The 72,089-nt window shown below is 35.4% G+C and overlaps 4 protein-coding genes across 13 annotated transcripts; 1 reads left to right on the forward strand and 3 right to left on the reverse strand.

Moving 5' to 3' along the window:
• Positions 1 to 11,593: 11,593 nt before the first annotated feature.
• Positions 11,594 to 17,553, forward strand: LOC107915606 (protein AAR2 homolog). 2 transcript variants are annotated; one of them, XM_016844749.2, is made up of 13 exons: positions 11,594 to 11,940; positions 12,029 to 12,111; positions 12,596 to 12,653; positions 13,092 to 13,151; positions 13,565 to 13,694; positions 14,260 to 14,483; positions 14,585 to 14,677; positions 14,754 to 14,825; positions 15,871 to 15,903; positions 16,177 to 16,308; positions 16,534 to 16,590; positions 17,010 to 17,105; positions 17,222 to 17,553. In XM_016844749.2, the coding sequence occupies exons 1-13, from the start codon at positions 11,842 to 11,844 to the stop codon at positions 17,279 to 17,281; spliced, it is 1,197 nt and encodes a 398-aa protein (XP_016700238.1). In that variant the 5' UTR covers positions 11,594 to 11,841; the 3' UTR covers positions 17,282 to 17,553. The 2 variants fall into 2 exon arrangements, with proteins under 2 accessions (XP_016700238.1, XP_016700241.1); XM_016844752.2 differs by having other exon boundaries at positions 16,219 to 16,308.
• A 433-nt stretch (positions 17,554 to 17,986) lies between these two features.
• LOC107915621 (pre-mRNA splicing factor SR-like 1) lies at positions 17,987 to 23,353 on the reverse strand. 9 transcript variants are annotated; one of them, XM_041099700.1, is made up of 6 exons: positions 23,137 to 23,310; positions 22,642 to 22,703; positions 22,402 to 22,547; positions 21,153 to 21,233; positions 20,267 to 20,338; positions 17,987 to 19,034 (listed from the first exon to the last, which is right to left on the reverse strand). In XM_041099700.1, exons 3-6 carry the CDS (start codon positions 22,525 to 22,527, stop codon positions 18,213 to 18,215), a joined length of 1,101 nt encoding a protein of 366 aa, XP_040955634.1. In that variant the 5' UTR covers positions 22,528 to 22,547; positions 22,642 to 22,703; positions 23,137 to 23,310; the 3' UTR covers positions 17,987 to 18,212. The 9 variants fall into 9 exon arrangements, 7 of the variants coding, with proteins under 7 accessions (XP_040955634.1, XP_016700249.2, XP_040955637.1 ...); XR_005917420.1 differs by adding an exon at positions 19,267 to 19,403 and having other exon boundaries at positions 18,926 to 19,034; positions 22,402 to 22,703; positions 23,137 to 23,316; XR_005917419.1 differs by adding an exon at positions 19,267 to 19,424 and having other exon boundaries at positions 18,926 to 19,034; positions 22,402 to 22,703; positions 23,137 to 23,316.
• Positions 23,354 to 35,143: 11,790 nt separating this feature from the next.
• LOC107908364 (uncharacterized) lies at positions 35,144 to 35,536 on the reverse strand. The gene has a single exon (XM_016835545.1). The coding sequence runs from the start codon at positions 35,534 to 35,536 to the stop codon at positions 35,144 to 35,146; it is 393 nt and encodes a 130-aa protein (XP_016691034.1).
• A 21,379-nt stretch (positions 35,537 to 56,915) lies between these two features.
• LOC107908387 (nitrate reductase [NADH]) lies at positions 56,916 to 60,835 on the reverse strand. Its single transcript, XM_016835561.2, has 4 exons — positions 59,626 to 60,835; positions 59,412 to 59,552; positions 58,874 to 59,106; positions 56,916 to 58,435 (listed from the first exon to the last, which is right to left on the reverse strand). The coding sequence occupies exons 1-4, from the start codon at positions 60,500 to 60,502 to the stop codon at positions 57,134 to 57,136; spliced, it is 2,553 nt and encodes an 850-aa protein (XP_016691050.2). The 5' UTR covers positions 60,503 to 60,835; the 3' UTR covers positions 56,916 to 57,133.
• Between the last annotated feature and the right edge of the window lie 11,254 nt (positions 60,836 to 72,089).

A 72,089-nucleotide genomic window follows, 5' to 3' on the forward strand; every position in this document is an offset into this window, starting at 1 on the left:
CTATATGTACTGGGTTCACCACTCAGTTTATTGTTAGTTGGATTTCAGGTGGTTCTCAGTTTTGAACGTGTCAGCACCGCGGAAGCTCGGTCAAGCTTTTATCTTTCACTTAAATACTACTTTAAGAATTTCAATAAACTATAATAGTATGACTTGTGGAAGATTATATACTTAACTAATTATTGTGATGAATATTATGCGACGTATAGTTTAGTATTATTGTGTTATATGTGTGGTATTTAAGTATCGATAATGTAACTCTCTAAACTTGGACTGGAAATCTAGGTCGGGTTTAAAGTGTTACATTTAGTGGCATCAGAGCTAGGTTTGTCAACACTCGGACTGTATTTAGGCTCATAATGTGAGAAAATTAGTTTGGTGACAACTTAGTATCTCAGTTAATATGAAACAACTGAAACTTTAGTGAATGATCGAGCCTCCGACGTTGACCCTGTAAGTATTTCTGTTCTTTTATAAAGATTGTAATACCTAAACTGTTGTTTGGTTAAGTGTTTTGATGTGAACTGGTGAAATCATCCTGTTGGATGTTTGAATTGATCTGTACACTTTGACATTGTAGCTAGACTGCCATAATGAGTTCACACGGTAGCCATGGATGTGGTATTCCGGGGCGTCGAGGACCCCGAGGAGGATCTCAGGAAGAGTTATCCTCTATAAGTAGTATGCCTAATTTGGAGACTAGCGAGACAGTTGGTACTCTCACTGTTGAGACGGAGTCCCAGACTCCGACGGCTAGGGATGACGCATTGTCCCAGGCTACAATTCGAGCATTGGAGAGGGTCGTAGGGACCCATTTAGGATCAAGAGGTTGAGGGCCGGTTACTAAACGACTCCAGTCGAATGGGGCTGAATTGTTCAGGGGAGGAGTCGCTTCTATTATTGCCGAATATTGGCTCGAGGCTACCGAGCGTATTATGATTGATATTGATTGTACTTCTACTTAAAAATTGAGGGGCATTGTGTCTCTACTCCGGGACGAAGCCTATCAGTGGTGGTTGACAGTGGAGCAAGGTACTTAACCTGGACAAGTTAACTGAGATTATTTTAAGAACGCCTTCTAGAGTAAGTATGTGGGGGCAAGTTGTGTTGAGGCTCGCTAATGCAAGTTTATGAGCTTAGTTCAGAGTGACCGGTTGGTGGCGGAATATGAAGTTGAGTTTCTGCGACTAAGTAGTTATGTATGGATTTTGGTAGTGTCTGACTATGACAAATGCGTGAGGTTGAGGCAAGATTGAGATATATCTGCAGGTTATGATAGCTCCTCAGAGGGAGCGGGTTTTTATAATTCGGGTTGACAAAACAAAGATAGTGGAAGAAGTGAAGCGCACTGAGCGCGAATGGCTGGATCGCGAGAAGGATCAGAGTAAGATTAAGAGGGATTCGGGTCCCTCTGGTTCTGGTTAGCACCCTAAGAAGCGGGTGAGGTTTGACCGGCCCCCGAGGGACGAGGCACCAGCTGTAGTGACTGAGATTCAGCTGTAGTGCCTTCGTTGCGGGTCAATAGAGCATCGAGTTAAGGATTACCCTCGTTGACCAGATTAGGTGCCAGCTGTGGCACAAACTTTGACTTCGGGTTTTGATCAGCCTTCGAGAGTGGTTCAGTAACCACCTAGAGGTCGCAATACTGGTAGAGGCGGTAATAGTTCAAGGAAAGGACAGAGGGCACCGAGTAAAGGTGCAGGTCAAGCTGAGGCTCATTAGTTGGAACTGGTTTATGCGGTGAGATGCCATTAGGAGAGCGGTGATGCAGATGTAATTGCTGGTACCTTCTTTATTCATTTTGTTCTCTACTATGCTCTTATTGATATTGTCTCTACTCACTTGTACATAGCTAGTGTTGTTTTTGCAAACTTGGGTTTAACTGCTGAAAATACTACTAGAGAGTTTTCTATGATTAGTCCTTTGGGTCAGTCAATTCGAGTTGATAGAGTTTATAGACGGGTAACCTTAGAGCTCTAGGGTATGGTATTTCCAGCTGACTTTATGGAATTACCCTTTAATAAGTTTGATTTGATTCTGGGAATGGACTGACTTGTGGGATATAGGGTCAGTCTAGATTGTGCAACTAAGAGAGTTACATTGAGAATGGATGAGAATGATAATGTGGTCATGGTTGGTGAGCGTTAAGATTACTTCTCTAATGTAAGCTTCGCTTTTGTAGCAAATAAGTTAGTCCGAAAAGGGTGCGAGGCATACCTTGCCTACGTATCCGATTTTGCTCCCGTAAAACTTTCTGTGGGAGATATCCACACCGTGAGGGAATTTTTGGATGTCTTTCTCGAGGATTTGCCTGGATAGAAAAGTGGAGTTTGGACTTGATCAATTACCAGGTACTGCTCCGGTGTCCATTGCGCCGTACCGTATAGCACTGAAAGAGCTGACCGAGCTGAAAGCGCAGCTTCAGTAACTTCTTGATAGGGGATTCATTAGACCGAGTGTGTCTCCGTGAAGGGCGCCGGTGTAATTTGTTAAGAAGAAAGATAGGTTGATGAGGATGTGCATAGATTATCGACAGTTAAACAAGTTGACAATCAATAATAAGTACCCGTTACCGAGGATTGATGACTTGTTCGACTAGTTTCGAGGAGCGTTTGTCTTCTCCAAAATCAATCTGCGCTCCAATTACCATCAGCTCAAAGTCAAGGAGACTGATGTGTACAAAACTGCCTTCAGGACTCATTACGGACATTACAAGTTCCTAGTGATGCCTTTCGATTTGACGAATGCTCCGACGGCAATTATGGATTTAATGGATCGGGTGTTCCAATTGTACTTGGATTAATTTGTAGTGATTTTCATCGATGACATCCTAATTTACTCAAAAACTAAAATTGAACATGATAATCACAGTCGTACTGTACTTCAAGTACTCCGAGAAAAACAGTTTATGCTAAGTTCAGTAAGTGCGAGTTCTGGTTACAAGAAGATATTTTTCTGGGTCATATGATGACTATGGAAGAGATTCGAGTCGATCCCAAGAAAATAAAAGCTATAGTTGGGTGGAAGCAACCGAAAAATGTAGCTAAGCTTCGTAGTTTTCTGGGTTTAGCCGATTATTACTGACGGTTCGTTGAGGGATTTTCTCTGATTGCGTCACCTCTAACGAAGCTGCTACGTAAGAGTGCTCCATTTGTGTGGTCTGAGGCACAGCAGGCTAGTTTCGATAAGTTCAAGTTTATTCTGACATAGGCTCCTATTCTAGTTCAACTAGAATCAGGTTGGGAATTTATGGTATACATTGATGCGTCACATGTCGGGTTAGGATGTGTGCTTATGCAAGATGGTAATGTGGTCACTTACACGTCACGACAGCTTAAGACACATGAGGGTAACTACCCTACGCACAATCTTGAGCTGGCTGCGGTTATATTTGCTTTGAAGATCTGGAGACACTTTTTGTATGGTAAAATGTATGTCATTTACATCGATCACAAGAGTCTCAAATATTTGTTAACTCAAAAAGAGTTAAATCTTCGGCAGCGCAGATAAGTTGAATTACTTAAAGATTATGTAACACCCCTAATCCGTCGTCAGACTAGGGTTAAGAGGCATTACTAAACAATTCGCATCATTATACAAACATTTTATATACATTGATCGTGTATCATTATATCACATTCATTCATAATCGCATTGTCCCTTAAATAGGTCTACGAGATCTAAAACATGTTTTTAACAAGGTTCGGGACTAAACTGGTTACACATAAAAATTTCTGAAACTTCAAGAATTTTCTAAGTAATAGACGTCAGACGCCCGTGTGAGCAGCCGTGTGGATGAATATAGGCCATTTTCAAGGCTAATTCGCCAACCATAAGGGTCAACCCTACACAAGCACAAAATATACCATTTTTATACACAATAGGTAGCTTAAACATTGTGAATTCATGCATGCCATACCAATTCAACCATTTCATTTATTCATACACAAACTTTTGTCTAACCACAAACATACAAAATCGATATGATTTATTATTTAACCAAACAATCATCATTTAAACCAATTTAACAAGGCATGTAAATCAATGTCTTTTAAACCTAAAATACTCCATTCCTTTTTTATCATTTCAAATATAACCTAACCTCTCAATACCAGTATAAACAAACACATAAATATCATTATTCATCAATCGTGGATATCAATTTGGACACTTCCACTAATGCATCAATAACTTTACTAAAGCTTACCACATAACCACAATCACATACCAATTAATAGACCATCTACATATCAAACCTCACATTATAAACAAGCCAAATCTCATGGCTCAGTACATTTCAAACATAAAGGCACCAATAGCCAAAATCACTTATACAATTAACAAACCAACTAGCCTATACATGCCACATAACCAAAATTACAAATCTTTTAAGTACCGAAACCATAGCTAGATAGTGTGATGGGATCTCCGACGACTTCCAACCCGAGCGAGCCTTCGAAACACTATAAACATAGAAAAAAATAACACAAAGCAAGCTATAAAGCTTAGTAAGTTCGTACGGCTAATAAACTCATATTAGCAATTAAACACATTTACGTAATTACATAAAGTATAACACAATTCATATGATCTCACGATTCAATCACATAATCACTTACATAGCTAACCTTAGCTTTCACAAGTTTAATCAATTTAATTATCATATAACATTCAATTCATACTTTCATATAGCCAAATGAATACATTTTGGTATACAACTTATTTAAACACATATATTTCTCATTTCATATACATGATACAGTATGAACTCACCAATTCACTTTCATTCGATTCTCACATAAGTCCTGTATGTACCTGTCTTGCTTAACTCGATCTTACTTTCATTCTCAACTTTCACTTACTTGTTGATATCTGTCACGAATACTTTACTTTCGTTGTACCATCACTTATAACCATGTTTCATCCACTTTTTCCGTTGAACCATTTGGAATACTAAAGGATACTCGGGGATCTCGTACATATAGTACCGTAATAATGCCATATCCCAGATATGGTCTTACATATAATCTCGTATCGATGCCAATAGCCCAGCCATGGTCTTACACGAAATCACATATCGATGCAAATATCCCAGACATGGTCTTATACGAAGTCTCATATCAATGCCATATCCCAGATATGGTCTTACACGTAATCTCGGTAACCCTAATGTCATGACATTTGTATCCTATCTATTCATAAGGTTCAACCGGGACTTTTACTTTGTCGAATCTCCGTCGAACATTTCCAAAGCATTGTAATCACAATTAAATTCAATATTTAAGCATTCACCATAATTATCTCAATTAAGCATTTAAACATGTATAATTTAATGCTTATTAAACATACGAACTTACCTCATTCGCTGAAACGACGAATTAGGTCGACTAATCTGATACTTTGATTTTCCCTCGATCTAGATCCCAATTCCGCTTTTCTCAATCTAGATAATATCAAAATTAACTTATTTAATTATATTCTATTCAATTTAATCCAAAATTTACTTTAAAGTACATTTACATTTCCCCCCATAATTTTACATTTTTGCAATTTAGTCCTTATCACATAAAATCACAATTTCATGAAATTAAACACAAAACCAAACTAGCCAAATTTTCCATATATTACTATCATCCCATAATTTCAATTTACTTCACATTTTAACCACAAATTCCCATATTTCACAATTTAGCCCAAAATTGATATTTTTATCAAAAATCACTTTATAAAATATGAAAATCTAACATCAAATATTCATAATCTATCATAAATCATCAATTTACTCAAGCAGTCAACAATGGAAACATGTTAAATCTTTAACAGTTTCGACTTCAAAAGCATAGGAACAAAAACGAACTTACAATTTAGCTCACAAGCTAGGCCGAATATAGCTTCATCCATGGATGTTTTTCTTCATGTATTTTCGGTGGAGGAAATTAAATGGTGAAGATGACACCATGATTTTATTATTTAACTTAATTTATTTCATAATTACCATTATAACCTTATTAATTAACCTTGAAATTTTTATTAATAAAGCACATATTTGTCCATTCATAATTCCAATGGGTTAATTACCACATAAAACCCTCAAATTTGAAATTTCATAACTATCTAATGCTTTTACCTTTAGAATTTAACTTTTACGTCTTACGCGATTTAGTCTTTTTTACCGAATTAAGCCTTTAAACGGTAAAATTTCTTTACGAAAATTTCACACAAAAATTATATCATGCTATAAACCATAATAAAATAATAAAATAAATATTTTGACTTTATATTTGTGGTCCCAAAACTACTGTTCTGATTAACCCCAAACACGGGCTATTACAGATTATGATTTCACGATAGAGTACCATCTAGGTAAGGCTAGTGTGGTAGCTGATGCCCTCAACCGTAGAGCGATGACTGATCTAAGAGCAATGTTAGCTTGTTTGAGTTTGGTTGAGGATGGGGGCTGTTAGTAGAATTACAGGTTAAACCGATTTGGGTGGAGCATATTTGAGCTAAAAAGTTGAACGATGAGTCCTTAGTTTAGCGATTGCAACATGTTGGTTCAAACGAGACTTTCAATTTTAGCTTGAACAACGATAATGTGTTGTGTTTCAAAAGTTAGATTTGTGTACCTAATGATAAAGAGTTTAGGCATTCGATCCTACAGAAGGCGCATAGCAGTCTTTATGCTATGCATCCTGGTGGGAACAAAATGTATCAGGATCTTTGAGAGTTATATTGATGGCCCGGATTGAAATGGGAGATAGTCATTTTTGTATCCCACTATCCGACGTGTTAAAAAGTTAAGGCTAAACATCAGTTACCCTCTGGATTGCTTCAGCCAGTTAAGATTCTGTAGTAGAAATGAGAGTAATTAACGATGGATTTTGTTAGTGGATTGCCTTTAACTCCCACTAAGAAAGATTTAGTTTGGGTCATCATTGATCGGTTGACCAAATCAGCCTATTTCATTCCTATCCGAACAGATTACTCCTTACAGGAGTTAGCTAAACTGTATATTGCTGAAATTGTGAGACTACATAGGGTTCCAATTTCAATTATCTCTGACAGAGACCCACGATTCACATCTCGATTCTGGAAGAAACTTCACGAGGCCTTAGGCACCTGACTTAATTTTAATACTGCATATCACTCTCAGATCGACGGATAATCTGAGCGAGTCATTCAGATTTTGGAGGATATGCTTCGGAGTTATGTGATAGACTTCCGAGGTAGTTGGGAGGAGTATCTACCGTTGGCTAAGTTTGCATACAATAATAGCTTCTATTCTAGTATTCAGATGGCACCCTACGAGGCCTTGTATGGTCGTAAATATCGTACTCCATTATGTTCGACATAATTAAGTGAATGCCGGATATTGGGTCCTGAGCTGGTTTCTGAAACTAAGAGTATTGTGAAAGTAATTCGTGATCACCTGAAAGTAGCCTCTAACCGACAGAATTCTTATGCGGATTTAAAAAGAAAGGATATTGAGTTTTATAGTAGGTGATCAAGTGTTTCTAAAGGTATCACTGTGGAAAAAGGTCATCTAATTTGGACGCAAGGGCAAGTTGAGCCCAATGTTTATTGGACCTTATCGTATTTTAAAGTGTGTCAGACCCATTGCGTATCAGTTAAAATTACCGTCAGAATTAAAACAAATTCATAATGTGTTTCATATCTCGATGTTGAGACGGTATCGATCTGATCCGTCGCATATTGTCATTGTAGACGAAATCGAGTTACGATCGGATCTAACATTTGAGGAGAAACCGACCCAGATTTTAGAACGTGATGTTAAAGTATTGAGGAAGAAAATTATTCTTCTAGTAAAAGTTTTGTGGCAGAACCATGGTTTTGAGGGGGCCACGTGGGAACCTGAAGAATCAATCCGACAGTTGTATCTGTATCTGTTTGAGTCAGGTAAATTTTAAGGCCGAAATTTCTTTTAGGGGGAGAGAGTTGTAATGGCCCAAAATTTTAAGAATTTAATTGTGAGAATCTGCAGTAATTAAATTTCTATATCTGTGGTCATGTGCTTTGCTTTTATGTTTAAGGTCTGGAGTTCGAGTTGTATTGTTAAAAGTTTTATCTTTTTAGAACAACCTCTATCCATGCGATATATGGTTAAGTGTAATTCTATACAAATCTATGTCAAGAATAAGCCTACTAGTTCACTGGTTAAGCATTTATATGTATCTTGTCTGGTTTTGGGTTCGAGTCCCACCATATGCGTTAGGGGAATTTTTTTACTTGTTGTCGGAAGTGCGTTGGTGGTTAAGACAGAAACATAATTAAAACTTTGTTAACGTTCTGTATTCTTCCTTTTATATCTTTTTATTTTTCTTTTCTTTCTTCTTTCTACTTCTTTGATTTCCCTTTTTCGATTGTGTTCAACAAGTGAATATCAGAAATTAGTGAGACCCTTAAGTTATTGGAAGACTTCTGTGTAAGTTCTGTCGGAATCTTTCAACTTTTACGAAGTTTTGTTAGATTTCTATTGCATTGTTAAATTGGGAATTCTCTGATTGTTTTACTTAAACTCTCTGATAACTAGTCGTTTTGTTCCCCTAGGCGTGAGTATGGAGGGAAGTGATCCTTCGCATGTTGTGCCAATTTAGCACGGTTGAATTGTCGGTACGCGTTCATTGTTAAAAGTTTCCTCATGTCGATTTATTCGACATAATTGATCGAGTATTAACGTTGCATTATTTAGTCGTTTCAGTCAAATGATTGATTGTCAAATGGTTAATTAGGTTTTGGGTTGTCTCTGTATTATTTGTCCGTCAAAGGTGAGACCAGGTGCATATCGAAAACCTTAATTTTTGCAAGTTTTGGTCGCCAAAAATAGTGGCTGTCAACGCCACATGGCTAGGCACACGGGCGTGTGTCCAGGCCGTGTGAGCCACATGGCTATGTGGAAGGCCGTGTGGGTGGCCATATAACTCACTATTCATCAATTTTAAGCCACACGGGCAAGGCACACGGGCGTGTGTCTAGGTAGTGTGTGACAATATTAGTACAGGATTTACACGGGCAAGGGATACTAGCATGTGTCTAGACCGTGTAACTCATTGTTTGTGACTTAGGACAACACGAGCGAGCACATGGACGTGTGTCCAGGCCATGTGACTCACACGGGTAAGGACATGATCGTATGTTTAGGCCGTGTAACTCTCTGATTTATGCTTTAAAACTACACGGGAAAGGATATGGGTATGTTCCTAGGCCATGTGAGCTACAAGGGCAAGGACATGGGTATGTGCCTAGGCCGTGTGAGCCACACGGGCAAGGACATAGGCATATGTCCAGGCCGTGTGGCGTATATAAAAGGGCTCTAAAGCCAGTTTTTAGGCCGTAAATGTTACTTAAGACTGATATTGACGTCCCCATGGTATGAATGGTCTGAATTTGACTAAATGAGAACTCTTTGATACCCTGTGATGTATGCATAAATTCTATACCTGTATGTGCACTGTGATACTTAGTCTGATATTGAACTGTACTATCTACTTGTGGAACAATTTGGAATAACTGAATACATATTGTGGATATTGGTTCTCTATATATGCATGGGTTGGGATATTATGAAGAAGTAAGTGATCTGTTCTAAATTAGTGGCTAAGCCACCATATGAATAACTCTGATCCCGGCGTTTCGTCGCATTACGATTTAGTAGTTAAGCTGGGTTTTTGTAAACGTGTCAGACAGACACTCTGTGGTGTGTAGGGTTGGTTGGGCATTGAAAGCCCTTAACGATGTGTTGGGATTGCCGAAGATGGTGTGTAGCGGATGGGGGTTAGGAATATCTGCATCTGACTCTGATCTGTTCTGTATATGAAACTGAAATTATTTCTGCATCTGAAATTAATCTGTTTTGGATCTGAACTAGAAATGTTTCTATTATTAGATCGAATCCTTGAGTACGAACACTGTTTGGTAAATGTGTTTATGTAAAACTAACTTCTGTATGCACTGGGTTCACCACTCACTTTATTGTTGGTTGGATTTCAGGTGGTTCTCAATCTTGAAGGAGTCGGCACTGCGGAAGCTCGGTCAAGCTTTTATCTTTCATTTAAATACTACTTTAGGAATTTCGATAAACTATAGTAATATGACTTTTGGAAGATTATATACTTAACTAATCTTTGTGATGAATATTATGCGACGTATGGTTTAGTATTATTGTGTTATATGTGTGGTATTTAAGTATCAGTGATGTAAATCTCTAAACTTGGACTGGATGTCTAGGCTAGACCTGTCCATGGGCCGGGCGGCCCGGCCCGGCCCGACGGCCCGCCCGAAATATGGGAGGGTTTGGGTAAAAATATAGGCCCGAAATATGGGCTTGGGCAAAATTTTAGGCCCGTTTAAAAAATGGACCGGCCTCGGGCAAGATTTTTTTGGCCTAGGCTCGGCCCGGCCCGGCCCGAAAAATATTAAATATATATTTTTTATTTTTAAAATATAATAGTTTTTTATTTTAAGTTTATTTACTTTCATTTCCTTGACTAGTGTTACAAAATAATAATAATAAAACATCAAGTTTGTTTTACTAATCAAATGTTAGATTTTGTTACAACATTTAATACAATTAATACAAATAATAATTTGATAAATTTACTAATCAAATGTTAGATTTTATTACAACAATTAATACAATTAATACAATTAATAATTTGATAAATTTACTAATCAAATGTTAGATTTTATTACAACAATTAATACAATTAACAATTAATAATTTGATAATTTTACTAACAATTAATTTTAATAACAATTAGTTTTAATTTTATTAAAAAAATAATTTTAATTTTAATTTTAATTAAAAACGGGCCGGGCCGGGCCGGGCTCGGGCCCTATATTTTTTATTCGGGTCGGGCTTGGGCAAAATCTCAGGCCCATATTTCGGGCCGGGCCGGGTCCGGGCCTAGTAAACGGGCTGAAAATTTTTTGTGAGCCCGGCCCGAAACTGGCTCGGCCCGGCCCATGAACAGGTCTAGTCTAGGCCGGATTTAGGGTGTTACACATGACATATCACTTGAAATTTAAAATATATGTTTTTTTTATAAAGAAATTAACTTTCAGGTTAATATATAATTTATAAGTAATCTCGTGTTTTTATAGAATTGAAGTTTAGGTACAAAAGTGGGCATGTAAAATACATAAAAAGGAAATTCAAGTTCCAAAATAGATTAATTATCAAGTTTAAGAGTTATTGCATTACTTTAGATTTATTTAAAAAGGAAAATATTTTTGTGGATGTCAAACAAAATTAAAAAGAAAAGTGAACATTCATGGAATTTAAATTAATGAAAGTGAAGAGGCCAAGAACAACAGAAGGGTTTTCTCAGTATACTAAACACTGAATTGATGAGTAGTATTTGGATTTGGTACGGTGCCATGAAAATTTTTGAACTATATATTCCTAAATTATATCTAAAAATATCAAACTTTTTTTTATTACTACCTTCCAAGCTCAACAAAGTAAATCCATTCCATGGTTACTTACATATATCTATATATACACGCCATGATTATATTATACTTACAATATATTTAAACATTAAATCATAAATGTTAATATACTTACAGTATGGATTATAACGTATGTATTATCGCTCTGGCGTACCTCAACTCAAAGTGCGGTACAGCATAAGCAATTGTACTCAAAAGCAGCCAAACCTAAGCCCAATCTTCAAAGTCCAGACCAGAGCTTGGGTTGACTCTAGAAACTACCTCCACTCTCTTCTTTACTCAACCGCCAATCCCCTCCTACTCCTTCCTCCTCCTACCTTGTTTTAAGAAGGGAGCAACTTCTAGTTGAGAACTAAAACCGAAGGGGAAATGATGGATGCAGATAAGGCATTGGAGTTACTAAAGAGCGGAGCTACGCTTCTCCTCCTTGACGTCCCTCAATACACTCTTTTCGGCATCGACACTCAGGTACTCCTCCGCCCCCTTCCCTATCTCTCTTTTGTTTCTCAAATTATATTTATTCCACCTTTTTCTTTTCTTTTCTTGTTATTTGCAGGTCTTTTCTGTGGGGCCTGCTTTTAAAGGCATTAAAATGATTCCTCCGGGTGTTCATTTCGTCTTTTACAGCTCTTCCACCAGGTTAGTTTCAAAATTATCAGCCAAAAGCTTAGCACTGTGTCAACTGAATTTAGTCATTTATGTGGGTGTTGGATCTTGTGTGCTTAATGAATGGAGCAAGTTACTTTATGATGGTTTTGATATGTAAAGAGGAAGCCTATCGTACTGCCTTTGAAAATATGAGGTAGTGGAGAATGCTCCTGGCAAGAGGAAGATGAGTAGAGATACAACTCTAAAATCACATTTTTACTTTATTTTAAAAGTAAAATTAGCAATGGTGTAAAATTATCCTTAAAGCCAATCACATGTAACTGAAAAGAAGAGAATTTGTTGTTATCGTGCTTGGTAATTACTTGATAGGATCGTAGGCCATCATCACCTAACAGAAGATGCAGTTCAGATTAGCATAACATGTTATCTCTGAAAAAAATCCCATTTTTCATTATTTCCTTATATATTTTCATTTGGAGATCTATATCATAGGCTTTTATTGGTTAACATGCAGGGATGGCAAAGAGTTTTCACCAATTACTGGCTTCTTTATCGATGCTGGATACTCTCAGGTGTGAAGGTCTTCAAACATGTTTGTAGAAAATTTTGGTAGTAGAAAAGGGAAATACAGTTTTCTTGTTGCTATTAAATAAAGTTGAGGAAGGAAAACAGACTTTTATGTATATATATACAATATACATGTAATGCTATTCTGTCAATTGATTCTCATATTTATTGTATGCTGCTGTATTTTTTTTTCTAATGATGGTGTTTTTGAGCACTTATATTATCTAAACTAGATTAATTGATGTATAGCCATTGTTATGCATCTTCTTTGCTGAGTAAAAATATGGACTGGCTAGAGTTCTAATTTAGCCATTTGCTTGTTCCTCAGTGATAAGTTAGAATCTTTCAAGATCATTAACTCAAGTGAACACAAAGTTCCTTGTTAATTTATCTCAGATTGGGAGCTTGACATAACTTGTAAGAATATATCCTACCATTGGCAGGTGGTTGTTCGTATGTGGGATCAACAAGAGGAACGCTTAATTAAAGTACCAGAAGAAGAGGTCTGTATTCATGTTAATTGTGCTTCTTATATTCTTTTCGATGATTCATTTAGATATCGATTCCTACTAGATTGGTAATGGAAGTATTCTGTAATATGGGATTCAAGCCCCAAAAGTGGGGTTGTTATCTTGTCCATTAGTTTTTTGTCCATTACTTTCCAATACATTAATCATCATTATTTTTGTGTAGACCCACTTATGAAGTGTGCAGGTCATACTTATAAATGGCAAGTAAACTTGTATTGGATGGTAATGGATAGGAAAATAATGGAGTGGAGCTTGACCCCTAAAAGTGAAAGGCAATGCTTATTATTTTGGAAGATTTGAATTGAGCTATTTTTTTGCTAATGTTATGAGCAACACTTTTTTTAAATAATGCGTTTAATTAGTTCGTACTTCATTTCTGTTTCTAGGAAGAGAGATACAGGCAAGCAGTTAGAAGTTTTGAATTTGACAAGCATCTGGGCCCCTATGATCTAAGCCTTTATGCAGATTGGAAGAGATTGTCTAATTACGTTACAAAAAGCACTATTGAACGATTAGGTTTGCTCTTTTTTTAGATACAGCATTTTGATCTCCATGTGTATGGCACTGTTTTTATGATGTGTGTACTTTTGCTTATGTATGGATGCTCATGCTTTTAATTCCTCACCTGGGCTTTCTTACATTTCTGTTTTATCATTTTTCTTGGTTTTAACAAGGGAATGCAGGGCGTATAGTGAGCTTAAATTGGAAAGTGTGGACTAGGTAGACAGCTCATTTACAACACAATTTTGAATGTCAATTTGTACTTCATTCATTTTTTAGCAATGTAAAAAAAACTTCTTAGAGTTCCATTAACAGTTTTTAATAGAATGACATTCTTATGGCTCCTTAAGCAATGGCTCCTTAAAGGACATTCTTATGGCTAATGAAATTTTTTGACTAGGTTTCATTGAAATGGATTCTTGTGGCTGCCTAAGATTCCAGTGTTCTGGGGTATCTCATGTGTTCCATGTTGCATTGTTGATGTTTAGTAATATGACAACTTTGGTGGGCTTAGATATGTAATATTCTCTCCAATTAGAGTCTGCTTAGCATGATCTAACATGATATATCCAATGTGCAGAACCCATTGGAGGAGAAATTACGGTTACATATGAACATGGGATGCTGAAGAATACTTATAAGAGTGCTATGGAGAGAGTTTTAGATGACCAGTTGAGGAATAGTAAATTCTCTTCACCTGCTGAGAAACATCCAAAAAGAGGATGCTATTATACACCAATACCCCGTATCATAAAGCGCAAAGGAATTGGAAGTGAACAACTTACTTCTTTGAATCTTGACAAGGCAAGTGTTGCTAAGTCATGGTGTTTGAGTGTAATTAAATTTGAATAGTTTCTAAATGGCATTTTCTCGTTTGACTGTAATTTTTTTGCTTCCCTATGCAGACCGAACTATTAGAGACCTTACTGGTGAAGGATTATGGTGGCTCTGAAGAGTCGCTTCTTGGGGAGCTGCAATTTGCATTTATAGCTTTTTTGGTATGAACAGAATAACATACATTTTCCCCTAAAGTTGGATTCTGTTTGAATTTCACAACATGTGATTATCCTGCAGATGGGCCAATCACTTGAAGCATTCATGCAATGGAAATCTTTGGTTAGCCTTCTGTTAGGCTGTACTGAGGCTGTAAGTATGTATTTGCCAATTTTATTTTCACATCATATTGGACCCTTGATGAATGGTTGACATGTATTTGTTGGTCTGTCATATCACCTAAAAGGGGTAGGGCAAATAGTGTGGATGTTGTTAATTGCTTCTTTGAGTTTCATTTTTCTTGTCTATATTATATGACATCTCCATCCATCATACTCTATTATCATTATTGATTTCTGGTGATGGTTTTCTTGTCTCTTTATTAGGCAGAAGTATTTTGATGCTTTTTTGATGTGCTAGAATCACTCTTCTTGTCAAAGCACTGTTTGCAAACTTGAAGAGTTGAATGCTTGATAGTGACAAAGAGACTTAAAGCATGTTTGGATAATATTAAGGCTATTATCCTTACTCTGATGTCGTCCAATGCTTATAATTTCTTCAATTTACCCTCTGCAAATGACCTGGCTTAAAATGGATGCCACTATACCTTCCACTGTTGCATCGGGATCAGTAAAATATGAGATATTGTGGAATATGAAGAAGGAGCCACTTGTTCTCTATTACAATATATTGGTTCTTTAATATTTAAGGATAAGTTAATTGATCCTCCATCAGCAATAGTGAGCGAAGATCTACCAAATAAGAAGGAAACTCACTACTGGGTCTTCTTATTTAGTCATCCTAATTGATTGAACTTTTAGCATCCTGAATAGACAGCCAATGCTTGATGAGGATTGGAGTTAAACCACACTCTTGAACGATCAACACCTTCATCTGGAGCTGCAACAACTTGAACATTAATTTATATGAATATGGATGCTTGATTTTGGAAAATTTTATTGGTAAGAGATCCTAGGTCTGACCTTGGATGCACAAAAACCATGCTACTCACCGAACATTCTGTCTGCTGCATAAATGTTTTATTAGTTCCATTTTTCAAAAGGCTTACATTTCCTCCCTTCATGTATATTCAACTGTTTGGCTTGTTTTCATTGTTAAATTACTTAATGCTAGTATATAGCAAATGGATTTGTTATTTTTATTTGGCCTTGACTTTTCCGTTGTATATATTTTGCAGCCTTTTCAAACAAGGAGTCAGTTGTTCACAAAGGTAATTTTCTGAATTTATCGTTTCTTTGTCTGGGATCCTTTTTTGGGTAAATTTGCCTTAACTATATAATTCTGCACATTATAGTAAGAGCTGTATGCCTAGATCAAAAAATATTTGCTATTCCATTCAAGTTTATGCATACTGAATTGGAGCTATCTTTTTTCTCTCTTAGTTTCAGCATATGCTGTCTGTCAACAACACATGATGCCTTTTTTCCTGTCTTGATGTTTATAGTTTAGTGTTAATATCTAACATATGGCAGGATTGTGACAGTTCATTAAGGTCATCTACTATCAACTAAAATATGGACTTCAGAAAGATCGTAGTGTTGGAGAGGCAGGGACATCAGCATTATTGGATGATTCATGGTTTTCTTCTGATAGCTTTCTGCACTGCTTTTGCAAGGTAGTTTCATGATTTTTAGATGTGTGGTTGTGTTGACTGATTGTTAGCATGATTATTTTGCCTTGAAATAGTTGAAACCTGCATCTTTTTGTCAAGTTCTGACATTTAGTTAGAAATAGGAGCACCTGACTTATTGTTTCATTTGTACCTAACTTTAAAGTAACCATTTTTCAGTAACATTAGCCTACACCAAAATTGATAAGTAGTTTGATGGTGGAATCACAGGATTTCTTTTCGTTAGTGCAAGATGCTTCAGTTGTTGATGGAGATCTTCTCTCATGGGTATGTGTTCTAAGCCTGGCTTTTCTACGTTTCAATTCTTACCGATTTTATACTTTCCAAAACATGTTACGAACTAGGAAGGTTTTTACACTTCACCTATTTCTTCCGTATAGTTATCCCTTTCCTTTTTTTTTTCTCCTCTTAAAAGGAGTCAATGGTGACAAATGGAGACTAGGCTTATTATTCATACACTACTTTTTATCTTCAATCTTTAACTAATTAAACCTGATTGTTAGATATAAAGACTGCCTAAACTGTGTGTATATGAAAACCCTTAAAATCCTTGGGTGATTTGGCTAGTATCTGATTGGAGAATGTGGATACTTTTACTCCCCTGCAATTATTTATTTGCAAGCGGCAGGTATAAGTAAATTATGTGAAGTGAAAATCCTGAGTTTCAATATATGTGAATTTTGCAGACAAGGAAATTAAAAGAGCTGCTTGAAAATAGTTTAGGATGGGAGTTCCAGCAGAAAAGTGCAGTTGATGGAATCTACTTTGAAGAGAATGATGAGGTCTCTCTCTGATTTTTTCATCTCCATGAACTTCAATCTCTCTCTCTCTCTCTCTCTCACTCTCTATGTATATAAACAATATCATCCCTCACCATTCCTGCTTTTAACTTGTGCAGTATGCTCCTGTGGTTGAGATGTTGGATGAGCCGAGCGGTAGCGAACCCACAACATCTTAGATAGTTACATCATGTCTTATTATTCTTTGTTAATACATTAACGGCTGTGAGGGTAGTTTTCAACTTTGGTAATAGCAAGTCTGGTATTTCAGTTTACGTATAGCCTATAGGATCAGAGGTAAACAACACTTGAAATTAATTACATGTATAAATCAATTATCTAAACTACAATGAACTTCCAATCTTGTCTCAAAATTGTGTGATCATGGACTGGGACATATGCTTAATTTAAGCCCTGAAATGCAGTGTTCGATAGATACAGTTATTTTTTACTTGCTGTTCTTTTCTTTCATTCTGTTTATCCTGCTTTGGTTAGAGAACTAGCAAGACAAGGGGTGATGCATTTATGAGAACTCCTTTCTCAAAATAGAAAACTGTCTAAAATTCATTACAATATTCAGAAGATAATAGTAATGGTTATTGAATTAATCAATAATTGAGTTGAAGTAAATCGGTGAGATGCTTACAAATAAATTTTCTTTTAAGTTTGGATTCAATCTTTAAAATTACATATAAAAATATCAAAAGATGAGAACACCATTATATAAATATTTAATTTTTTATTAAAATAATTAACTTAGAAACAAGCATTATATTTTTGCTCATGTAAATAATTCTTAAATTTGAATCTAGATAATTTTTTTTTTCTTTTAATTTCATACTCGGTATTTAGATAATAACCAACAACAAACAAACAGCTAGGCATCCGAAAAAGTTGTTCATGCGCAATTGAAGTTTAATTTTGGAATCATCTGAAGTTAAAATTAAGAAGATAATGAAACATTAGTATACACGATATGCCAGTCGTGACCACGACTGCATCTATCCAGCATTGTCCAGACAGGGAGAATGAAAATGTTGACAAAGTTTGTCTTGTTTTTGGGTCTGGTCTGATTTGATTTGGTGCTCTGCAATGCACCCACCCACCCTATTATTTCCAAGAAGAACCACCTAGTCTAATCACCTCTTCACCACTGTTGTCCCTCTTTGCTATCCTTTCGAACCCAGCATCATCTCCCTTTGTATCACTTACATCACCGTACAGATCTTTCAGCTTCGCCAAATTACTGGATGCCTTGCTTCCCTCTTTTGATGGACTTGGAAGTCGATCATAATGACTGTTCCCACCTTGCTCACTCTGACTTCTGCTCCTGTTTCTGCTCACACTCGGACTTCGGCTTCTGCTCCTGTATCGCCTACTTTCATCAGCGTACCTTGACCTTCTATCATAATCATGTCTTTGCTCCCTCTCCCTCTCTCTCTCTCTGTTTCTTTCTCTATTACGATCCCAATCCCGATCCCGATCCCGATCCCTGCTTCTATCTCGTTCCCTATCACGGTCCCGACCCCAACCCCGGTCTTGGTCCCTGCTCCTCTCCCTTTCCCTATCCCTATCACGATTCCGATCCCTATCCTTGTCAGAATACTCTCTATCACGGCTCTGGCTGCGACGGTGGCTGGGAGACCTCCTTGCATCATCACCACTGGATCTGTCATAAGGTGATGGGGGTAGAGTGCGACGCACAGGGGAAGAGTCCCTGGTCGATGCCCGATGGGGGGCACGCTGACCAAAGGAGACAGAAAGTGCTGCTTTTACAGAAGGTGGGCGGCGAGCAGTGTCATCAGATCCATGACGGTTATTATCCCCAGTTGAACCTGAAGGTTTAGTAGGCAGCTTCATCTTCTCAAGATTGGATGTCACCTGCCGCAACACAGGAACAGGGATTCGGGGGAAAAGAGTATCAAAGTAGTACTGCAGCAAGAAAGTCAAGAGTGTCAATTTTTTTCCCTCTATGAAAAACAAAACCAACAACAAACCTAAATGAAAGACATGACAAAGTCCAAATGAATTCGAAGAACAGTCAACAAATATTGTCCATCTTGGACATAAAAATCAACACAAAAGACCAAAAAAGAATTCAGACAAATAACCTAGCATTCAACTCAACCAAGGGAAACAAACTCTAAGAATACTGGGAGCTTACAATAGTACACTTAAACAATAACAATCTAAATGATGACATTCTGTTAAGTATCGGACCCTATACAGAAGGAAGTTCTAGGCTGTGCTTCAAGTTCCAATCCAGGAAGAGTCAAAGAAGCATGCATTCGGCCCGCATTGCTGCTGCAAACCAATGAAATGCTTTGAAAATAAAAGGAAACAAAGGGAAAAAAAAACTCAGATTAAAGGATACATTGAAGGGCAGACTGAGAAATAGTACCTTCTTCGAACATACAATAGCAGCAAGAGCAAAAATCTGGTTATCCAGAAATTCTTTGCCAATCCAGAATGCAAATAGCATAAACGTTATATTTCATTTAAGTTCATTACAGGATCAAGCGGGGAATACTAATTAGATTAATTATGTTCAGCACTACTGCTTTCAGAAGAATTTCTTCAAATTTCAGCCCAAATTTCTTCTACAACCATTAAATAGACCTCCAATGGCTTTTGCATAAATTTTAGAATATTTAGCACGGAATGCTACTTTGTACTATGTTTGCAATTGACTCCTAGCTTTAGTAATAAGTTGACCAACTCTTTCAAATAAAATTCCATTTGGGCCACTGGCAAGCTGTTCAAACAAATTTTGATGTACTTGTCCACAAAAGATAAGGATTTCCTCAGACATGCATCATCTTAAGTAGGTATATTTAAAAAATCTAGAATCATGAAAGAAGAGAAAAACATTTTTATTATTTTTTATACCTGGAGATATAAATGCAATATCTGGTTGATTTATTATGGTTGATCAGAATGGTGTAGCACGTCCTTACTAGCAGGTAGGTTATCAAACTAAATGCAAACTTCAATGAGAAAACCAGAACAATTCCTTTTTGCACGATAAGCTTACAAAATTCAAATTGATCAAAATATCATTAAAAGGCTGACAATTTCTCACTAGAAAGGAGGTTCAGGTCAACATGTGAATGGCAGGGAAAACATTTTTTGTATCATAAAGCATGTTGAATATTCAGTCTAACCTGTCCAAGAAGTAAATCACGCACGTACACGCCCATTGTGGTCATTCGTCCACTAGATCCAGGGGAGAATTCCTAAAAAAGCAATGATTTCAACTTGTGCTCAAAACATAAACAAAGCTCCATATTTTAAAGTCGAAGAAAAGGGGAATAAAAATGAATAATCATTTGCAAATAAATTTGTACATGTTTTATTGTTAATCTTCTATTAATTGTCATTAGAAAAAAGCCCAAAACAGAAACAAAGTTTGACATGCTAAAATAAGGGGGGTGGGGGTGAAGGAATATATGAACAACCATTCCTAATATTTTTTATATACCTTTTAAATTATTATTAAAAAAACCAGTCAACAAGAAAGAAAGATATCAAGTGCTTGCAAAATAAAAACTATAGAAGTTATGAGTTACACCGGAAATAATGACAAAGTAGAGAATGCTAGGCTTGATATCCATAACTGGATTAACTAGTCAACCTATTCTTAGTTACTGCCGGAAAAGAATGTCGAGAAAATAGTTATCCATTAGAATATTTACATATATTTAGACACAAACCAGCTCATTAAACAAATTACAAAGCATGATGGCACCCAAACTAATGAATAAAGGAAAATAATTCAGCCTTACTACAATCTGCAATTGTAGAGCAAAAATTGACCTTAAGCAAATTATAGAGTAACTTAACATCAAATATCAAACATTACCAATAGAAAACTATAATGCTTGGTAAACAAAAAAATAATGCTGTATTTGGGAACAAAAAATTGTGGCAAAAAGAGATTTCCTGACCTGTACAAAAATAAAAACATCAATGTAAATGATAAAGTATTTAGGCAAATTTTACGACAACAAATTCAAGATACCACAATTCAGCAGTCAAAGCATCTATTACCTCTTCATCTTTGATGTATGGTTCAAACCAACTCCATAAAGTCTTCGGATCGGCAGCATATCTCAAGTAGAGGAATCCAATCTGCAACCATAAGTTTAAGTCATTAACTATACGGTTAATGGCTAAATGAAAAAAACAACCATAGGCAGCCATATATACATTCACATTGTAAAAGACCAGAGAATGGGAATAATGAATCTGTAACAAGATGCAAAACATTGCAGGTATTTTCATGCATAATTTCAAGGAACCAGATAGCAATGATCTAAATTAGTGTAGTTAGGCAACTTTTAAACTGTAGGAATAGTCTGTGCAATATGAGTAATTATTTTGGTACGACTAGCATATGAGACACTGCATGAACAAAAACAATGAGCAACTGGTGCATTATTTCAGAGAGCCTTGACTGAGAAAATCTAATAAACCAAAAATATAGAGTGAAAGGTGAAAAGTACAACAACAAAGGCAAATAATAAATGAAAAATCAGCCTTAGTTAGAGAGCATATGAGAGAATTTGCAAACCTACAAAATGCCCAATCTTCAGTGTAGCGATATGGAAATAGGATCTGATTCCTATTCATATAACTACAAGTCCATAGATATGGTAGATAAAAAATACTTAAACTGGATGAATAACGATAAGTGATTCAACAGACAATGCTGATCAATCATTCCGAAAATGCAGGACCGAGCAAATCTAAGTAACCCAAGAAAAAAAAAGGAGACTCATCAAACCTTGGATATTGCAGGCATCTCATAAGCATAGCAAGTTACTATTATATGGGGGTTGGCAAACTCTCAGCAACTCAAAGAAAAAATCACATGTCAACCTTTGTTTGTAGCAATCTGCTATGTAAAACAATAATATTATAATGCTTACATATTTATTTTTACAAATAAAAGAAAATAAGGCAAGCTTGGTCAGGCAGTCCACTCGACTAAGCAAGCACTTACAACTTTTAAAATGTCCAAAAATACGAACAACAATGATAGAGTAACGAAGTCATGTTTAAACCATAATCAGGTTGTAATGACAACTTCAGGTTCACAACAATACTAATGAACAATAAGTTGATAACAAATGTACAAAAGTGGGAAAGCTCAGCCGCATTACACATCAAAGATCAATAGACATGAATAAATGCAAAAACAATGGTGAAACGACTATCCATCCTCTCTTCCAACAAACAATTTCTACATGGTTGGGAAAACAAATAAGAGAAGACAAACGGGAAAATTTTCACTTACTGCTCTAATGTAAGGAGAATCAGGGTGCTTCAGTAGCCCATGCATTTGCTTGACAGTAAGTTTCATGGTAAAAAACTTGTAAAGAAGGCAGAATGCAGTAGAAGGACCACGACAATTCCCAGTCATCCACGGTTCGACATGATCAACTTGATTGTAAATTTCATCAATGACTTCATGGTAAGTCTTTAATCGGTAAAGCTCTTTGAAATAATCAGAGGATAATATATTCATACAAAGCACCTTCTCTAACAGCGAATCAATCGGTTTACCACATGTCTGTATCTCCATGACAATACCCCGCACTGTCAACACAAGAATACACCACACAAAGTGTCATAAATCATAACCTTACTCCGCTCAAAATAACATCATCTGATTTTCGAGAGAAAAGAAACAGACTCAGAAGAACCAGAAAACCCATCCTGATTTCTAATATCTAAAAACAAAAACCTTGAAACTATTCGAGATACGAAAACCAACCCTAATCAAATTAATTGGAAATAAGGTATTTTCTTTAAAACATCGTACGTAGAAGCATATTAATCGTCAATCAAATATCAAAACCCTAATAAGTACAAACGACAAAGCGAATCCCTTCAAAAATTTTCATTTAACAAAATATCCTCGGCCAGAATCGAAATAAACGAATAAAGAGAAGAAGTAGATAGATTCAACATAAGATAAGGGGGAAAACCGAGAAATCATAAGGGAAGGATGAGGAATTGAGAAACGCACCACTAAAAAGCGTGAGAGTAATGAAATTTTGGGAAGGAATCAAAGCAATTGACAGGAGGAGGATAAACAATAAACCCTAAGTCGAAGAGGTGAGAGCTTAGGCTTTCCTCTTTAGTTAACCAACCTTTTTCCTATGGCGACCGAACCATGACCCACGGGTATATCAAGTATAGACCCGAGGCCATGTGATGCATTCAATATTAAAACATTAAAAAATAAAAACATATAGCTTGAAATTAATTATATATATAGTTTCAAATATATATATGTTATGGGCATATTAAAAATATGTATAAAATATATTAAAATGTAAATTTAATTTTTGTATTTAAATTTTATTATATGCATATTTTTGTTTAAATAAAAATATTAAAATACATTCAAATAATATATTTTTAATTACGAAAAGGTATTTTTATATTTTCTTGATTAATTTAGTAACCCAATTTAAGGTGACATAAACTCAGTCAAAGACTTAATAAATAATATTGATATTTAAATTTAAATTTAAAATTATTTTATTAATAAATAATATTGAACCCATACGTGAAAAAATCTATGTAATAAATTTATCAAATAATTATATGAAAAACAAATGTAGCTTTTATTAAAATAGTAAAATTGAAAAGATTGAAAATTATGGTTAAAAGTATTATGAAAGTTCTTGTACTAAAAGTTAATATGCATTTACTCTTTTTACTCAAAAAAATGAGTAAATTAGTCAGTATACATTTTATTAAAGAGCAAATTGGTCATTTCTATAAAAAAAAAATTTTATCCATTTCTATTGTTAAAAACTGGTGTGGCTAATAGAATAACTAAACAGTTAAACATGGCATGTCATATTACCTTATTCTGACATACATGGATCAGTTTTTAATAGTAGAAATGGATAAATTTTTTAATAGAATGACCAGTTGGCTTTTTTATCTAATGTACAATGACTAATTTGCTAATTTTTTTAGTAGAGAGAGCAAAATGCAATCCGATTTCTAGTAGACTAGTACAAAGGCTTTCATGATGCTTTTACCAAAATTTTGAGGTCTATATATATATTTCTAAGCTATATGTAAAAACAAAAATACCCTTAAAATGTTGAATATTGGCAATATCCCACATTAGGAAAAGATAGAAAGGGAGGGGGTTTGGTTTGTTATATATAGAACCCCTCCCCTTTGGTTGTATCATCCCAAAATCTTCTCCTTTGTAATATTTCTAGAAGAAATATTGATTTGGTAGTGTCCGAGGACGTAAGCTAAATTGGCCGAACCTCGTTAAATCTCTGGTATTTTATTTCTTATTTGTTTGCTTATATTTAATAGCTTTATGTTGGTTATATTTATTTAGTTATTATTGCTATAAATATCTAAGTGAGTTCTGTCTAGTTGTTGGGTTTTAAGCGGGACCATTTGTGACCCCTCCAATTTAACTGGGAATTTTCTTAGTATAATTGTTGGCATAATAATTATCTAAATATTTCTGATAATATTGTTATTAATATTATCGTCGCTTCCGCAACAATTGGTATCCGAGCCAAGGTTTTGTAGTATGCTCTGTGTTTGCAGCTTAGTCTGATCTTACACATCAGAAACATTTCCTAAAGCTTGTGGGTATTCTGCATTTGGTGGCTATTAAGTAGAAGCTATGGCAAAAATGACAGAAGAAAAACCATCCATATCAACAACTTCCACTTCGTACATTTTGCCGAGGATTGGAACTGCAAATACGAGATTTGTAGTGGAAATTTTTGATGGAACAGGTCATTTCGGCATGTGGCAAAGTGAGCTTCTAGATGCCCTCTTTCAACAGGGTCTAGATATTGCCATTGAGGAAGAAAAACCAGAAGGGGTTGATGATAAAGAATGGAAGACCATCAACCGATTGGCATGTGGTACAATTCGATCATGTCTTTCCAGAGAGCAGAAGTATACATTCAGTAAAGAGACTTCTGCAAGTAAATTGTGGAAAGCATTGGAGGAGAAATTTCTGAAGAAGAACAGTCAAAATAAGTTACATATGAAGAAAAGACTGTTTCGTTTCAGTTATGTTCCTGGTACCACGATGAACGAGCACATTACCAATTTTAATCAGCTGGTGGCTGATTTGTTGAATTTGGATGTGACTTTTGAAGACGAAGACTTGGCGTTAATGTTGTTGGGATCGCTTCCTGAGGAGTTTGAGTACCTTGAAACTACTCTACTTCATGGAAAATCGGAAGTAACTTTCAATGAAGTAACTGCTGCATTGTATAGCTATGAACTACGCCGAAAGGATAAGTTGAAAGGTTCAGGTGAAGCAGCAGTGGAAGCATTGGTAACAAGAGGTCGTCAGCAAAGTCAGTCTAAGGGGAAGAGAAGAAAGTCCAAAGGTCGAGCTGTTGCCAAAGATGAATGTTCTTTTTGCAAAGAAAAAGGACATTGGAAGAAAGATTGTCCAAAATTGAAGAAAAAAGGGAAGACTCCGCAAGATGCAAATGTTGCAGAATGCAATAGTGAAGCAGAGTCAGACTTTTCTCTTAGTATGACATCTTCAACATTATATGCAGATGAGTGGATCATGGATTCTGGTTGTTCCTATCATATGTGTCCCATTCGGGAATGGTTCTTTGAATTTCAAAAACTAGATGAAGGGGTTGTTTACATGGGTAATGATAACACATGTAAAATAGCCGGGATAGGTTCAATTAAACTGAGGAGTCATGATGGATCTACTAGAATTTTGCGGGATGTACGATATGTCCCAAAGTTGAAAAAGAATCTCATCTCTTTGGGGTCGTTAGAATCTAAAGGCCTAGTTGTGACAATACGAGATGGAGTTCTTAAAGCAACTTCAGGAGCATTGGTGATGTTGAAAGGCATAAGAAAGAACAATCTGTATTACTACCAAGGTAGTACAGTGGTCGGGACAACAGCAGCAGCAATTACGAGTACCAAGAAGGACGCTGAGGCAACACAGCTGTGGCATATGCGTTTGGGCCATGCTGGTGAAAAATCCTTGCAAACTCTAGCCAAGCAAGGATTATTGAAAGGTACAAAGACTTGCAAACTTGAATTTTGCGAGCATTGTGTTCTGGGAAAACAACGAAGGGTGAAATTTGGCACTGGGATTCACAATACTAAAGGTATTCTGGATTATGTGCATTCTGATGTATGGGGACCGTCCAAGACTCCATCACTTGGAGGAAGACGTTATTTTGTCACCTTTATTGATGATTTTTCCAGACGAGTTTGGGTGTTTCCTATGAAGAACAAAGATGAGGTGCTTGAAGTTTTCCTTAAGTGGAAAACTAAAGTTGAAAATCAGACAGGAAGGAAGATTAAGGTTCTCCGATCAGACAACGGTGGAGAATATAAAAGCGATCCTTTCCTGAAGATATGCCAAGATTGTGGCATAGTAAGGCACTTCACCGTAGGTGGAACACCGCAACAGAATGGGGTGGCAGAGCGTATGAATCGAACGCTTGTGGAGAAAGTTCGATGTATGTTATCTAATGCTGGATTAGATAGAAAGTTTTGGACTGAGGCTGTGACGTACGCTCAACATCTCATCAATCATTTGCCATCATCTGCTATAAATGGCAAGACTCCTTTGGAGAAATGGTATGGAAAACCTGCTACTGATTATGACACCTTGCGCATTTTTGGTTCTATTGCATATTATCATGTGAAAGAATCAAAGTTAGATCCAAGAGCAAAGAAGGCTCTATTCATGGGCTTCAATGCTGGTGTTAAGGGATATCGTTTGTGGTGTCTAGAGGCAAAGAAGACGATAATCAGTAGGGATGTTACCTTTCATGAATCTGCCATGTTGAATAAGGTAAATCCAGAAGGAGTGAGTAGTACTTCGCAGCAGGTGGAGTGTACTCCGCAGCAGGTGGAGTTTGAGCAGAGTGTGGTAATTCCAGCAGAAGGTACCACTAGTGATTCTTCATTGGCAGATGCAGAGTCAGATGAGGAAGAGGTTTCTACCCAAGAACCTCAACAGTAATCAGAGCCAATTGCAGTCAGAAGGCAGAGACGAGAAATTCAGAAACCAGCTCGTTTCACTGACATGGTAGCTTATGCACTTCCAGTTGTTGATAATATTCCATCCACTTACACCGAAGCCATTCAGAGTTTAGAGAATAATAGATGGTTAGGTGCAATGGAAGAGGAAATGCAATCTCTAGAGAAAAACAAGACGTGGAAGTTGGCACAACTACCAAAAGGGAAGAAGGCGATTGGTTGCAAATGGGTATTTGCAAAGAAAGAAGGATTTCCCGACAAAGAAGATGTTCGTTACAAGGCAAGGTTAGTGGCTAAAGGCTACGCTCAGAAGGAGGGAATTGACTATAATGAGGTATTTTCTCCAGTTGTTAAACATTCCTCCATTAGAATTTTGTTGGCCTTGGTAGCGCAGTTGAATTTGGAGCTAGCTCAACTTGATGTGAAGACCGCGTTTCTACACGGTGATTTGAAGGAGGAAATCTATATGACTCAGCCAGATGGATACAGGGTTGCTGGTAAAGAAAATTGGGTGTGTAAACTTAGCAAATCGTTGTACGGATTGAAACAATCTCCGAGACAATGGTACAAACGATTTGACAGGTTCATGAAGGACCAGAAGTACAAAAGAAGCAAATACGATCATTGTGTGTATTTGCGCAAGCTTCAAGATAATTCCTACATCTACTTACTCTTGTATGTTGATGATATGCTGATTGCAGCAAAGAGCCAAATGGAGATTGATAGACTGAAGGCTCAGTTGAGTAAAGAGTTTGAGATGAAGGATTTAGGGGAAGCTAAGAAGATTCTCGGCATGGAAATAACTCGGGATAGAAAGAGGGGCAAACTTTGGCTGTCACAAAAACAGTATTTGGAGAAGGTACTACAACGTTTCGGTATGTCTGAAGGTACAAAACCTGTAAGTACCCCACTTGCTCCTCATTTTAAACTAAGTAACCAGTTATCTCCAACGACTAAGGAAGAACAAGAGTACATGGCAAAAGTCCCATATGCAAATGCAGTTGGAAGCTTGATGTATGCAATGGTATGTACGAGACCAGATATTTCACAGGCTGTTAGTGTTGTTAGCAGGTTCATGCATGATCCGGGCAGGGGTCATTGGCAAGCTGTGAAATGGATTCTGCGGTATCTCCAAAATACCATAGATGTCGGATTGGCATTCGAGCAGGATGAATCATTTGGTCAATGCATAGTTGGATATTGTGATTCTAATTATGCAGGTGATTTGGATAAGCGACGGTCTACAACTGGCTATTTGTTTACTTTAGCGAAAGCGCCAGTTAGTTGGAAATCTACCTTACAGTCCACGGTGGCTTTGTCTACAACAGAGGCAGAGTATATGGCAATTACAGAGGCTGTGAAGGAAGCAATTTGGCTTCATGGATTGCTTAAAGACTTGGAAGTTGGTCAGAAACAACTTAAGGTGTATTCTGACAGTCAGAGTGCTATTCATTTAGCAAAGAATCAAGTTTTTCATGCACGAACGAAGCACATAGACGTTCGCTATCACTTTGTGCGGGAAATTCTCGAAGAAGAGGAGATACTTCTCCAAAAGATTCACACTACGGAGAATCCTGCAGATATGCTGACTAAAGTGGTTACAAGGGCCAAGTTTGAACATTGTTTAGACTTGATCAATGTCCGACACATTTGATATGGCGTCGTTGGCGCAAATTTGAAGACACTATTGAAGTTTGTGTTATGAGAAGATGTTCGAAGATGTGGAATATCGCCAAGGTGGAGATTTGTTGAATATTGGCAATATCCCACATTAGGAAAAGATAGAAAGGGAGGGGGTTTGGTTTGTTATATATAGAACCCCTCCCCTTTGGTTGTATCATCCCAAAATCTTCTCCTTTGTAATATTTCTAGAAGAAATATTGATTTGGTAGTGTCCGAGGACGTAAGCTAAATTGGCCGAACCTCGTTAAATCTCTGGTATTTTATTTCTTATTTGTTTGCTTATATTTAATAGCTTTATGTTGGTTATATTTATTTAGTTATTATTGCTATAAATATCTAAGTGAGTTCTGTCTAGTTGTTGGGTTTTAAGCGGGACCATTTGTGACCCCTCCAATTTAACTGGGAATTTTCTTAGTATAATTGTTGGCATAATAATTATCTAAATATTTCTGATAATATTGTTATTAATATTATCGTCGCTTCCGCAACATAAAATTATATATATTGGATTATAAAAAATATTGGATTTTATTCAAAAAAAAATATTAGACTTTGGGCGATTCAAAAAGACCCTGCTTAAGTGAGATAGCCTAAATATGGTACTCGTGCTGCTCTAACAAGCAAACCTTTTGCTGGAACGGAAGGTTGATTGTCTGCGCTTATTGGAGCGAAATAAACTTTCCACTAAAGTGAAAGGTTGTTTATTTGTGCATTTTGGAGCGAAGAAATCTTCCACTGAAGCGGAATTGCCTTAATTACATATGTCAAGCTATCATTTCTTCTTGCTATTTCAGAATTACATTGGGTAAGAAACACTAAAAATTAAGTCCAATTTAACACTAAAAATATATAAAATTAGTTAGAAAAATAAAATAAAATCCTAAAATCATACTAGAATAAAAGACACATAATTTTAAGATATTAGATTTAGCAATGTCTTATTCATGCTTATAATGTATCATTTGTTCAATATTCATATGTCACGCTTGTTTATCTTAACTTCGATGTTATGCTTTTATTCTATTTGAGTTGTTTTAGTAACAAATGTAGTGTGTTGCATCCAAGTCCATCGACTAAAAGAATGTAGGATGTTATAATTATAAATCTCATAACTAAGGCATTATCGATAAACAATTTAAGATCACATGAATCACATCAAACTAAATGTTGTCTATTGTAGCGACCTAAAAATTTGGGCACGGGCGCTAGTCGAAATAATTATTGAAAATTTAAAAACGGAGTTTCGTTTAAAAAGTGAGTCGCCACCGATCCTTTTTTCTAGGTGTGATCGGACACCAAATAAATTTTCTTTTTTTAAGAAAAATTTATTTTTAAACTTTTCTAAAAAAGAGGTAATTTTAGGTCCACGTGAAAATCCAGAGAAAATTAGGGTTCGGGAGTCGGTTACGCGCGAGGAAGGTATTAGCACCCTCGCGACGCCCAAAATTGGTATCTCGTTAAACACGCGTTGTCCTAATTTTCAAAAAATACAAGTTCAATTTAATAGTTAATCGCGATCAGATCAAAATACGAGAATTTTTAAAAACACGAAGATTTTTGAAACATTTATTTTTTTGAAAACACGAAAAATTTTTAAAACACGAGAATTTTAGAGACACGAAAATTCTTAAAAATACAAAAAATTTTGAAAACACGGAAATTTTTAAAACACGGGAATTTTTGAAAACATGAAAATTTTTGAAACACCGGAATTTTGAAAACACGAGGATTCTTGAAAACACGAAGATTTTTTAAAACACGGAAATTTTTGAAAATACGAAAATTTGAAATACGGAAATTATTTTTAAAAAACACGAATATATTTTTTGAAACACGGTAAATTTCATTATTATTTTTTGAGACACGAGAAATTTTGGAAACATGAAAACTTTTGAAAACACGATTTTTTTTAAAACGTACCGTATTTAACACGAATCGATGATATTCACCCCGACATGGCGATGAAATCATCGATTTAGTGTCAAATCGATTCGACTTAATATTTAATCGTGATTCTATTAAACACGAGAAATCTTTTCTATTTTTAATAACACGAGAATTTTTGAATATCTTCATTTTTTTTAAGGGCGTCCCGTATTTAACACGAGCCATCGATATTCACCCAACATAGCGATGAATTCGATGACTTAACATTAAATCGGTTCGTTGCCTTGTGCATTAAAATATTTTTTAATTTTAAAAATGCAAGTAAAATAAATGTGATAATATTTCTAAATATGCTATTTAAAAAAACTAATTAAATTGAAATGAAACAATAATTAAATATACAAATTAATTTAAAACAAGGGTAAAAAGATTACCAAAAGCCCAAAGTTATGGGCTTGATTCAACGGGCTACGCAATTCGGGCCTTTTTTGTTTTTTGTTTTTTCCTTTTCTCCTCTTTTTTTTTGTGCAGATTGGGCCGCTGGGTGCTGGGCTGGGTGCTGGCCTGCTGCTGGAACGGGCCTGGAGGCCTGCTGGCGCTGGAACGGGCCTGTTGCTGGTTGGCCTGTTGGCTGCCTGGCCTGCTAGGCCTGCTGCTGTTTTTTTTTGCTACTGCTATTTCTTTTTTTTTTCTTTTTTTGGCTGTTGTTTTGGGCTGCTGGGTGGTCTGCTGTGGGTCGGGTCGGGTCAAGCCCGACTATGATGTATTTCTTTTTCTTTTATTCTTTTATTTTTTTCTTCTTTTTCTTTCTATTTTTTCTTTCTTTTTCTTTCTTTTTTTTCTTTCTTTTTTCTTCTTCCTTCCCTTCGACTTTGCTCTTCCTCGCCGTCGCCGCTTCTTCCGCCCGGTGTGATGGTCTCCGGCGTCTCCTCTTCGCTTCTTCTTTCTTCTTCTCTTTCTTCTTGGCTGCTTCTTTTTCTTCTTGGTTACTGTTTTTTTGTTGATTTCTTGCTTTTTTTTGCTTTGCTTTGTAGGTATGACGGTGGTTAAAAGAATGCAAAGGCACGGCGGTGGTTACGATGGTGGTGAAGGCGGTGGTTGGGGCCCTTTGGCTTGCTGCTTTTGTTTGATTTTTTGCTGCTGTTTTCTTAGTTTTCTTTCTTTCTTTTTGCAAAAAAATGAACCCCCCATTCACTCTCCATCTCATTCCTTTTTAATCCTCCAATTTTGTCAATTTCTTCTTGTTTTCAGGTGGCAGAGGAGGGCATCATGGCCTAAGGAGGCTGCTGGAGTAGCTCGGCTGGGGGAGGGGTACGTTCGGCTGCTGATTGCAGCGATTTGACAAGTCTAGAAGGACTAAATTGCATTGGATGCAAAGCTTCTGGGGCAAAAGTGTAATTTTAGCAAAAATACGGGCCAAATGTAATTTCTTGATAGTTTAAGGGTCAAAGTGAAATTTTGAGAAAGTTTAAGGGTCGAAATGTAATTTTAGAAAGTTTTGGGGTCAAAATGTAAATTTTTCTTTACTCATCGTTGTGAAACAGGGATAGAGCAAAGACTAAAAAGCACTGAATTTTGTCGACCATCCAAAATTTTCCTCTTTATTTGAAAAGCAGAAATCGAAAACAGCTCGGCGTGCGACCCGAGACTCAACTCACCTCTTGGATTATGAGTTGATCTTCGAAAAACAAAAATAAAAAATACCTCGACATGTGCCCCGAGGCTCAACTCACCTCTTGCAATATAAGTTGATTTTTGAAAAACATGAATTGAAAAATACCTCGGCGTGACCCGAGGCTCAACTCACCTCTCGCAATATGAGTTGATTTTTGAAAAACAGAAATTTAAAAGAAATACCTCGGCATGGTCCAAGGCTCAACTCACCTCTCGCAATATGAGTTGATTTTTTGAAAAACATAAATTTAAAAGAAATACCTCGGCATGGTTCAAGGCTCAACTCACCTCTCGCAATATGAGTTGATTTTTTTGAAAAACTTAAATTTAAAAGAAATACCTCGGCATGGTCCGAGGCTCAACTCACCTCTCGCAATATGAGTTGATTTTTTTGAAAAAAAAACAGAAATTTAAAAGAAATACCTCAGCGTGACCTGAGGCTCAACTCACCTATCATATTATGAGTTGATTTAAAAAAAAGACAGGAATTAAAAATACCTCAGCGTGACCCGAGGCTCAACTCACCTCTGTATTATGAGTTGATTTTTTGAAAAAAAAACAGAATTTTAAAAATATTTCTTGAAAGAAATAGGGTTTCAAAAAAAACATCAGGTGAAACTAAAAGCCTTCTTCCTCATTGATTCTGTGCAGCTTTTTCCTAGTATTCCTTGCTCTACTGGTATACCTGTATATGTCATGTATGATGTTATTACGATATGCACATGTTTGTCCTAAATGCTTTTGTGTCTACATGATCATACAATGCACCGTGGGCTGTTTGTCACGTGCCCCACTTTTGATTTTTGTGAGGGTCCGCATTCATTTCCTCAATTCTTGACTTTTCTCTCTAGTTTTGTACTCATCCTCAAGTTTGGTGAGTAACCCACATTTCTTCGTATATTGCTCTCTTGCCCCCTGCTGAACATTGTTCCTGCTTTGGGGCCCTTGTATTTATCAAATTCTCATCTAGGTAATGCTCAACATTCCTTTTGTTTAGAGTATGTTATCTTACTATTTATCATTTAAATGAATCAAACACAAGATGCATGACAAAAGTGGCAAAGTAGGCATGAAAGAAATACCTCACGTTCATTTTATTTTATTTTTTTTTAAAAAAGCAACAAACAAAGGAAATTGACAAGGAAAGTTTAACAAATAAATCGTCAAAAAGAAAAGAAAGTGAATTCAATTAACAGCAATGCTCTAGATATTCAATGTATGAACTTCTCCATGTTTCTTCGTCTTGGATCGTTTCGAGCATGGCTTCTTGTGTAGAAGATTTTAAGCTTCTGAGAATGCTTCAAATATTGCGACTTCGTCATTCAACTCCCCGTTCAAGTCACTTTGGTCCTTTAAGCCCGAGCCCACTTTGTTAGGACTCCCTTTTGGGTTTTCATCCTAATCTTTTTTGTTCATCAAGACGCCCTTTTCGGGTTTTCATCTTGATTTTTTTCTTTTTTTTTGCTTTTTTTCCCTTTTTTGTTTTTTTCCCTTTTTTTGTTTTTTTTGTTTTTTGTTTTGTCTGTTTTTTTTCTATTTTTTTGTTTTTTAAGCATAATATTTCTTCACAGCATCTGAGTTCACTGGATTAGGTAATTCTTTCCCGTCCATCTCAGTGAGAATCAGAGCCCCTCCTGAGAATGCATTTTTTACAACGTATGGCCCTTCCCAATTTGGTGACCATTTTCCTCGAAAGCCCTTTTGTATCGGGAGGCTCTTTCTTAAAACGAGCTCCCCTTCACGAAATTCTCTTGGCCGCACCTTTTTATCATGGGTCGTGATCATTCTTTTCTGATACATCTGCCTATAACAAATTGCCTTCAAGCGTTTCCCTTCAATAAGGTTTAGCTGATCATATCGAGCTCGAACCCACTCTGATTCTTCTAATCTTGTCTCCATTAAGACGCGCAGGGATGGGATCTCTACTTCGATAGGCAAAACGGCTTCCATCCCGTAGACCAGAGAAAAAGGAGTTGCCCCCGTAGACGTCCGTACTGAGGTGCGATATGCGTACAAAGCGAATGGTAGCTTCTCATGCCAGTCTTTATACGTCTCAGTCATCTTCCCAATAATCCTCTTAATGTTCTTATTAGCGGCTTCTACTACTCCGTTCATCTTCGGGCGGTAGGGTGAAGAATTGTGATGCTTTATCTGGAATTGCTCACATACTTCTTTCATCATCTTGTTGTTCAAATTTAAAGCATTATCTGAAATGATTCTTTCAGGCAGACCATATCGACATATAATCTCCTTTTTTAAGAACCTACAGACTGCAGTCTTTGTCACATTAGCAAACGAAGTGGCTTCTACCCATTTTGTGAAGTAGTCTATAACCACAAAGATGAATCGATGCCCATTGGAAGCTTTCGGGGAAATTGGCCCTATAACATCCATGCCCCACATAGAAAAAGGCCACGGAGAAGTCATGACATGAAGAGGCGACGGAGCTGCATGAATTTTATCGCCATAAATTTGACATTTGTGGCACTTTCGTGCGTAACCAATGCAATCCATTTCCATCGTCAACCAATAATAACCAAGTCTCATAATCTGCCTGGCCATGTGAAACCACTGGCATGTGTTCCACAAATTCCTTCATGAACCTCTTCAAGTATCTTTCTAGCTTCAACAGCGTCCACGCACCTCATGAGCACTTGATCTTTTTCTCTTTTGTATAGAATATCCCCGTCAAGAACAAATCCAATCGCTATTCTCCTAATTGTTCTTTTGTCATTCTCGTTTGCTTGCTCGGGGTACATTTAATTCTTGATATACTCCAATATATCATGGAACCATGGTCGTCCATCTGACTCCTCCTCAATACTAAAACAGTGTGCAGGGGTCTCATATATACTCATTTGGATGGGCATTATCTCAGTTTCTCTGTTTTCCTTGAACATCGAAGCCAAGGTGGCTAGGGCATCAGCCAGTTGGTTCTCTTCTCGTGGAAAGTAGTTAAAAGTCACTTCTCTGAATTCTTTGACCAATTTCACAATGAGATCATGATACTTGACTAATTTCGAATCTCTTACTTCCCATTCTCCGCGAATTTGATAAATCACTAATGCTGAGTCCCCGTGTACTTCTAAGATTTTGATTTTCTTCTCGATAGCTGTACAAAGTCCCATGATACAAGCTTCATACTCTGCCATATTAAAACTCATCTTCTATGATTGATCTTTTGATGATTCACCTTCGAAAATGCACATCAAGTCTTCATCTGGGAAATCAAATCACAAAGGCTCGTATTCTTCCGCTGTTCGACTTGCCAAGAAGTTAGCTGTCGCTCTTCCCTTTATCGATTTTTGGCTCACATACACGATGTCATACTCAGCCAGTAAGATCTACCATCGTGCCATTCTTCCTGAGAGTGCAGGTGACTCCATCATGTACTTTATTGGATCCAGTTTTGAAATTAACCATGTCGTATGATACAACATGTATTGTCTGAGCCTTCGAACCGTCCAAATCAATGCGCAACAAAACTTCTCAATTGAAGGGTACTTTGCCTCATATTCTGTGAACTTTTTGCTGAGGTAGTAAATCGCATTTTCTCTTTTCCCTGACTCATCATGTTACCCAGTACGCAACCCATTGAGTTTTCAAACACGGTCAGGTACAATATTAAGGGTTTTTCAGGTGTTGGCGGTACTAGTACCGGAGGATTAGACAAATACTGTTTTATCTTGTCAAATGCCGCTCGGCACTCCTCGTTCCATTTTTCCGGATTATATTTTTGAATGAGTCGAAAAATTGGATCACACTGATTGGTAAGTTAAGCGATGAATCGAGCAATGTAATTCAACCTTCCTAAAAATCCTTTGACTTCCTTTTGTGTACGCAGATGTGGCAGTTATTGTATAGCTTTTATCTTGTCTGAATCAACTTCAATACCTCTCTCACTGATAATAAAACCTAGCAGTTTTCTCGAGGTAGCCCCAAACGTACATTTGGCCGGGTTTAGCTTTAACTGGAACTTTCTTAGCCTTTTGAACAGCTTCTTGAGATTTCCAACATGCTCTTTTTCTTTCCGAGATTTGGCAATCATATCATCGACGTAAACTTCTATTTCTTTGTGCATCATATCATGGAACAACGTCACCATGGCTCTCTGATATCTTGCCCCAGTATTCTTTAATCCGAACGGCATTACTTTGTAGTAGAAGGTCCCCCATATTGTCACGAATGTGGTTTTCTCCATATCTTCGGGAGCCATCTTTATCGAAATATAACCTTACCGTCTTTCTTCGGTACTAGGACTATATTAGCCACCCACTCTGGAGACTTGTAGGAAAGCGGCGTCAAATTGTTTCTTCACTTCTTCTTTTATCTTTAACAGCATTTCGGGTCCCATCCTTCTTAATTTCTGCTGAACGGGCTTGCATTCTGGTTTCAGTGGGAGCTTATGGACCACAATATCTGTGTTTAACCCTGGCATATCCTGATAAGACCAGGCAAATACATCTTTGTACTCACGGAGCAAGACGATCAAATTCTGTTTGGTGTTCTCTGAAATGGAAGTCCCAATCTTCACTTCTTGTTTCTTTTCTTCACTCCCAAAATTCACTGTCTCAACAGATTCTTTATGGAGTAAAATCTATTTCTCTTCTTGTTCAACCATTCTTAGTAAGTCAGGAGGCCGGTCACAATTTTCAGCATCTTCCTCGGCTTCAAATTCTCCTAAACAAACAGCCTTCTCGAAATCGATTTCAGGACTTGTAACGGGATTGTTCATGCCATGGATATCTGAGCACTTGAAAGGCGGATAGAAAATACTGCTATAGGGGAGCATCAAAGTATTGGAATCAACACACATAATGTTATGGAATGAGATACATGGAGAGAAAGGATATGAAGCAATGGGGGTAATTATGAAACTGATAAAAATGAAAAGATCATAACAAAATGCATCTTCATTAATGTCCATTGAAATGATAAATAGCAAACATAAGCTCTTACAAAAGAAATCTCATTACTTAGGGACATACAAAATAATGGAGAATTAACATTGAGCATTACTCTGGAGAGGACTTAGAAACTACAATGAGGTCCATAGCAGTCCAATTGTTCAAAATATGTCTTGGGGGATAAGAGCATATCATTGAAACATCCTCAATTGTATCACTCTCGTTGAGTTCAGCATCCATAGCTCTAGAATGACGTGATTCCAGACTTGTAGTGTTGCAATTGTGGATTATACGGTTTTGGCCTTAGTGAATGATTAGGGTGATATGTACATGCAATGAATGAATGAATGAATGGATGGATGATGAATTTCAGTCATGCATAAATATGCAAAAAATGGTGTTGATTTCAAGTTAGCCTCATATTTTGGCGTTTCATTAATCCAAAAGAGTCCATTACAAAATATTTTGCCAATGAAGATGCCCCTAGTGCTTGAGTCCCACTGTTTCCAAATCCCAGTCAAGTCTTCGAGATCGTTCTAAAGAGCATTCAAAGTCACACGCTCGGGAAGATCAGAGGTGTGTGTATCCTTCCTTTAAACTGTCCCTTTTTACTTTTTGAGTCCTCAAAGACCAATCTCGGACTACAGCATTTTTCTCAGTTACTCGTGTAATTGACTCCTGCATCAGAAACCCGTTTTTGGCAACCAATCTTTAACCAACACCTTCCTAATGAGATGTCTATGATGCATGATAAAAAAATAAAATGAAGAACAAATAACCTTGGTTAGAGATCACGATAGAAATAAACAGAGGAAAAAAAGAAAAATAAAGACTATGGAAAATTTAACAAATTAAGTTATTCAATCATGTAATTTGGTGGAACAGACCCACATTTATTTATTTATTTATTTTTTGCCCCAACATGCTTTACAAGAAACCTACCCCACATACCATCAGACAATCTATCCTGCCCAATTTATTAAACAGACTCAATTCATTTGCAAATAAATGTAAATGTAAAAGAAATAAAAGGTAAGAGGCGTTTCTCCCGTGCACTTATTTTGGTAACTATCAAACGGACAGAGGTTCGGCATGGCTCTAATTGGGTGGCTCGTACGGTTCACTATATGTGGCTTCAGTTCTAGAAAGGTACTCGAATTGTCCATACTGTCACCTACTAAGGTAAGTGCAAAGCCTTGGTTATCGCCCGTCATGGGTTTGCGAGTTCAATTCGAGGGATTACATTTACTTATGCCTATGCGGAGGGACAAGTTAACTCACGAAAGCATAAGTCATATGTAACCCGGAAGTAATTACTAGCCTGTGCGGAGGGACGAGTTAACTCACGAAGGCGTAGCGTTTACTTCCACTTAAAGGACAGAGTCCGGGTAGAGAGCTCATGTTATGCAAAAAATGCAAGTGCACGGTGTGTGGGGAGAAACTCACAAACCTTTTAAATTTTATTTTTACTAAAACAACTAAAAAAACGTAAAACTTAAAGCTGAAAAAAAAATAAAAAGACAAAACAAGTTAGAAAAATATTAATTAAAAAAACCGAATGCAAATGCATGACTTTTCAAAAAATAAAATTCAAGGATCACGATTAAAAATTAATTTGAACAAAGGATTTTAAAAATTTGACAACACGCGTTTAACATCAGACTCGACTCTCAAAAACATTTTGTCCCCAGTGGAGTCGCCAGCTGTAGCGACCTAAAAATTTGGGCACGGGCGCTAGTCGAAATAATTACTGAAAATTTAAAAACGGAGTTTCGTTTAAAAAGGGAGTCGCCACCGATCCTTTTTTTTAGGTGTGATCGGACACCAAATAAATTCTCTTTTTTTAAGAAAAATTTATTTTTAAACTTTTCTAAAAAAAGAGGTAATTTTAGGTCCACGTGAAAATCCAGAGAAAATTAGGGTTTGGGAGTCGGTTACGCGCGAGGAAGGTATTAGCACCCTCGCGACGCCCAAAATTGGTATCTCGTTAAACACGCGTTGTCCTAATTTTCAAAAAATACAAGTTCAATTTAATAGTTAATCGCGATCAGATCAAAATACGAGAATTTTTAAAAACACGAAGATTTTTGAAACATTTATTTTTTGAAAACACGAAAATTTTTAAAACACGAGAATTTTAGAGACATGAAAATTCTTAAAATACAAAATTTTTTGAAAACACGGAAATTTTTAAAACACGGAAATTTTTAAAACATGAAAATTTTTGAAACACCGGAATTTTGAAAACACGAGGATTCTTGAAAACACGAAGATTTTTTAAAACACGGAAATTTTGAAATTACGGAAATTTGAAATACGGAAATTATTTTTAAAAAACACGAATATATTTTTGAAACACGGTAAATTTCATTATTATTTTTGAGACATGAGAAATTTTGGAAACATGAAAACTTTTGAAAACACGATTTTTTTTAAAACGTACCTTATTTAACACAAATCGATGATATTCACCCCGAGATGGCGATGAAATCGTCGATTTAGTGTCAAATCGATTCGACTTAATATTTAATCGTGATTCTATTAAAACACGAGAAATCTTTTCTATTTTTAATAACACGAGAATTTTTAAATATCTTCATTTTTTTAAGGGCGTCCCGTATTTAACACGAGCCATCGATATTCACCCAACATAGCGATGAATTCGATGACTTAACATTAAATCGGTTCGTTGCCTTGTGCATTAAAATATTTTTTAATTTTAAAAATGCAAGTAAAATAAATGTGATAATATTTCTAAATATGCTATTTAGAAAAACTAATTAAATTGAAATGAAACAATAATTAAATATACAAATTAATTTAAAACGAGGGTAAAAAGATTACCAAAAGCCCAAAGTTATGGGCTTGATTCAACGGGCTACGCAATTCGGGCCTTTTTTGTTTTTGCCTTTTCTCCTCTCTTTTTTTTTGTGCAGATTGGGCCGCTGGGTGCTGGGCTGGGTGCTGGCCTGCTGCTGGAACGGGCCTGGAGGCCTGCTGGCGCTAGAACAGGCCTGCTGCTGGTTGGCCTGTTGGCTGCCTGGCCTGCTAGGCCTGCTGCTGTTTTTTTTTTGCTGCTGCTATTTCTTTTTTTTTTTCTTTTTTTGGGCTGTTGTTTTGGGCTGCTGGGTGGTCTGCTGTGGGTCGGGTCGGCTTTCTCGGGTCGGGTCGGGTCAAGCCCGACTGTGATGTATTTCTTTTTCTTTTATTTTTTTATTTTTTTTCTTTCTCTTTTTTCTTTCTTTTTTTTCTTTTTTTTTCTTTCTTTCTTCTTCTTCCTTCCCTTCGACTTTGCTCTTCCTCGCCGTCGCCGCTTCCTCCGTCCGGTGTGACGGTGATAGAAGCTCAAAAGTCCAATAGAAATTTTGAAAGAGAGAACAGGAAGAGAGTAAGAAAATAGAAGAAGAAGAAACTGTTTTTTCATTCACTATTTCGATAACTGCCCTGCTCACACAATTCAGCTTAAAAGAAAAAGAAATAACAGAATATGACATGGCAAAACAAAAATAACAAAACTCGCCGTATTACTAACATGCAACGCCCCGTTTTACCATTTATTCTATTGACCCCAAAACTCAGCGTTTCATTAACTTTCTAGCTCACATCAATACCATCCTTCTCAAACTCAATCCTTGTCTTCAAGGATAAAAATGAGGAAACTTAGCCTGTAACTCAGTCAAAGACTCCCAAGTTGCATCTTCGGGAAAAGAGTCAACCCACTCGACAAGAACTTCGGTGATCGCTTGATTCCCTCTTTTCACCATCCGCCTTTCAATAATTCTGACCGGTTCCTTCGGTAAAACACCATGAACATCTACCAAATGTAAGTGGGATTGCGAAGGAGCTAACCCTATATGCTTCTTCAGCTGAGAGACGTGGAAGGTTGGGTGCATACGAGATCCCAGAGGTAGCTGCAAGGTGTACGCTACTTCCCCCACTTTCTTAAGCACTGGAAAAGGTCCATAATACTTAGGAGATAGCTTTTGATTGAGGACTTTCCGGATAGTGTGTTGTTTATATGGTTGTAACTTCAAATAGACCCAATCTCCAACCTTGAAACTCCTCTCACTCCTATGTTTGTCTGCAAATTGTTTCATGCGACCCTGAGCCCTTTTTAAATGAAAATGTAGCAATTTCCTTGCAGCTTCACGGGCTTGTAGACTTCTATCAACAACAGCTACCGAGGAAACCCCAGCAATATATGGCAGGTGCGAAGGAGGAGGCTGTCCATAAAGAGCTTCATAGGGTGTGAGTTGAATAGAAGAATGGAAAGAAGAGTTATACCACCATTCATCTAATGGTAACCACAGAAACCAATTGGTGGGGGTCTCTCCAGTCATACATCGTAGGTAGCTTTCAAGGCAACGGTTCAACACCTCTGTCTGACCATCCGTTTGTGGATGGTAAGCCGTGGACAGCAATAGCTTAGTACCTGCTTGATGAAATAACTCCTTCCAGAATTTACTCACAAAAATTTTATCCCTGTTTGAGATAATCGAATCTGGCATGCCATGAAGTTTGTAAACATGGCTCATATATTCTTGTGCCACCTCCTTAGCTGTATAAGGGTGAGTCAACCCCAAGAAATGACCATATTTAGTCAAATGGTCCACCACCACCAAAATGGAATTTCTCTTACTCGACAGAGGTAAGCCTTTAATAAAATCTAGACTGATGACTGACCAAGCTCGACTGGGTATAGGCAAAGGTTGGAGAAGCCCCGGAGAAGCCACTGACTCGCTCTTACATCTTTGACAAACCGAGCACTCACGGATCCACCTTTTCACATTAGTGGTTAACCCCTTCCAAAATAATAAGCTTGTCAACCTTTTCTTAGTAACTTGTACCCCCGAATGACCACCCACAGCACTAGCATGAAAATGCTGAAATAATTGTTGTCTCAGCTCAATATTTTTACCCACCATAATTTTCCTTTACGACGCAAGAAGCGGCCATCCCAAGAAAACTTGTCATTTTGACCGTTGGTCTGTTGTAAACCTTGAATAATTTTATTCAGCTTCCCATCAAGCGTATACTCCTGTTGTACTTGTAGCAACAACTCAGAAATGGGTGAGCTAGCTGATAACGTGAGGAGCTTACTTTGTTCCAAATGAGGTTGACGAGACAAAGCATCAGCGACTTTATTCTTACTACCTTTCCTAGTGATATCTCAAAATCATACCCGAGCATCTTTGCAACCCAACGTTGTTGAAATGGAGTGATCGCTGCCTGGTCAGACAGAAAACGTAGACTTTGGTGGTCAGTCCATATTTTGAAATGTCGCCCTACCAAATACGTATGCCACTTTCTGACTGCTAACAGTGCTGCTAGCATTTCTTTTTTATAAATTGACAAAACTTGGTGTCTGATTCCCAATGCTTTACTAAAGAAAGCTACAGGTCTTCCTTCTTGTTGTAATACTGCCCCCACTCCTATACCGCTGGCATCCGTGTCTACAACGAATTCAACCTGGAAATTCAGTAAAGCTAACACGGGTGCAGAACATAAGGCTGTTTTTAATGCTTGAAAAGCTGCAGTGGCTTGGTCCGACCAGCCCCACCCATCTTTCTTTAACAACTCTGTAAGAGGTTTTGCCAACACCCCATAACCCCGAATAAACCTCCTATAATAGCCGGAAAGACCGAGGAAACTTCTCAATTCCTTCACTGATTGTGGAGTCGGCCAAGCCGAAATGCACTCTATTTTCGAATGGTCCATAGCTACCGTACCTTTAGATTGTACATGTCCCAAGTATTCGACTGTGGTTGTGCCAAAACATCATTTACTCTTTTTAGCAAACAACTGTTGTTCCCTTAGAACCAAGAGAACCAATTTCAAATGCTTCAAATGATCATCCCACGACTTTGAGTATATGAGTATATCATCAAAGAAAACGAGCACAAATTTCCGTAGCCACGGTTTAAAGACGCTATTCATGAGAGCCTGGAAACTAGACGGGGCATTGGTGAGGCCGAACGGCATAACGAGGAACTCGTAATGTCCCTCATGTGTTCTGAAAGCCGTCTTGGGAATGTCAGGTTCCCACATGCGTATTTGATGGTATCCAGACCTTAGATCCAACTTGGAAAACACGTGAGCATCCCCCAATTCATCCAGCAATTCTTCGATTATAGGAATAGGAAATTTATCTTTAACAGTATGCTGATTTAGCTGTCTATAATCAACACAAAGTCTCCAGCTACCATCCTTCTTTTTAACCATCACTATAGGGGAAGCAAACGAACTGTTGCTGTCCCTGATGATACCCGCCTGGAGCATCTCCTGGATCAACCTCTCAATTTCTCCCTTTTGGACAGCCGGGTACCGATATGGTCGAATTTTCACCACCATACTCTCATCCTTCAAGGGAATCTTATGATCATGTAAGCGAGAAGGAGGTAGGCCACTAGGTAACTGGAAGATGTCGGCAAAATCTTCCAAAAGCTTTTGAAGCTCATTTTTCGATTCATTCCCCACAAGAGTTGACAGCATTAGTTGTCTAGCAGAACTGAACACCATTGCATAGGGACCCAAAGAATGCCCCACTGTCACAAAACACTTTGAATTAGAGTTGAAACTATCCAATGCCAAGGAACCGGGAACAATTCCCTGTATTATGCAAACTTCATTCTTGAACGTAAACTGCATAGTCAATGAACTAAAATTCCAGATGATGTCACCCAAGGAAAGTAACCATTGAACACCAAGGACCATATCACATCCTTTTAATGGTAAAATCATGAAGTCTGTCTCGAACTTATGATTTTGAACTTCCCATAACACCCCTTTACACACTCCCTTAGTGAATAGCGATTCCCCATTTGCCACTGACACCCTTAGCTGCTCTTGATGCATTATAGGTAAAGATAAGCGATTAACCAACCTAGCATCTATGAAATTATGTGTGCTCCCTGAATCGGCCAAAATAATGGCTATAAGAGAACCTACCCGAGCAGCAACTCTCATAGTATTATGGCCTTGCATACCGGTAAGAGCATGTAACGAAATTACCGATGATTTTGGTGGTTCGTCCTCCGAATTACTTTCTTCTAAATGATCCGAGAATTCTTGAAATTCCTCCGCTTCATTATCAGACATAGGTTCCATCAACAGCTGATATAATTGGGACTTGATGCACTTATGCCCCGCTTGATACTTAGCGCCACACCAAAAACATAAACCATTCTGTTTTCTTTCAGCCATTAGAGCCGGAGAAACAGCACGAGGGGTTGGTTTGTTGACAAACGTATTGTGACCAGATTGACTAACTGAATTGGCTCTTGTTGGAGTGGAAGATAAACCCGACGCCATAGAAGAATTAGACAACGACCGCGAAGAGTTATGCGTAGGACCAGAATATTTTTTAGCGGTACCTGAAAGTAGCACTTCTATCTTCCTTGCAAGCTGAAAAGCTTCTACCAACGAGGAAGGTTAGAACAAATCTAAATAATTCCCAATTTCAGTCTTCAAATTACTGATGAAGATGCTAAGGGCATAGGATTCAGGAAGGTGTAACTGATTTAACAACCCTACAAAGGAATCCTGGAATTGCTCCACCGTGCCCTGCTGCTTGAAGTTGACCAAGGCCTTCATCGGGTCACCATACTGTCCAAAACCAAAACGATTCTGCAAACTCTCTAAATAAGCTGGCCACGCTAACATGTGAAGACTTTCATTATGTCGCGAGTAGAAATGGTGCCATTCAAGCGCTCTACCCTCTAGGTGCAACATGACGACACGGACTTTGTCAGAATCCAATATTCCTTCAGCCTCAAAATATTGTTCCAACTTAGCTAACCACCCACGAAAATCCGAACCATCAAAACTAGGACACTCGAGATGACGGCTAAGTTTTTCCGAGTTCTCCAGTATATGAACGGTAGTACCTCGTTGAGAACTAATCCCATCGACTAAATTCGATCCACCCCCCAACTCCTTGGCAGGAAACCCCGGAGGTGCCCCCAACACTCCTTTCCCTTTGTCCTCATTCACTGACGTCATAGGACCCATCTTAGGGTGGCCAATATATTGTTCCAACAGGGTCTGTAAGTCCGTACGAATTTCGTTGCGAAACTCCTGAAACTTAGTGTCCATTTGTGTGTCCAACTTAGCTTCCAAACGACCGATTTCGGCCTGTAACTTGGACAGGTCCTGTTGAACACTTCCAATCTCCTTTTGCAGCCTCGTAGAAATCCCATCACCGGCCATTAACAAGATCAGAGAGCTCTGATACCTTTGATAGAAGCTCAAAAGTCCAATAGAAATTTTGAAAGAGAGAACAGGAAGGGAGTAAGAAAATAGAAGAAGAAGAAACTGTTTTTTCATTCACTATTTCGATAACTGCCCTGCTCACACAATTCAGCTTAAAAGAAAAAGAAATAACAGAATATGACATGGCAAAACAAAAATAACAAAACTCGCCGTATTACTAACATGCAATGCCCCGTTTTACCATTTATTCTATTGACCCCAAAACTCAGCGTTTCATTAACTTTCTAGCTCACATCAGACGGTCTCCGGCGTCTCCTCTTCGCTTCTTCTTTTTTCTTCTCTTTCTTCTTGGCTGCTTCTTTTTCTTATTGGTTATTGTTTTTTTTGTTGATTTCTTGCTATTTTTTGCTTTGCTTTGTAGGTATGACGGTGGTTAAAAGAATGCAAAGGCACGGCGGTGGGTACGATGGTGGTGAAGGCGGTGGTTGGGGCCCTTTGGCTTGCTGCTTTTTGTTTGATTTTTTTGCTGCTGTTTTCTTAGTTTTCTTTCTTTCTTTTTGCAAAAAATGAACCCCCCATTCACTCTCCATCTTATTCCTTTTTAATCCTCCAAATTTGTCAATTTCTTCTTGTTTTCAGGTGGCAGAGGAGGGCATCATGGCCTAAGGAGGCTGCTGGAGTAGCTCAGCTGGGGGAGGGGTACGTTCGGCTGCTGATTGCAGCGATTTGACAAGTCCAGAAGGACTAAATTGCATGGGATGAAAAGCTTCTGGGGTAAAAGTGTAATTTTAGCAAAAATATGGGTCAAAATGTAATTTCTTGAGAGTTTAAGGGTCAAAGTGAAATTTTGAGAAAATCTAAGGGTTGAAATGTAATTTTAGAAAGTTTTGGGGTCAAAATGTAAATTTTAGAAAAGTTTAGGGTTAAAATGTGAATTTCAAAAAGTAAAAGGGTTAAAATGCAAAAAAATAAAAAAAATTTAAACATGAAATTAATCCCGGATAAAATTCAGTGATTACATCTATTAAAGTGAAACTCCTTATAATATGCCAAGGTCAGTTATATTCACAATCCAAAATTTACGAACATGCTTCAATTTGTGCACATAAAGTTTAGATGCTCAATTAGACTTTGAATGATTAAAAAATTCATTCATAAAGTTCTTCATCATCAAGTACTCTTTTAGAGATGATCATGCATTGTAATAGATGGAATGTTTAATAAGTCCTAGTCATATAAATATATGTGTACGTACACATATATTTATATGAGTTATTAAGTAAAATATTGTATTTAGTTGCATAATTAGAGTATATTTCATGCATGACATCAAATTTATGTTTTATGTTTTTTTTTCTTGTTTTTAGTTAAATTTTAGTTATTTTAAGTTGCAGATATTTTAGTAAGGTTATTTGGCTTAAAACTTGGGTCCAATTTGGCATGAGGAATGAGTTCAATGATGAGCGGAAGCAAAACGAGAGTTAAATTTTGAAGAAAATGCATGAGAGTGTCGAAGCACCGTATGCCTTGCGGAACGTTGCTCAACCACACATGGGTGTTGCCCCAATTTTTTTTGTCTTTTTGCGCTCGATTTCATTTTTTTCACACCCAGGTTAAAGCCCTAATTGGGTTTCAATTAAGTGTGTTGAAAGAGAGCAACATTAGTTTTTCTATTTATTCAGTTTCTTCTAGGTTTTATTTTAGTTTTTCTTTTGATGTAATTGTAGGTGTAATGCCAAAGTTCATCGAAGCAACACTTATATTGGGATTGGAACTGCAACTATTCAATAACATGGCTTTTCTCTTAATCTATTTTCAGTTACCGTCTTATGATTGTTTTATTATTCTTGTTTGTTGTTTTGATGCTCCTTATGAACTAATTAACCACTTAAGTAATGGTGAAATAAATCGGAAGTTAATGGATTATTAATTGATATAAGTTAGAGATAAGTTTAAGATTATGGTGAGATTAATTGTTCAATTTGTTCTTCATAATTAACATAAGTGATAATTAGGTTGAAAGACAATCTAAGAAAGAGTTAAACAAAAAGAGTGTCCGCTTAACCTTAGGAACCTAGTTGAATAGTCACCTAAACTTGCTAAGATACACACCAATTGATAACAGAGCTGCCTATAATATATAGGCTAACTTAGGTGGTAGGGGTTGATGAGAGTATGGTTTAAGGTTTAGCTAATTCCTATACAGATTCTTCTTTAAACACCTGTAAGCTATATACCAATGCAAATATCTACATCTTGAGGTCATTTTAGTCATGAACCTTGGGGTTATCGATAATTAAATTAGATGAGTAAATCCCATTAACTAAAAATAAACTTCATCACTACTACTTGCAGACTTAATGACTAAATAAGTTATTCTATTATCGCCTTAATTATTTATTTAGTTGATTTTTTATTTTATTCTTATTTAATTTTTAGATTTATATTAGTTAATTGAATTCTCGTGCTGAACTTTTATTTTATTATTGTGAAAATTGAAAATCTCTCTTTGAGATTGATCCTATCTCATATACTTGTGAGCAGCGGTGGAAAGTAGTTTATATATCAATTTTACCATTATTTTTATACCCACTTTTCGCTTTATCAAGGATATTCTAATTAGAATACTACTGTCATGATCTTTAATTAAGTGGAAATTGGACAAAAATTAATATTCTATAAACATATTAAAATTTGTATTGAAATATCAAATATTCAAATTTTAGAGTTATCATATGATCGAAGTGAGAGAATGTTGAAATTATTAAGTTAAACACTGGTGTAAGTGTAAAATATAATCACTCTCTAGGATAAAGTTTCCTTAATAATCTTCTCATTTAATCATTAAAAATCATCAAATAATATTAAAAGTTAAATATTTATGTACATACTATTCGTAGAATTACCTAATATTTATACAAGAATACAGGAATATGGGAGATAGATGTTAAGAAATCTGCTCAAGGTAATTAAAATAACTTAAATCATAATTAAATTAGATCTTAGAATCTTAAGTGTATATATATTCATGGTTTATGAGGAAAACACAAATTTTATATGTAATTTAAAGTAATACATTTACACAAAGATAGTAAAAATTGAACTTTATGTGATGGTTTAATAGTCAAAAGTGTTCACCACTCTAAGTGTAGTCTGAGTTTGAGTCGCACTAGTCACATTGATTGTTTGGGTTTTGTCCTATTATTGTAATTCACAAAAAAAATATAACTAATTTTTTTACAAGTGTTACATGCTCACACAAGTAGTAATTTATTTCATTGATTATTTTTGTATTTCGCAACTTTAGTTTAATACTTCTCTCAGTATTAATTAATTTGTATTCCTACGTGATGTATCGGTTGTATATATTAAATTTATAACATTGGTTTATGTTTAAAAATTTTAACGAAATTTTCAAAATATTATCAATAAATTGAAAAAGTAATGTAATTACATAAAAAATTTAAAAATATTTAGCGAATTTAGAATTAGTTATATTAAAATTATTTAATTTTAAAAATATTTAATATTAGAATAATAGAAGAAATCATCATTGATTGAATATTAATATGAATATATTATAATTTAAATAATATTATTAATAATTTCTTAGGTATTTATTTTATATATCCTTAAATTAATTTATTTTAATGTTAAAATTGTTAAAATTTGATTTTTTTAATTTTATATTTATTTTTACTCTACTTTAATTAACGGATGTAATTAACTTTTATTATATTTAAAAAATATAAATTTAATTTGACAAATGTTATTAATAGGTGTCTTTTTAAAAAAAACTGTACTTTAAGTTTAACAATTTAATATTAATTATTTTTAATATTATAACATTAAAATTTAATTCAATTAAGTAAAATCTCAAAATAAAGGGATAATTTATTTAAAATCAACTTTGTATTTAACATATAAAAATTATAAAGAAAATTTTAAACAAAAAGCATGGAATAATTTAGAAAAAAGAATGAATAAAAGAATAATTTACCAAAATTATAAATAAGTGCTTCAAATGTAGATTGTCATGTGTCAAAAAAATATCATGTGAATATGATTATTAATTTTTTTTTAACCTCATATTACCATATTGTACATATATATGAATAGTCAATAACTTTTTTTTGAACAATCTTATTATAGGTTCTGATCATATCTGAGTCTTTTTTACATAATGCTTAGAACTACTTATAGCCCCTCCCCAACCCATAAATATGAGGATAATGTGCTTTAGCACACTCAAACCCACGTCTTTCTGCATCGACAATAATATTCATACCAATCAAACTAATACTCAATCAGCATAGTCAATAACTTCTTAATATTATTAATAAATAATTTCATTTTTATTACTCTGATGGTTTTTGCCTGAATGAAAACGTAGTGGTTTAAATTGATAGATTTATGGTCTACTGTGTATTGTTTCACGATAGATTAAATTTTTAAATGGTGTGCCCGGATAAAAACTAAACCTTTGCTAAATTAATTTAAATAATTAATCCATATTAATAAGGATTGTTTTTTGGTCAAAGATATAATTATGGAAAGTTATGGTTTACAAATAGGATAAATTATAAAAATAGTCACTTTTGTTTGCTTCATATTACATTTTAGTCACTTATGTTTGAAATGTTACGTTTTAGTCACTTACGTTATTGTTTTGTTACGAAGTGGTCACTCTACCGTTAAACTTCATTACCTCCCTAACGGCAATCCTACATGGCAGTCCAAATAGGTTCTAAATGCCAACTTGGATGTCTAATTGTTGGGATGAAAATAGGTTTTTAATTAAATAAATTTAATTTGGACTACCACATAGGACATCCAAGTTGGCATTTAAAAACTATTTGAACTGCCATGAAGGACCGCTATGAAGGAGGTAACGGAGCTTAACGGTAGAGTGACCACTTCATAACAAAACGGCAGCGTAAGTGACTAAAACGTAACATTTCAAACATAAGTGACTAAAATGTAATCTGGGGCAAACAAAAGTGACTATTTTTATAGTTTACCCTTTACAAATCTCTAATTTTGCTCCTTTCAGAAAAAAGAAAATCTCTCATTTTGCTAATAAAATGATAATGTTTTTTAATTGACTAAATATATATTTTTAAAATATTATGTTTAAATATCAATAAATTAACTTTAATGTTTATGATTAATATTTTCCTTGAAAGTAATTTTCACTTTATAAATTATAAGTGTACTTAGACGGAAATTCTATATTCAGGACACTAGATTCAACATGGGGGAAGTAAAATTTTTGTGGAAGAAGTAAAAAGAAAAAAGGTTTGGGGGTTTGGGGGAAATACAATTTTTGGGAGAAAGTAAAAGGGTTTGATGGGGTTAGGGAAAGGGAAGTAAAAGTATTTGATATTTAATTTATTCGAATTGGAAAATTCAACTCGATTCGAACTCGAAATTCGAAAAATAATTCGAGTTGATTCAATTAACTTGATTAAATCGAAATTCAAACTTTTTTTTAGTCGAATTGAATTTTGCTCACCCCTAATTATAATTCGCCAAACCTGCACTTATTCACTTTCACACTTACTTTATCGTAACAACTCTCAAAGGACTAAGCCAAATCTACTGTAACAAATATATAGGGGTTACTCATTAACTTCCTACGTCTAGAGGATCGGTTAAACTGAAGATTTGATATCACTCAATTTGTAACACCCTATACTTGACTCGAATGACAGATCCGAATACCAGATGCTACACTAAACACCAAACTCAATGACTTAAAAGGTACTTTCATTTCAGATTTAATTATATACTTTAATAACTCAAAATTTTGAGAGTCTAAATAATATAATTCTCATACACAACTAGTGGGTAATCCTTATGTCCCTAATTCCAACATTTATTTACAATCTTTGGATTTATACTCGAATACAAACATAATCGACTTAAACCCTAAGGCAAGGCCTTTATGGGTGCCCCTCTGTATACATGAACAGTTATAGCGCACCACTTATTTCGGCGGAAACCGGCTTGGTCCTTCTTGATGCCCACATATTTACTTAATCCTGCATTTAAGTAACAATTCCAAAAGTTTAAAAGAACTTAGTAAGACCAGCACATAGCTTGCATATATATATCTGCATAGGTCTTGAGAAAATAATGCATCTGGCTTAAAATCAAACTCCCAAGTTTTCATAGGAGAATTTGCCAACTCAGTTGGCAAGACCAGTGCCTTAATTACCCTAAGCCATTCATTGGTAGACAGGATCCCTGGTACTTATATTTATTACTCCAGACTAATGATACTCAGCGTTTTTCAATAACTATTTACACATGGGTCTTCGCCAAAACACAATCTTTACTTAACATTTTCTTCTCCTAGGGACACAGATGCTTATAGTGTAACCTTTATAGTACTCACTCTTTCCACACCTTCCTTATGGAGGCTTCATTGAACCTACGGCTCCAAACTAGGGTAGATCATCAGGATCATTATCACTTTTCATAGTCTTGATGGACTCCCACCCTTCACTAACCTTGGCGGACTCCACTAGTCATTCAGCATTGTTTTGAAACTTTCTTCCTAGAAGACTTTGGTAGGTTTTCACAATCTCACGTCTGCTTGGTGGTTGACCTATTGTTTAGCTTAATTCCACATCCTTTCAAACAATGTAGGATCCGTACCTCCCTTGGCGGTCTCAGACTGAACATAAATGTATACCTCCCAATCTAATGAGTCACTTCCTCTTTTTATCCTTGTTGGTTTGAGACATTTTCTAAACCACTTTTATCATTGCCTTTGACGAATTCTCTACTGGTATACTGATCTATGGCCTTTTCTGGTCTAACCCTGTGTTTACTGTCCCAGCAGACTTTATTGGTCGTCATAGCCATAACCCCTTGAAGGCGTTGCCCCGAAGGACCTTACCGCAGTCATGGTGTCGCTCATAAAGCCTGTTGACCACCGTCGCAGTGTTGTTATATGAAACCTAATAACTGTTGTCACGGTGTCATTCCGAAAGACCTGTTTCACATTTTACCTTGATGCTTGAACATCGAAGTGTCCCCTATGTAAGGCTCGGAGCATCGCAAGTCGTAGTTTGCTCCCAACAATCTTGGATGGTGAAATCTTAATAAAATTTCAATTTTCCAATTACTTCTCCCATTCTTCCTTCACGCCTTTCCTAACCTTGATGCTTGAACACCGCAATGTCCCCTCCGTAAAGCCTGAAGCTTTGCTTATCACAGGTGCACTCAGCAACATCGTATAGTGGTATCTAACAAAATCACCATTTTTCCCAATCCTAACTTCATCTAACTGCCAACCATTTTTCCCATTGCAACATGCATACAATACTCAAGGATATCATAAAATTCATCATTATGAATACATCACACCAGATAGGTATGGAAATTAAGCTATTTTCTTGTAATTTTTATAGATTTGTGATCATAAGAGCTTGATTTAGCTAGACAATGTACCAATTTGATAAATTGTTAAAGTTTTAGGAAGTTTCCATTGATGATTTCTTGATGAATTAAAAAGGACTAGATTGTAAAGTTAATCTAACTTGTTTGTTAACTTTGTCACATTAGGGACCAAATTAAATCAATGTAAAAATTTTCATAAAATTATGTTAGAAATAGAAAGTATAAGGTCCTTAATGAGAATATATAAAATCAAATTTTAATTCGAAACTAGGAATTGAAAGTTATGCCTATCCCGAGTTTAGAGACTAAATTGAATAAAATGTAAAATATGAGAGAAATCAAAAAATAGATTTATATATGATCATGGGTATCATGGAATAGTATGAAAATGTTTGGTATTGATTGCTTGTAAAAATACTTGTATAAATAAAGATTTGGATCAAAGTGGAGCTAATAAGGAAAAGGCTAAAATTGCAAATTAATCCTTGAAGAATCCACTCGCGTTGGTGTTTTGAATAGGTAAGTTCACATGGAGCTTACTAGCTCATCTTGTGTGGTATGTATACTTTTATTTAATTTGATATATAAATGGATATGTATGTTTAAGTGTAAATTGATATACTAGTAGTTTGGCACATATGGCTAGAACAGATTGAATTGAAACATGTGAATAACTACATGGTATAAATGTATGAAAATGATTTATTACAAGGATGATACTAAAGTATATGTAATTGATGCCTATGTGAACTTAGTAAAAGCTTAGGATACGATTGACATGCCAATAGGGTCATATGCGTGCTTGATTAAAGATTATTACATATTATATCAATATCTAGCATTTTTTGTAGATTCTCGGGTAATATAACGAGATCTAGCCTTGTTGTAGATTCTCGAGTAATATAATGAGATCTAGCCTTGTTGTAGATTCTTAGGTACTATAATGAGTCTAGCTCTTGTCGTGGATTCTCAGGTAATATATAACATAGGTTTGGCCCAAACGGGTAACCTGATGTAATTTTAGCTCAGATGGGCAACTTAGTTCACTTGTGTATCCAAGTTCGTTTTACTAGAGTTCCATCAGGCAATATTTATTTTAATTGAAATAGGAAAGCTTGAAAATGTACTGAATATGGAATGGTATATGCTTATAACTTCATATGTGGCATGTAATTACTTTAGTATTAAGTGATGTTATTGATGATATGTAAATGTGTCTATCCTATTTGGATGTTAATGTTGGTATGTGACTAGCTATGACGTTATGTGTCAAGGATAGCCAAATTGTATGTCAAAATTATTGGTAGTTGTCATACTTTTAAGTGATCAAGGTAAGCATAGTAATTTCATTTGAACTTAATAAGCATTTGTATGCTTACTCTAGTTGTTTCTTTTATTTTAGATCGTCACCTTGCGGAACTTGTCAAGTCGGATCAACGTGAACCACACACTATCAAAAGACAGTAGAATTATGTTAATTTTGAGTCCAAATTTTGTGGCATGTTTATAAGGGCACCTTAGTGTACAAATTGTAATTTTGGATGGTTAGCTATATAGCTATTGTGAGCATGATTGATCTTGTGTAATAAGATTCCTTTTTGACTTGGTTGATGCATGATATTGATCATGTCTAATGTTAGTATGGGTAATGATTATAATCTTGTATGATTTGGTATGTTAAAGGTTGCAAAATGAAGTAATTAGGGTATTTAAGTTGATGTATGGTTGGAAAAGGTATGATTGAATGCCATGCTTGAAATATACTTAGTGTATGGTTGTTTTGGTTCATACCAATGTCATATAGGTTCTTGATGCACAAAATGTTTAGGTATGTATGTGTTGAACTTGAATGACATAGTTGACATTGTTAGGTAGATAAATGGTATGATTGAGCTTAAATGAAATCATGTATTGTATGTTATGTTAAATGGTTGATTCCAAATGTTATAAACTTGTTTTGACATGATTTTTCATGTTTTGGTATAGGTGGAATTAGCATATGAATGAGTGTAATAAAATATTTTGATTGGAAAAAGTGAATAGGTGCCAAATACGTATTTTGCCAAAACCAGAGGCAACGTCATGACCATGAGTCCCCGACATTGCAACATAGTCTGACGGTGAGTGGCATCTCGCGACTTAGAGATGCTTGACGTCGCGACATAACTCACTGAGTTGACAGTGTTGCGACGTCTGCTTGAGATTTTGAAAACTTCACAATTTGGTCCTAATTCAAGCTCAGGTTTTGTAAGCTCGTATGAGACTCGAAAGTGATTATATAACATAGAAGGAATGTGAAATACATTAAATTGCATGTGTGAATGGTTGTATGGTGTATATGTGATTGTAGTTATTCCGGCAACAATTGTGGCATCCCATAGCTCGGACTAGGCGACTAGGCCAGGTATGAAGTGTTTCAATTTGGAAAAGAAAGAGGTTGAGATGATCGGGGATATCAAAAAGAGGAGATTAGTGAGTAGCGTCAATTTTGAGCTTGATAAGGTATGCACTCTCTTAAGTTCCATCTTACAAAGGAATATTTATGTTTGAATGTTTATGAAAATGTCTAATGCCTTTATTGAGTGTTTTAGAAGTAAAAAAATGGCATAGGATTTGTGTGTGGCTAATGAGTTGAATGTATTTGAGAAATGAAACCATTAACAAGTATGTGGATTAAATTTGTAGACATGGAAATGAGAACTACTATAATTGTTATAATGTAAGTGTGTGTGTGATATTTATATATATGAAATGATAATTGGTTGAGAAATTAATTAAAGTGTTGGATCTAACTTGAAATGTGAAAGGGTATGAATGTTCATTGAGCTTATACTACATTTGATCTTAAATTAATATGAGTTATGAAAATCTTAAATAGAAAGGTTTAATGGAAAAAAGGCCAACTTTAAAATTTAATTGATAAGCGAGGTGGCTAAAGGAGAGGTTAGATGTGTATTTTGACACGGTTTGAATTGATTAAGAAGAGGAAAAGTAGAAAACATTGTCTTAAATTTTGGCTTACTGAGAATTGAAAGTAAATCTCATAAAAAGAAAATAAAAGATTTGTGGCAAATGATAATAGATTTAACCTTTTAAACAAGTGAATGATGATGTTGGTATAAACATGTTTAATCAGGGTAACATAAGTAGGTTGTAATTCAATAATAGTGGCCCAACTTTAAAACTTTACCAAAAATTATAGAAATAATGTTAGAAGTAGAGCATGTACTAAAAAGCTTATATTGAGCCTAGTTTTTAACAGAACAGACATTAATGGTACAATTTTAAAATTTTATCAAAATTTATAAAGATCATGTTAAAATTAGAGCGGTTAAAAAATTTATTGAGTCTAATTTTTAACGGAGGAAATGAAAGTTATATTTAAATTTGACATTGAAAGATAAAAATATTTTAATGAAGGTAGCTCAAAACTTCTTAATAACAATCTTGTTTTGACTAGGAAAAATTAATACACTTTTTTGTACTTGCTATTAAATTTTAAAATTTGTAAGGAAAAAAGATCACTGAATCTAGTTTTTAAAACATCAAATTGATTTTGATTTTGCATCAATAACTATTTTTCTAACTATTATTATTACATATAAAGATTAAAATAAAATTACAGAAATTTTTACAACTTTTTTTCATATACATTAACCATTGTTTTAAAAAACCATGAAGTATGGTGTGGTTGTTGCTCACCTCATTACTTAATTATGTAGTCGAGGATTCAATCCCCAGTCATGGGAATGAAACACATTTTATGGCCAACAATTTATCTTTTTGAGAGAATTAGTTATTATTATCACTATGGATACCTTAATCCAACCGTTTAAGTTTTTGAAGAGCACCTACAATAAAAGAATTAGTCATTATTGTATTGATTACAATAAAAAATAAAAAAAATAATTACTTTAATTATACATTTAACCCGTTCACACGAGGTAAAGAAAAAACTAGTTGAGGCTGTAAAGTAATTAGTACTTAAATATTGGATGTTGAGTTAGACATGGCCAACATTTTGGAATTAATTGGAAATTATATTTATATTAGAAGTTGATACAAGTAGACTTTTCTTTTTCCTTCTCTCAAACAACACCACCCTTGATTTCTCTCTATGTACATCATTTTCCCAACAACCTTATTAATCTAAGGGAAAATTTGATAAGAATACAAGACAAAGAACAGTGACTAAAACCATAAAAAATCTCTCAATTTCCTTTAAAATATCAACAAAGAATCCTTAATGTCATAGTTCATCTTCTCTAAGTTTTGCTGCACGGCGAACTGGATCATCGGCGGTGGCCCACAAGCCAACGCGAGAGTGTCGCTGGAGCCCTCCGGGATGTGATCCCTCAGCACACTATCCGCGATGAAACCTGTGCTATATTGCCCTCCTTCCCTTATAGATTCTTGCACGAGATACTTCACATACCATACTTTCAACTGATCATGCTTCTTAGCCCAATCGTCGAGCTCGTCTTTCAGCAAAATGTTGTCCTCAGTTCGGTTCGCGTACACCATATACATCTCGGTCTCGTCCTTGGGGTCCTTTAAAATAGCTTGGATGACTTGATAAATCGGGGTGATCCCCGTCCCACCGGCTAACATTGCTAGTTTCTTGGCAAACTTAGGTTTGCCGTGAACCAAAAAGTTGCCTCGACCGGTGTATTGGATGTGACCCATAGGACCCTTCACCTCTAGTGAAGAACCCAGTGGGAGAGAGTCCAAATATTGTGACATGAGCCCGCCGTTAGGGAATTTCGGGTGCACCCCTTTGAAGTAAATCTTGACGACTAGATCAAAGTGGCCAACTTCATCAATGCTGCTGGTTGGGGTGTAGGCTCTCATGCAAAGCTTATCATCAATGGTGGCACACAAAAATATGTGCTTCCCTACGGATAACCCGAGCACTTGATCTTCCGACGGCAACGCGAATCGGAACCGACGAACATCGTGGGAGATGGATGTTTTATCGACAAGTTTGCATGGGATTTTCTCAGGTGGAACAAGCGCCACGGGTCTTGTGGCTGCAACTTCTTTAATGGGACCTAAAAAGCTAATGTTCGACGCTCCATGCATGGAAGTATTAAGCGAGGACGCCGCCGAGTCGGAAACATAACCTGTCATGATCAGCTCACCAATTCGATAATCTTCTAGCATATTCTTGGCTTCGTCGGAGTGAATGGCGTCGAACTCGTCGGTGCAGTCGGTTCCGGCGTTGATGAGAATACTGCTCATGCCACCAGGGTGATCCTTGAGGAAACGAGTGCAATCATAGATGTGACCACGGACGACGATCCAAGCGGAATCAACAGAGTTGTGTTTCTTGACCTCGGACATCGAAATTCTGGAGGCAGTGTTCATGAAAGGAGTAGAGACACTCCTCTTTATGGTCGGGTTTTCCGGGTGTCGTTCCTCAGCCATCCATCCACCGGATTGGTTGCCTGGCAAAGTCGGATGCTCGAAAACCATCCCGTTTTCACTTGCTTTTACACGGAACCAGCAGTTGTTCATCATTCCCTATTACATGTGATTAAACCCATTAACTCCATTAGCGGGGACAGACAACAAGAGTTTTGTTTTTGGCATAAACACAAATTTTAGTTCGTATTTTGTCAGTTTTTTTATCACTTTGTTATTAAATTTTTAAAATTTGATCATGTTTCTTTCTTTTAAACAAAAAACTATTGCTTTCTTTTTTTAAAAAAAATATCTAAATTATTAAAATTTGAATTATATTGACGTGACCATTTAAGTATAACTTATAAAAATTTTAAAAAAATTAATAAAAATATTTAAAAATTTAACAAATTTCTAAAATTTCTAAAAAAAAATACTCATCCTGTTTAAACTGAAGTATCTGTTAGCACGTAGAGTGTAGTGTAGTGTAGTTATTAGTTAAAATTTCCTAAAAACAAAAACAATTTAACAAAGTGTAGTGTAGGTACTTTTACTTACCAGAAGATTCCAAATGAGCTTTTCGGGCTGGGTGTTAAAGGTCTCGTCCCAGGCTCGCACCGCTATCTCTTTGGCTCCCAAAAGGTCAAGCACTTCAACATCAAGAGACCAGAAGCACCAGCACCAGAATTTTCCGTATTTGTTCGGCTTTTCAGCGTGGTCCACCGTGCAGACCTGCCAGGTTTCACCACCGTCCATTGTTACCTCCACACGTTTTACTTCTTTCCCACCACCTGTTATCACCAAAATAAAACAGCAAAAAATAGAATATAATAGCCTGATTCTCATTTCCCTAAACTTGCAGTCACTACACAAATTTCCAAAGGAATTGATCAAATCATTTTCTTTTTTATTAATTACTAAAGTATATGTCGAGAGTCATTTATTACAAGACAACCTTAAATCTAGTCCAGTTTTACAGAGGAGCATGGACCTTAGTTAAAAGCAAACTATGCGGAGACTTTTGGAATCCAATAGGAAGAAAAAGACCAAAAGATTCACTTTTGTAAAACAAAGTTCTTTGTTTTTTTAAACTCACCCGAATATGCATAGCCCCTCAAAGTGTACGGCCTCCGAGTTGTCCACGAGTTGATTGGCAAGATCTCTTTATGACAAGGCCTCGTTATCACCGAGTTGATGTTTAGCTCATCGATGGCGCATTCCGGATTATACCACCAACCTGCAAACATTACATCATCATGTTTCATTATAAAAACACTGTCATCGAATTTCCCATGCAAAATAAAGCATACCTTCAGCGTTGGCTAGCTGTAAATCAACATGGGAAGGAAAGACCTTGTTATCTCTATAGTAATAAAAACTATCGGATTCTTTCGTTGTAACGATGATTCGTTTCAACCATTTCACCATTCTCCCGCCGTTGAACCCTGGTATGATGATCCGAACAGGGAAGCCATGGTCCGGGGTTAAAAGTTCGCCGTTTTGCATGTAAGCTAAGATAATATCCCGAGATGGGTCCATGGCGATCTCCTTCTTGATGCTGGTTCCGTACTTGCACCCGCCGCCGCCGGGCAAATGCTCAGCCCCTTCGAAACACACATTGAGGGCGCCATGTTTCTTGCTGTAGATCCCACATCGTTTGAGCACGTCACACAATGGTACACCCCTCCACAGCGAAGTTGAAATCCCCGCAGCTCCCCAGTTGAAACCCACCGTTGGTTTGATCATGTTTTGTTCTTTACGACGGTTCCCGGCGCAAACCAAGGTAACCGGGAACTCACGGCTTTGAAACTCGTTCACCAGCTGGTCCATGGTCAACTTTATCGGCCTTTTAACTAAACCGGTTATTTCAACGGTCCAGTCATCCCACGAAGCTTTGGGGACCGCACCGTGGTTACGAACGTAGTGGAGAGGAACCGGAGTGATGAAACCATGCTGCATGAGGCGGTTCAAAGGGGGTTCAGAGTTGAAAGGGTGTTTCCCTGTAAGACGGACCAGGGAAGGGTTCCGCTCGATCCAATTATCAGCGGTTGCTTCGTCTCGAGGGTCCAAGATCGACGGTTCAACCTCGCTGTTGGATTTGATGATCATGGTTTTGTAATTTTCGATCTCGTTATCTTCATCTTCGCTGGAGGATTCATAATCATGGTCGACGAAAACACGGTGCATATGGCGGTGGGTATGGGATGGACGGGGCTTCAAGGGGGTGTAAACGCCGTTCAAAGCCGGTTCAAGTCCCGTGAATTGTCGATTACCGACCGAAGCCGCGATAACTGTGAAGATTATTATTTACTTCTAAACGTGAAAGAAAATTCTCTCTTTTTTTTTTTCCTTTTTCACTCGATTTTCTTTTTGTTTCACTGACAAAATGAAGAAACTGGGGGAGGGTGAAGGCGTTTATATAGACTCGTGGAAGCCATAAACATATCTGGAAAATTGAAAATGGAAGTATTTTCAAGAATATGTGAAGGAAAAAAGAAGAAGAAGTTGGTGTGTGGATGGAAAAACATCAATGTTATTTAGGCTCATAATTTCGAAAACTAAACAAAAAATATGGTGATCATTAATAAGCATAAAAAGAGAAGATTCCGCTCAATCGATGTTTAAAGATTGGTGTCTTTAAAGCCACATCGAGGGTACTAGTTATCATCACCGGGGTAGATACTTTCGATTTAATTCAATATTTTGATTTTGGAGTGCTTTTTCTTATTTAATTTTTTTAAAAAATTTGTTCCTCAAACTATTCATCTATTATGATTTTTAATCCAAAAAAATTAATTGGCATTAATAAAAAAACCACCATACAATGGGCTTTATATCTCGTAAATATTAATCTTACGGAAATTGATACAATTGTAAATTATATTCTTAATGATAATTATGTCATGTTTTTAGTATGTGAATTAGTGATAATTATGTCACACTTTGAATAAATTTATCAAGTAGCATATTTCAACTAATATAAAGTTGCATAATAAATCATTCTACACAAGTAAATTGAAAATAAATTAAGAGTACATAAATATTCAAGAAATAGATACATGTGAAAAATGGGGTAATTTTTGAGCAAGAATGTGGCGAAGGGAGTAATTTTTTAGCAAGCATGGTGATATATCTCATTCTACATATCTCAATCCCAATCAGTTGTGAAAAAAGTCATCCATCCCTGTGTTCTTTGTTTTGGAGGTTTTAGCTCAGAAACTCTTGCAAACTTCCATTAATCAAACACTACAATTAGAGGGTTTGACTACTGATCTTCCACATGTGCCCAAATAAGTTAAAAAGAACTCAAAACTCTGTTTACCAAAAACTCCTTATATATATTTTTTCATTTTTATTATTTATCTATATTTTTCTAAAATTCTATATATTTTCCATTTTTATAAATTTTAAGTTTTATATATTTAATAAAATAAAATTTATATATTTTATAAGAGAATGTCATATGACTCTTTTCGATTGGCCAAAACATGTCATGTGGTGCTTTTTCATTGGCTAAAGTTGTCAAACAATTTTTTATCGTGTGTTACAAAATAGATTAAAAACATAAGAACTACATACTTTAAGTACCAAATTAGGCCAAAAAAATTTAAGTACCAAAATAAAAAAATGCGTATACTTTAAGGGTCAAATAGTGAATTAAGCTAAATTTAATTAATAAAAAATTATTTTTTAATTAATTTGTTTCTCAAGATTTCTCTTCCTCTCTCTCTCCCCTCCTCGATCTTCTTATCCGCTCAATGTTTCTTCCCAATACAAACAACCATGGCTAAAATCCTTTTCTCCATTACCACATGCATATTCATATCATAATTATTATCACTATGCACCGAAAAAAAAGACATAAAAAAACATCAACTCAAATTTCAATCAAAGTAAAAATTAATTTTTTAGGTATTGTTTGGTCCATCTAAACGGTGAAAAAAAAGTTCATAAAGATGGAAAGAATATACTAAAATTTGAAGACAATTTGCTCGTGAAAAGCACCTAGATTTAGTGTTAAACTTTTGAGATTTATTTGTAAATTTACAAAAATCTAGTGTTGTTTTGAAAAATAACAAATATTGGAAACGAAAAGAAGGAATCACAAACAAGAGAATGATGAAATTTGGGCTCGGACAACTGCCAATGAGCGGTGGTTGGCAGTGACTATTGACGCTAGAATCTGAAAATTTACTAAATTTAGTTTGTGTTTTAGTTTGAAATTTGAAAAAAAAAAGATTATTTGAATTTTAAATTAATTAAAATAAATATTATTAAAAATAATAATTGAAGGAGATTTTAAACTATTTAAGAACCTAACTCTTTTCTTTTCTCACATGAAGAAAATGATCAACACGATTAAGAACACCTAAAAAATTGTTACATTTTTTTGGGTTAAAAACATTTATTATTTTATGGAATTAATGATTTTTATTTTGTAATTTATAATTTATACTTTTTATACTTTATATTTATTTTTAAAATTGATATACGAAGATATGATACAAATATATTTTTAATTAAAAATGCCATGTGGTAAGTTTTTCTTGGCCATTTTTTAAAACCGCGTTAAATATATTGTACTAAAATATATAACGGAATGATACTTGTAACATCCTCATACCCGACCCGATCGTCAGGTCAAGGTACCGGGATGTCACATTCGTTGTCGAATCAACTATAGAAATTTTAAATTAATTTATCATATTATTTTATTATTAAATCTTATTTTACTCATTTTAGTAGTAATTAAATTTATGACAAAACTATTTATGAGTTAAATGAGCTCATTAAAACATGATATTCAATCAAATGTAACAAAATTTATAAAATTAACACAATAAAAGTTTTACAAATAAGTCCATTGGAGGACTTGCACTTTCTAAAGTAGTTTACCCACTTTATGTATATTTCTAAATTGTGCCAATTAATTTAATTCTTCATAAAATTTTAGCCAAGATTCCAAAATCACATCAATTAACAATTATTGTATCAATTCGTTTAAACATTCTCACATGTATTAATCGTTCCATTACTTATAACCGTTTTGTAACATTTCAAATTCATCTACTATTGTTTCCCTCTCCTCCATATCCTTTATGTATATTTATTATAATATTTAGCTTTTAGTATGACATGCTTGTATGTAACATTAACTATAATTTCATTATTTACTTATGTGTTCATATCAAAGCTGTCCACTTATGTCATGGTCACTAAATTATTTATATCTTGAGCTAAAGATTTTGAATTTAGGATCTGCTTGTATTTGAAATTAGACTCGATGAAATTTTTACCATAAAAATTTTGAAATTTCTACATAAGCCAATTAATACATTAAATTCTTTAATTTCCCCCTGTTCTACTGCTAGACAGCTCTATCCTTCTTCAATAAAAAATTATTATCTTTCTGTACAAAACTCATATTATGTTTTCGTTTGTTTTCCTTGAAAATAGACTCACCGGTATATTTTATTCATATCCTAAAATTTTTTGTACAATTTATAGTGATTTTTCAAAGTTAAAAAATCATTCTAACCTTGTCTCATAAAAATTATATTCATCATAATCTACAATTTCATTACTTACGCTGTTTCTTCTATGCAAACTAGCCTCAATAGGCTTTAATTCAATATTTTAATCAACATTTAATTTTATTTTTGCAATTTTTGGTGAATTTTCAAAGTTTAATTATTTTTGTTGTCCAAAAACTGTTTTAGTAGAAACGTTTTCTTTCCTATGGTTCTTTTTCACTAACTTTCATCTAATAACATATATTTATTATACTTTTAGTTACCGTCAAAATAATCACTTATATTTATATGTTGATAACATATTCATTTCTTTACCTTAATATTTGTCATAATTATAAATCATATTCACTCACTTGAAAACTTGATGTCTCTTCATGTCATACTTCATCAATACTTTCTATATAAATTAAAATACACATATTATACTTTTCATTCGGAATATATTGAACTTAACTCATTGGAATGCAAGTAAGGTTAATTTGAAAACTTACATCTTTTGGCAAGAATTTCTTTTCTTTTGTTTCTCTTCCATTTCTTTCTCAACTTCATCACTACCCTTCTCTTTTCATCTATTTTTCTTCACTTCCATCTACTGTTTCTTGCTTCTAAGTTGATGAACATACTCTCTAATATCTTTACTACCATTTTCCTTTTTTATGCCCATAGAAATTCTCATGATTTTGGGGTGAAATAGTGGGATTGAATAAAGATCAAATTGTAAAAGAGTGAAATATTTTTCCTCTTTCATTTGCCATTCACATTGGGGAGGGAAGGATGAAGAAAATTTTATAACACCATTTTATTATTAACATATTATCAAAATATCTAATTTATTTATTATTAATATATTATTTAAAATATCACCAACATCATAATTACAATCCAATGGCCCATATTTTATATTTCAAGGCTAAGCAAATCTAATTGTTATAATCCATCCATATATCCAATGACATTTTGGTAAATTTTCTCAAAATGATTTATTTATTTATTATTATTTTGATTAAATGACCATTTTGCCTCTAGTTAAATTTTATATTTCCATTTATGTCCTTTTCACTTCTGGTTATTTACACTTTTAGTCCTTCAACTTTTTAAATTTACACTTTAACCTCTTAATTTTTGAATATTCACACTTTGACCCATCACTTTTCACTTTTTCACAATCTAGTCAATACCTCAAATTTATATATCACAATATAATACTATATATTTTATTATTTATTTATTTATTTTTGGACCTTCTCCATTATCCAATTCCTTCTTGTACTAGCATTGATGTACTTTATTTTATTTACTCGATAATTCAATTATACACTTTCTGCATATAACACTTTACAAAATTTAGGATGATGATTCTAGGGGCATTACAATACTTTAGTACCAAATGGGGATAAAAAAATTTAAGTATCAAAGTGTGAAAACGAATATACTTCGAAAGTCAAATTGTGAATTAAGCCTTAATAATAAATAAATAAATATTGTTTATAACAAATGATTGAAAGAAATGGAAGTTCGAATTTTGAATTTGTTATTGTTATGAGGGCTTTACTTGAATTATATCTTTGACTTAAACAAGTAAAATGGATGAGAATACTTTTGATTTTTTTTAAAAATATATTGTTTAATTATAATTTATTTTTGTACTTGAAAAATAAGCATTAAAAAAATTAGGCAATAAAACTTATTTTTTATACTTAAATAAATCTAAAACAATCTCATAATAATTTTTTTTTCATGTCTGTTTACAGTTCATAATCAAGGCTCGTTGTTACCCCTCTTAACAATCTCGTCTTCAAAATTAAAATTTACATTCTCTCATTTAGAGTACATTGTATCTGACTAATACACCCAACCCCTGTTGATAATTTTAAAGTAATTTTAATTATGAATTTCTTCATATAAAAATAATATAATAAATACAATGCAACATGCGTAGACACAATATAGAATGTAAGTTAAATATGTAATTATATTTTTACTTTCATTGTAACTTTAAAAAAATGAATCATTTTTCTTTAGTTAAAAATATTATTTTAGAACATTATTTTTATTTAATATAGAAATAAAAGTAATGAATTAATCATAATTAACTAAAAATTTTATATTAATTTATTAAGGGAGAACACAAGTTTGAACTTTAGAGATGACATTGTTAGGAGGAGTGGTGGCCCCGAACTTCGAACATGAATTATAAAATAGACATGAAAAATATCAAAAAAATTATAATATATCAATTTTTTCAATTCTTACAAATGCTTTAATAAAGATTAGAAATTTTTTTATTAGCATTATATTCGAATGATCAAAATAATTGACATGTATATAATTATGTTAATTAGTTATTATTTTGAATGATGTTACTTTGCATTAATTATGTTAAACAAATATGGAGTTGTCTTACTCCAGAACAAGGAACAAGACCAAATTATACAACCCATCATGTGTGCGACCTTTCTGTATAGTAATCCAAGTTTGGGTGTCCTTTGCAAAACAGTAATAGGGATGAAACTCAAAGAAAACGCTATTGTCACAAGCAAATTGTGAAATAGAAAGCAAATTATTCTTTATACTAGATACATGCAAGACATTCCCCAAGTGTAACAACTTAGCATTTGAGAAAATATGGGTATGCCCAACATATGAAATAGGAGCAGAAGAACCATTTCCCATAAATAAACCACCCATACCTATACAATATTGAGCACTATGCAAGTTTCAAACATCATCTGTGACATGATTGCAAGCCCCATAATCAGGATGCCATGACTTATCTTGAGAAGTATCAAACTTTTGAAGTAGATTACCAGTGGGAGATGCATTAAAAGAATCAGTTTGCTGAGAAAAACCAAAAGCTGTAAAAGTAGGTAAAAAAAATTATTAACAAAATACAGACTAAAGTAAGCATTATGGGCCTAAGGAGCTGTAGAAGGTCTAAGAGCAGATTATCCATATGAACCATTAGGCTGAAATGAACCATGGGGCCTGACTCATCTACCAAATCTAGGTATGGAATGTCACAAATGGATCAGTTTTACCTATATTTAATTTTGCTAATTTAGTCATCAATAGACAGACTAAAATAAAACCAATATAAAAATATCAAAAATAATAATCATTACAACTAAGGCCTTAAGTCGCTAAATGTTTAGTCTCTCAAATTTCTGTCTCTAGTCAGACTATTTGTATACAAAGAGACCCATAAATTTTCCTTAACTTAGGGTTGACTAATTCAGAACCCAGACCCTAAGGATGTCATCTGGTTACACCATGATTGATCCTGAGGCGAAGCCTCCAATAGTACTCATTTCCTATGTGCATGACTTTGATCCAACAATGATCCTCGATCTCTACTCCATCTGGCTCGGTCCCTCATCGAAGTCTTCGATCAACCTCGCAAGACATGCGAACATAAGTCAACCACTTGTAAGTTCGAACAAACTTAGTGAGTTCCTTTATTTCCCATAAACAACCCTATCACAAGACGCTAACGAATATAAAATAAAATAAACATAAATACTTCTTGCTCGCTCAAGGCGAGTATTCTTTATCATGGTGGCAAACTCCACCGATCCTCTGAGCCACTTAGCTCTCTCTAAAACCTTCCTATGGTCGAATTCTCCACTTGACCATATCCAGATACATCGCGATATCAGCAGGTCCTATCTTTACTCCCCATCTTTTCTTCCTTCCATACACCACGCACATAGGGTATTCATTGTCATCTATCTTATTTGGTAGTACACCCGTATACCATCTTGTACATCTGTGGTAGCACTCTCTTATCTTTCACCCAAAAGTCCTTAGGTCATACCTTTCTTGGCGGACTCCCTCTGTACATACCATAGTCTCGAAGGACTTGTTGAAATTTTCATATTAAGCTGACGTATAACGGTCTTCGCCACTCCGGCGAATCTACCCTGATTTCACCTTATGTCGAGTCATATGTGGTTAGATTATTTTGCTGTAACTCGTCTTATGCACCAGATTAATCTGGGACCTCACTTGTCTCATATGATGAACAATTGATTATCATTCTGGCAGGTCATATGGCTTATCAGACTATACAAGTCTATTTCCCCTTTTACATAAGATCTCCCTTCGGAGTTAGCTTTATAACATGTTACCATAAAGGACTATCCTTAAGGAGGAATAGTCTTGACATAAATATTGTCCCCATGACATAATCCTTGTCTTGGAAGTAGGATTCCCATCTCTTCCATGAAATTTCCCTCTCGTGTACAACTTCTTTGAGCTACTTTTGGTGGCTCTTCATGATGGATCATTGTTTGCGATCCTCAAATTCTTTTCCATAGTTAGGCTAGCTCTTGCATGACCTATCTTCCTCTAATTATTGTTGGGTCTTCGCTCATGCCTTGTCAGCTTTTACATCTATCCTTACTACTTTCATTATTTTTGGTGGATTCCTCATGACCCTCTTGCCATACTTACACTTTCTCATAACTCTTCTTCCACGTGCGTGGTTTCTCATGCTTAGTGCACTGGCAATATACCCTACGCTTGTGGACCTGGTGGACTCTATGAGTTTTCGTAGCCAATATATGGTTTTATACCCTTCTCACCTTATTTCTCATATTCCAACAGACTTACCCTGTACTTACTATCCTGATGAACTTACCTTGTGTTTACTGTCTCAGTGGACTGTATCTGTGTTTACTATCCTAACAGATTGTCTTTGTTTTGTGTTTACTGTTCGAGCAGATTATCTTTGTTTTGTGTTTACTATCCTAGAAGACTATCTTTGTAGATGCCATATAATCTTTCATCCGTAGTCTTACATTGATATGCCATCCTGGCATACTATCATCCATGGTCTTACTCACCATATTTGGCCTCCATAGCATCTTTCATCTATGGTCTTACATCGTATACATTATACTTAATACCGTGTTGCCATGACATCTTTCATCTATGGTATTACGCTAGATACCGTCGTCACGGTGTCACCCCAATGACCAGTCGATACCATGATTATGGTAAATACTTTTCCATAGTTCATATTACCTGAGTCCTCCTCTTATTACCTCATTTACACCACCTACCTTTGATGCTCGAACATCGCAGTGTTCTCTTCGCCAAGCCTGAAGCTTCACCTAAGGCAGTATCTAATAGGGCCACTCCCCATTTCCCTTCTTAACTTCGTCTATCCCATGAAGGTTTTTCCCACAGTCATGCAATGCATGCACATATCATCATGTTTCATGTTTATGCAACCATGGCATACTTAGACTGTATAAATCATAACATCCATGGAGTTTTAGGAACTCACATGAAATCTCATTATTTCCACAACTTAGCTTCCTTGAACGCCAGAGCTTCTATTCTCCCTGTAGCTAAGCATTACCACAAAAAATCTACTAGTTAAACTTGCACTTCATCTTAAAAGCTTAGACTTTCATAACATGCAGAACCCTTAAAAAATTATGAAGGCCCATAACCTTATTTCTTAAATTTTACGTACATAAAAGGGTTAAGAACCTTATCAGCTTGTTGGTTTCCCTACTCTCCCAGCTTCATCCTCATAGAGTCTACTTCATGCAGAACCTTCCATGGCCTCCTCTTCTTCAAAACAACCGAAGATGATGATGATGAAGAGATAAAAGGAAAAATAATCGGGAAGAATCATCACCGGGAACCATCTCCCAGCTATGTATAGCCCTTCTCGTGCTAATACCCACCTTATGAGAACCATGCATTCATAATCATTGTGTCTCCCACTAAGGAATCGACTAGTTTCATTCTAACCGAACCAAGTTTGACTCTCAACTATGTCTAATCCGGTTTCTAGCTTTCCCGTTTCTTCCAATAAAAGCTGCCAACTTGTGGTCTTTTTTAATTTAGTCCTTTAATTATTTTAGGTTTCTAAGTTAATTAAAAACCGAGTGTCAAGGAAAAACACCAAGGAAGCCTTGAGAACTAGTAGAAAAACCTTGAGCCCCTTGAGCAGTAGTAGGAAAACCTTGAAAACCTTGTGGAGAAATAACAAAACCATTAAAAGTTTGATCAAAACGATAAAAAAACCATTGATTTGCTAATTGTCTAAAATTTCCACAAATTTGACACTAAGGTCGCTGTCTACCAGCAAACCTCCCACAACCACGACCTCGAAAAGTACTACTAACATCTCATAATGCATAGGAACCATTAGGCCTTGATTGATAACCTAAAGAGAACTGTACTAAATCTTGAAATTGATTAGATTACAAGAACAAATTTTTTTTTTCTAGCTTCACATACTAAGAGCATGTCAGTGAGTAAATCAAGAGGTAAAATTTATCTATTTGATGATGCAATAGCCAGCACAGACTCAAATTCAAATGAAAGACTAGCCAATATAACACTCACATGCTCTTGTTCAATCACCACACTACCAGATGCATTAAGAGTATCATAAATCAACTTAATCTTCGTTACATATTCCTTAACAATTTGAGTCTTTTTCTTTTGAGAATGAAGAGAATGTCGAAGAGTGGAAATCTTGGTGGCAGATTTAGCAGCAAACATTCTATTAAGTACATTCCAAACATCAATGAAGTATTGGTACTCGTAAGATAATGAAGAATATTATTAACCATTGATAACAACCAAGAAGCAAGCAACTTATCTTGCTAATGATACACAACGAATGCAAGATTCTAATATTTCCATCCTTATCAGTAAAAAACTTAGCATGCATAGCAAGAGTGTAACACCTTTTACCCGACCCATTTGTAGGACCCGAGTTGCGAGATGCTACAGAAATCACTAAAAAAATTCATACACAAATTATAACATTAAATTCAATTTAAAATACCAAATTATTCCAAATATATTCATAATAGAATATATCAAAAAATAGACTAAATCGAGTATACAATTATAGTTTAATAGATTCGAGCACGAATAAGGATCAATTTGAAAATTTTTAAAACTTTACAACTAGGTATTAATACTAAAAGAACAATTACCGATACTTTTATGGTAGGTGCCGATACTAAAATCGGTATCGATACCATTTTGGTACTCTGCCATTTTCAAAATACCGTTCATTTGGTAATGCATCAATACATTGGTCCCTGGTATTGATACTTTTACCCAGATAGCCAAAAATCACAAGTTTGAAAAAAAAAATTCATGCTAAAATCAAAGCCTTTTTTAAGAGGTGGCTAAACACACCTATATCTTGCATAAATTCAATAAAACATACCAAAGAATACCATATTTCATCCATCCAATAATTTATACATCAAACATACACGATTAGTATACTATATGATTCAGTAGCTTACAAACACACAATCTCATTTATACATTTCAATCCATAGAAATCATTATCATTTCCCATACACATTCATCTCTATTCAATCTATTTATGCAACTATCCATTTACCAATGCATGCAAAGCATTGTCATTTCAAATTTCTTACACACCTACATTGAGTTATAAGGCTTGAACCATTCAAGTTTATTAGCCATTCACAAGATGGTCAACATTAGTATCCATCCCTTATATAACCATATACATAACATTCAATTAAACCTTTCATATATCCATTTCATAGTTTATCATACCACCATTAACCTCATTTACACACATGTCTTACAAATACTTCATAAACAAGTAAATTATAAAGATCGAGACCCTTTCCATTTTAAATGAGCATTAATACCATTTAACCTTGCACACATATCATATGCATAATCAAGATAAGCATTCTATACATGTAACATTTCACTATTATCCCCAAATAAACACACTATTACATAATAACCTAGACACATTATAAGCTCCATATAATGTCAAAACATCATAAATCACCATTTCAAATCATCTAATCCAACATTTCCACAATTTGGCATTTTTCAAACAGATAACCAATAAGCCTTAATAGGCACCAGAACATATCAACATCACTTATTCAAACTTAGTCTGTACTTTCATACTTTCAAACCATTCCACATTAACATATACCATAATTCAAACATTATCCAAGTGCAAACCAAACTATGCAACCAAGGTAAACACCCATTATAACACCTATGTACATGCCACAAAATCAAGCTTTAAATGATAGAAAGACTATTGAATCAATACCGAGATAGTGTGAGCTTCGGACGATTCGCTTGACGTGTTTTGCAAGTTGGCAATCTACAGAGAAAGGGAAAACAAATGAGGTAAGCATACACAATGCTTAGTAAGTTCACAGGTATTAAACCAAGTAACTTACCTTAGGTTATAA

Source organism: Gossypium hirsutum, chromosome D08, assembly GCF_007990345.1.
Source record: "Gossypium hirsutum isolate 1008001.06 chromosome D08, Gossypium_hirsutum_v2.1, whole genome shotgun sequence".
Lineage (NCBI taxonomy): Eukaryota > Viridiplantae > Streptophyta > Magnoliopsida > Malvales > Malvaceae > Gossypium > Gossypium hirsutum.

What these genes read in the sequence shown, in the direction of transcription:
- LOC107908387 (XM_016835561.2), bottom strand. Translation starts at nt 60,502, where the DNA reads ATGCACCGTGTTTTCGTCGACCATGATTATGAATCCTCCAGCGAAGAT. An exon ending in ACAGCTAGCCAACGCTGAAG is followed by an intron (nt 59,553 to 59,625) that starts GTATGCTTTATT and finishes TAATGTTTGCAG; the next exon opens with GTTGGTGGTATAATCCGGAA. An exon ending in AGCTCATTTGGAATCTTCTG is followed by an intron (nt 58,436 to 58,873) that starts GTAAGTAAAAGT and finishes CACATGTAATAG; the next exon opens with GGAATGATGAACAACTGCTG.
- LOC107915621 (XM_016844760.2), bottom strand. Translation starts at nt 22,689, where the DNA reads ATGGAGATACAGACATGTGGTAAACCGATTGATTCGCTGTTAGAGAAG. An exon ending in ATTCTCCTTACATTAGAGCA is followed by an intron (nt 21,234 to 22,401) that starts GTAAGTGAAAAT and finishes TTATGGTTGCAG; the next exon opens with ATTGGATTCCTCTACTTGAG. An exon ending in CATACATCAAAGATGAAGAG is followed by an intron (nt 20,339 to 21,152) that starts GTAATAGATGCT and finishes TTGCTTTTTTAG; the next exon opens with GAATTCTCCCCTGGATCTAG.
- LOC107908364 (XM_016835545.1), bottom strand. Translation starts at nt 35,536, where the DNA reads ATGGCAGAGTATGAAGCTTGTATCATGGGACTTTGTACAGCTATCGAG.
- LOC107915606 (XM_016844749.2), top strand. Translation starts at nt 11,842, where the DNA reads ATGATGGATGCAGATAAGGCATTGGAGTTACTAAAGAGCGGAGCTACG. An exon ending in TTAAAGTACCAGAAGAAGAG is followed by an intron (nt 13,152 to 13,564) that starts GTCTGTATTCAT and finishes TTCTGTTTCTAG; the next exon opens with GAAGAGAGATACAGGCAAGC. An exon ending in GGAGTCAGTTGTTCACAAAG is followed by an intron (nt 15,904 to 16,176) that starts GTAATTTTCTGA and finishes GGATTGTGACAG; the next exon opens with TTCATTAAGGTCATCTACTA.